Raw genomic sequence first — 72,089 nt, forward strand, 5'->3', positions numbered from 1 at the left:
ATCCTTTCCAACTTCTATCAATGTGGGATTCTTACTTAGGAGTACACCTGGCTACTGATGGAAGTTGGCAATTGAGGATTAAAGGTGGCAAGGGACTTTCAAAGGCACAGATTGGATTGTCAAGTTCTTAGAAAGGTGCTAACATTGATGCAAGAACTTGTTAATCAGTAGTTCTTTCCTTGGATGGTGGGCTTTCTAGAGGTATTTGTGTAGATGGATCCTGGCTTGAAATTGAGGTACTTGTAGATGTTTCCTTTCATCCATGTTGTCAATTACCTCTCCAACATAAGCTTATGTAGTAGGTCTAAGGTTTTCTTCTCGACATTGTTGAAGTTTTGCCCATCCTTTCCTTGCCTCCTCTTAGGCTTGGATCTTCTTTTGAGCGGGCCTTTCCTTGGCGGCTTGAGAAGCACGTAAGGATTAATCTGTAAGCGGTCCATAGTATTTCTTTAACTTACCATTAAGAAAACCAACAGTCTCAACTCCATTAATAGTCTCAACACGTATAGTACCTTATGGTATACCTTCACAAACCCTAAATGGTATACCTTCACAAACCCTAAATGGTCCCTTTCCAATGTATTTGAGCTTTTTCTTTTCAGTACGGACCACATACATAAGTACAAGATCTCCTACCTCGATTTCTTTGTCATCATGTTTTTTGCTTAAACCACTTCTTTTTATGGTCCTTCTCTGTTAGAATGTTTTGCACTGCAATTTGTTTTTCCTCTTAAAGTTGTTCCAAAACAAATAAAACCGGTTAGCCAATTCATTACCATCAAGCTTTTTCAGTTAACTACCCTTAAGTCAAGGAGCATGAACTCCCAAGGCATTACTACCTCAAGTCCATTCACCATCTTAAAGGGCATGCAACCAATTGCAACTTTGTATGATGTGTGATAGGCCCATAAAGCTGCTACGAGCTTAGAATCCTAGTCAATGCGTCAAGCCTCGATAGTCTTTGTGAATATCGAAATAAGAACCTTGTTGGTGCTCTTTGCTTGGCCATCTTGTGGGTAATGTGGTGTGGACTTGCAATGTGCAATTATGAATGTGCTAGTGAGATTTTTTATAACATTGCTGATGAAATGCCTACCTTGATCACTCATTAGCTTAAATGGATATCCAAAGAAGGTAACGATGCTCTCATATTGAAACTTAGCATTGGCCATGGCATCCGCTTTTCAAGAAGCTCTTGCTTCAACCTATTTGGTTACATAATTTGTGGCAACAATGATAAAGTGTGCTTGTGTGCCGCGTGTAGCAAGATTAATAGGGACAATGAAATCTAAGCCCCATTTTTCAAAAGAGGCTAGTAGACTCTGATAGGATGCAGTGGCATCATGTCCTTATTATGTGGCTTGGCACAACGTTTGCACTCACCACCACAACTCTTGACAAGTAATACATAGTCCTTTAAAAGCGTTGGCCACCAGTACTCTGAGTTGGTTATTTTCCTAGTTGTGATTGCTATCGCAAAATGTCCACTTACTAGCCCCTGGTGTGCTTGAGATATTTATCCTCCCATGGGCAGTGTCTAAGAATATTGTCCTTAGTGTTTCTATAAAGAGTTCCGACAATTAGCTGTAAGGCTCACTCTCTTTTAGCAACTTCCTTGCTAAATCCTTTACGTAACTCTTTCCCCTCTAGAAAACTATTAGCTAGAAGGCTAACGATTTTCTCACTCCACTATGGAATAGCCCCTACCTTGAATAGGGTAGCATCTGGTAGATCATCATCAACTCTCGTGGTGCTTCACCATTAGGGATATGAGATAAATGATCAACCATGACATGTTTCTTGCCAAGCCTCACAATTACTGTAAAGTTAAATTCAAGAAGAATCGACAACCACCTGGGAATTCTTCATGTGGAACACGGTTTGTTCACAAGATACAACAAGGCTTGATGTGATCAACATAAAATACAAATTTGTAAGCAAGAATATAATGCCAAAATTTCATTACATTATAAACCATTGCTAACCCTTTACGCTCAGCGGTAGTATAATTTATTTCAACCTTGTTTAGTTCCCGACTTGCAAAACTAATAAACTTATATTCTCTTATCTATGCTAGGATACATCCAATTGCAAAGTTTTAGACATCAATGTGCAGATGGAAGATGACGTCCCAGTTGGGTGCTTGTAAGATTGGAGCACTTGCCAAGGCTTACTTTATCGTGTCATAAGCTTGTTGACACTCGTTGATCCATACAAATACAATCAATAGCTTATACAAAGAACGAGCTATCTCTCCATAGAAAAGGATAAACTGACCGACATATGATCCATGAATCTTTGGACTCCCTTGTAGTTTATTGGTGGGGGTAATTCCAAGATAGCCTTGTGTTAACCCATGGCGGACGCACTATGTTTTACGTCATTAATTTAAATATTCTGAGTCATGGGCCGGGCTTGTCGGCACCATATGTTAAGGATAAAGGGATTGGGTGATCGCTGATGAGAGGCGCACCTTGGATATCAGTAGGATAAGGGTTAGGGTCGGCCGGCCATGTATGGGCGCCCAAGTGTGAACGGCCAAGTCACCTATAAGAGTCAAATGTAACCCTAAAATCCTCATTCTCATGTGTTGTGAATAGAAGAGTGCTCTTGCCTTATCTCTTTGGTTTCCTTCTCCTGCGTGTGTGTGAGAGAGAGAGAGAGAGCGTGAGAGAGCGATCGAGCGCACTGTGTAGCGGCACGGCAGTAGAGCGTCGACGGCGACTCCTCCTTCACGGCTGCGACGCGGGAATCCTTCAAGGCGGCGGTTGAGCAGTGAGTGACACACCCTTTGGCATTCTATTTGAGCTTCCTTCCCTGGTTGTATGCTTGCAGCCATTCGTGGCTCGCATACGGTGCTCGGCAAGTCCCCAGCTACGACCTGTGCGGCAAAAAGCGCACATTTTTGGCGCCGTTGCCGGGGAGTTGCCCTGCACCAAGCTCCAGTTTGCAGCTCGGCTACTGCGTGAAGTTTAATCTACACTGTAGGAAAGCGACTGTGTGTTTGTTGTTAAGGTGTTTCTGTGTTTTGCAATCTGTTTCTGCAATTTGTCTGTTGCATTTCTGTTTCTTTTGTTATATTTTCGCTCCGCGTGTGGGCGTGCATTCTGTTATCTGGTCTCTGCGTGTGAGAGGGATTTCTGAATCCCCAGTTCTGTGCTGTGTGTGCGAACTGCGCCGCAGCCAAGGCTGAACCCCAAGGAAACCGCAGAAAACTTATCTCACAACAAAAAAACAGAAAATAAAAAATTTAAAAAAATAAAAAAAGAAAAAAGAAAAAATTAAATTTTATTTTCAAAGAAAGAACCGAACGTGTGGAGAGGAAAGATTTTCTAATTGGAGAAAAAAATTTTGAAAAGAAAGAACCCCAAACGACCCACGACCCCGGCCCCGGTCTCGGTCCTTTGATATATGTATATAGGAGAGTGAGCCTCCATAGCTTTCTTTCAAGTGAGAGCTTATGGGAAGTTGTGCCCTATATGTAGCCCACTCCCCAAGGAGTAAAGTGAGCATGTGGGATAAAGCCCTCACCCTTTCCTCCACAAGCAAATAGGCTTTTGTCCCTTTCCCCCAAAGGAAACGGACTGTTTTGAGGACTACAGGAGCTCTGGATAGGCGAACACGGTGCTGTAAAGCACACTAGGACCCTTTAAACGATACGCTCGTTTCGAGCTATCACACGCCCTAGTCCAGGTTCGACCGTAAGTAAGGGGGTCAAAAACGGGTTAAAAACAACACAAAAACAAGTAAAAACGGGGTGCGAAACACCTAAGAAACCACTTGTGTGAGTTTCAAGGGTAGTTACCAACGCACGTAGGGTACCCACGTCACATGCATCTACGCTCTGGTCGGGTGCTGGAGTCTGAGCCACTAGAAAGCGTTTCAGTCTACGCAGGCTCACACCATCCCTCCACGTTGGCATCTTGGCCTTCGGCTGGAACCCAAGGGAGTGCAACCCAAGATCCACGAATAGTGGATAGTGACTCATCTTCTGACTCAGAAGCCATGGAAGGACACCCTACCAAGAACCCTGAGGAGACAAGCCAAAACATGCCAGTGTGGGCCCCACAACCTGGATCTAGCATGTTTAGTCGTCTAATAGAGACTTTTAGTAGAGCTACACGCTCTGAACATGCGACAAGCGAAGTAAATGAAGGAGGGGTAGTGGATTTGCCATTCACATCTTATGTAGACCCTACCCTCCCAAAGAGTGTCCATGTGGATATTCTACCCACTTCGTTTAATGAGGACCCTACTGAGCTACCACATTTCGATGCTCTTCCTAAAGTAGAGGTCCCTAGAAGCCACTCCATAAGAAGTGACATTGCGTCCACTTCAAGAGAACCATTTGGCACACCAAGTCTAGATGGGATATTTCTCAATGAAAATTGGGAATATGATCTACACACAGAGACTCTAACAGACCTATACACGGGTTACACATACCATGTAGGTTGGTTAGAAGTCCTACGATCCACATCTAGCGCCACTAATCTAGAGGAGCAACAGCAAATGATATGTGATGTTATTCATAGAATTATCCAAATTGAGAGGCAAAATAGGGGAGTGGACCTAGTTTCCACTGGCCCTATGAGGTTTTTGGATACGGGCAAGGCCAAACAACCAACCCTATCACAATTGGAGACTCCCTCGGTGAGTCCCATAGACCCTTCATATGTTGTTTCGCTTGGAGTCTTAATGCAGGTTGAGCCCACGAGTAGTAACTTTAGCTTTCCAACCTTGGCTCAACTTTCCATTAGGGAATCCGCAATGCCTACCCCAATGATGAGCATAGCTGAAAGTGCACCTGTTACCGCTGTAGTTAGTACGACACCGCTACCTAGTGGAACAGTACCTACAACAGTGCGTGCCAGTGCCTATCGACCCTATGTACCTATCGCTACTCATGCTCAGGTAGCTCCTACGCCTCTTAGTATGCCAATGGCGTATGCTCCACGACCGCCTTATCATAACCCTTATCCAAGAGGAGCTAGGCCTAGCCACATATCATATCCTACGTCATTTGCCAACCTACTCAGACCAACGCCAACTCCTATCAGCCAGGCTATCCCAGAAGTGCCTCCACCAACTATGCCTGCTCACTTAGGTGATCTTGCAGCGTTTGCTCAGACGATCGGACGATCCATTGCAGAAAACATGCGGGGTATGCCTGAGAGAGAACCTAGAAGCAAGGCAGTACAAGTGGCTAAGCTCACTCAAAACTTCAGTGGTAACGAGGATGTTAGGAAGCACATTGAAGTCTTTGAACACGTGTGTGATTCCTTGGAAGAGCACAATGAGCTGCATAAGTGTAAAGCTTTAGGCTTAACCTTGAGTGGGAAGGCCGGAGATTGGTATCGAACCTTAAGGGTTGAAGAGCGCACTCACTACCCCACTCTCAAGAGATTGTTCTTGAAGGAATACAAACATGAGGGTGTGCTTTGGGGAGTAGCATCTCAACTCCAAAAAGCTGAACGCGAGGAAGGGGAGTCAGTGAGAGACTTTATAAGTCGATTGAAGCATCTAAATTCTCGCTGCACTCCCGATGAACGCTTCAATAACAACCAACTCCTCGATAGATTCATCCGAGGATTGCGCCACGAGGACATTTACAATGGCCTAGTCATTAGAGGTCTTACAACGTGGGAAGCAGTCACTGCCAATGCAATCCAGTTAGAAGACAACTTGATGATTGCAGGTAAAAAGGTGTCTTCAGAAACAAAATCCGTTAGTTCGCAAGTATCTGGGCACGAGCCAATGACGGTAAAACCAATTGCCAAGGAGCCCAAGATATCTGAAATGTCTGTGACCGACCTTACTAAGGCTCTCCAAGAATACTTTAGGGGTAATCGAGCTCCTCAGAATAGCCATATGTACCCAAGAAGAGAGCAACAATGGTGTTCGGTGTGCTTAGGACCACATAGCACGAGTGAATGTCCCACATTTAGAGTCAAATTCAATGGGAATTGCAATGCATGTGGTAAGTATGGCCATCAATCTAAAGATTGCCTAACACTTAAGCGAATGTTGGCAAACCAGGCACCACTAGCTTGGTCAAACACACCTCAAGTACCCGCGCTAATGCCTGCACAACCTATCGAGCAACCGTCACAGCACATAGTTCCAAGGAATCCGAATGTAGTCCAGTCTGTGCCGTTACCACCGCCAGTGCTAGGACCACAACCTCCACATCCAAGGATTACCCCAATAAACCAGATGGGTTGTGAGTCACATAGTGCATGTGGGGATTATGAAGAGGAGATAGACCCTACTGCTCCATACGGGATTGATACGTTTGAAATGATTCCCCAGTACTACATGGAGGATCATTTCGGGCAAGTCAAGCCTGTATATCAAGCGGCTGCTCTTGCCACAAGAGGGCAAAACCTTAATACCGTGGCGAGGAGACCACCTCTTCAATGTTACGAGTGTGGTGGACCGCATCGTGTAGCAGAGTGCCCTAATAGGCTACAGAAGATCGCTACTCAAATGCAACCAAATCAAGGGAGCACATCGGGAATGCCGGTACTTACATGTAATCGTTATGGCATAGATCATTTGATCGCTCAATGTCCACATAATCCTAATGCACCCAAGATTACGCCATTGAATTTGGTTGAGGTCACCAACCAAGCACGAGGAACCACACCTGTTGTACCCGCGAATGTAGTTACACGATCAATGCTTCAAAATCAAAACTACATTCTTGAAGAGAGGGATACTGCATCAATCGCTCAGGCAAAGAAAAAGAAAACACGGCGGAAGAGATCGCTTAATGCCACGAGCTCCAAGCCTAGTTCAAAGACTAACATAGGGACAGGAGACGACCCCGTGTATATGAATGATCCTGAAGATGATTCCGATTCAATAGAAACCATGGGGACTAAAGCCACTACCTTAAGGGAGGAACCCACTCGGGAGCTCAATGAAGGAGAATCAAGCGAGTACATAAATAAGGAAAAACAGAAGGAAACTTCCTCGGCCCCACAACCAAGTTAGTTAATGCCCTCTCGACCACCCAAACTGACTGAGACTCCCCAAGACAAGCCACGTGGACCAAAAACCCTTAAGAAAAAGATTGGAACTTACCCAAACCCAGTTGAGGAGATTGAACAAGTGCAACACTTAAGGGGTTTGGTGGAAGAAACACAAAGAGAACTGGAGCCAAACCCGAGAAAAATCAAAATTCTAGACACAGTGTTTCCTACGCAAGTTCAGCCTCACCGGAACCATAAACCGTTAGCTATACCTAGTATCATTCGGGAAGAAAGTGAGGATAGGACCTCCGGAAGTGGGCAAACACCCTTCTTGCTGGAAAGAATGTTTAGTGAGGGAATGCCTGACCCCATTGAAGAGGAAGTGATTCCATCTTCACCAGTTCCTAGTCAAGGAGCGATATCTCGAAAAGTACCATTGAATGTGTCCAAGCTAATGGATTTCATGTCCTCTGAAATCAGAACCACGATCATATCCAAATTATACGGAGATCCTGAGCTATTCTTAGCTCTTCGGGCATTTCTCAATGAAGAACTAAAGGCGGGGCTACCACAATTTGCAAATATGGATAGACCCGACACGCTTCAAGATGAAGGGGAGCATTGGGATCTACAACCCAACTTTGATAAAGATTCGGTCGTGGAAATACCTGTGAACAAGTTGGGACAGTACTTTGAAGGTGACGAATCTAATGCCACCCTCCCCATTACTACCAAGGGATTAACTCTAAAGGGAATCCTTGATGGTGGTGCTGGAGTGAGCATTGTGACTAAAAACTGTTGGGAATCTATGGGAAGGCCTCACCTCGAAGTCACAAACATAGTGGTTAAGATGGCAAACGGAACCATAGCTAAACCTATTGGAATGTTAAGGGACCTTAAGATCAAGGTCTTGGGATACAAGGTAAAACATACCTTCATTGTAATGGATTTCTCCAAGCATCCTATGTCATATCAAATGATCTTAGGACGTCCTTTCATGAGGGAAGCACAAATGGTGCATGACTGGTCGAAAAACCATGTCTACTTACAATTCCAGGACTCTGTCATTCGAGTTGATCTTGAGAATGGTCGTGCACATCCTTTAGGAAGCAAGGTTATCATCGATAATCGATCGGATACCACTGTTCATTCCGCCCCATTAAGGTATTGCTATACATGCAAAAAAGAGACTGATGATGGGAAAGATTCTCCTTACATGGATGTCCTACCGGGTATGACTGAGTCGGATAACGTGGATTGGGTACACCTAGCGGCAACCATAGACACATGGGGGAATAGAGGCACAAGCTGGGTAACACCTGAGGGGCAAGATATGCCACCGTTAGTGCCAATAAACATGATAGGTGTTATGCATTTGACTCCTGATGGCGAGAACGTGGCAAACTCCACCGACACCGAAGACTCTGACCAATGCAACTCTGAGTATGAATCTCAAGAAGAAACTGACCCTGAGCCTCATGGGAAAAACGAATCAAATATTCACCCAAATGTGGAAGCAATGTGCTCAAGGCCTAGGACAGTGACCTCTTGCAGTTCATCCGAAAGTGAGGGGGACACAAGTGAAGATCGACCAAGTGAATCTGACTCTGATAGAAACAAAAATCAAAAACTTGGTAAGAAGAAAACGAGACATAAGCGCCAACGCTATCGAGCTAATGTACGCACTGCAATAAACAAGGAAAGATCCACTGCAGAATGGCTTAGTTATGTAGGAGCCATTGATGCTCATCGGAAGATAGCGGATAATTGGGGACAATACCTCCAAAGTGTCATGTGGTGTATTCCGCAACCTCATGACGTCGTCCAATTAGAAATCGAAGAGAAGCCGAAACTAAGTCGTACTGCAAGAAGGCGGCAAAACCAAGAGTTGGCTCAACAACAAAAGGAAGCGGAATTGAAAGAAAAAAGTCTGGCACAACAGGAACCAGTAGACTTACACCCCGCACCCGAGCATTTCAAATCATTCACCACAGGGGAACATAAAGTAGTCTACACAAAAGCCCAACGAACGCCTACCAATGGGAGTAGCGGTGTCTACGATGGCCCTGCGGTAGTTAAGGAGATAGACTTAGCAGATCCGGGTGAGGAGTCTAAACCAGTTTATATTGCTCAAGACCTCACCAAGGCGGAAGAAGCTGCACTTACGAAGCTTCTTAAAGAATTCAAGGACATATTTGCTTGGACATATCATGATATGAAGGGTGTTCCACCCTCGGTGGTGCAACACACGATTCCAATGATTAGCACTGCTAAACCAGTCCAGCAACGTCCCTACCCAATGAATCCTAAGTACGCAAAGATTATATAAGAGGAAATTGAAAAGCTTGTAAAATGTGGATTCATATATCCTATTGAGCACTCAGAATGGGTTTCTCCGATAGTCATCGTACCAAAGAAGAATGGGAAACTCAGAGTGTGCGTTGATCTCAAAAAGGTTAATGCAGCCACCAGAAGGGATCATTACCCCTTGCCGTATTCTGAACATGTGCTTGAAAGAGTGGCAGGCAAGGAGGCATATAGCTTTTTAGATGGGTACTCGGGTTACAATCAGATCACAATTGCAGTCGAGGACCAAGCTATAACAGCATTTATCACGGAGTTTGGAGTGTTTGCCTTCCGCGTCATGGCTTTTGGTTTGACCAATGCACCTGCAACATTCCAACAATTGATAAACACGGCCTTTAAGGAATATCTAAGGGACTTCTGTGAAGCTTTCTTAGATGATCTTTGTGTTCATTCCTCTTGGGATGAGCACTTGATGTGTTTACGAAAAATATTTGAAAGGTGTAGATTATATCGCATCTCCTTGAATCCTTTCAAATGCCAATTCTGGGTTAAACACGGAGTTATCTTAGGGCATATAGTGTCCAAAAATGGGATTTCCACTGACGAGAGTAAAATCAAGGTCATTCTGGAATTACCCCCACCCACCAACTACAAGGGAGTCCAACGCTTTATGGGCCACGTTGGTTATTATCGAAGATTTATTCTATTCTTCGCCGAGATAGCTCGACCATTGTATAAGCTTCTCATCGAGTTTATTTGGACTGAAGAATGTGATCGTGCTTATGAGCTATTAAAGAAGGCCTTGGCGAGTGCTCCAATCTTGAGAATGCCTAACTGGGATTTACTCTTCCATGTGCATATTGATGCATCAAACTTTGCTATTGGGTGTGTGTTAACTCAACCTGGAGAACACAAGCTAGACTACCCCATTAGCTTTGCTAGTCGCCAGTTGAACGATGCTGAGATGAACTACACCACTACGGAGCGAGAAGGGTTGGCAATGATATATGCAGTAAGGAAATTTCGTTATTACCTCCTTGCCACCAAGTTTGTTTTCTATGTGGATCATCAAGCATTGTTGTATCTGGTAAACAAACCATGCTCCACAGGAAGAATCACACGATGGCTATTGATTCTTCTTGAGTTTGATTTCACTGTTGTTGTGAGACCTGGCAAAAAACATATTTTGGCTGATCATTTGTCTCGCATACCTAATGGTGAAGCTCCTACGGGGGTTGATGATGACTTACCGGACACTTCCCTGTTCATGGTGGAGACAATGCCTGAATGGAGTGAGAAGATTGTTAACTTTTTGGTTAATGGCTTTCCACCCAAGGAGCTTCGTAAAGATTTAGCTCGAAAGCTAATCAAAGAATGCAAACCCTATTGCCTGATAGCTGGGACTCTTTATAAAAGAGGAAAGGATGACGTTCTTAGGCGTTGTGCCCGAGAGGATGAGTATCTATACATTTTGCAAGAGGCACATATGGGCGTAGCCGGTGGTCACTTCTCAGGAGACTTAACTGCGCGAAAGATCTTACAATCAGGGTATTGGTGGCCCACTATGTTCCAAGATGCATCACTCTTTGTGAAGGGTTGCGATGAATGCCAACGATATAAGAAACCCCAGAGGAAAGATCAGATGCCCCTACATCCAATCAAAGTAAACCAACCATTTGAAAAGTGGGGCTTAGACTTTGTAGGTCCAATTAGCCCAGTGGCCCGAAACACACAATCTCGCTATATTATTGTGGCCACTGACTATATGACCAAATGGGCTGAAGCGAAAGCGACACGTAAGGCAGATGCGAAGACAACAGCCAAGTTCCTCTTTGAAAATATAATCACACGCTTCGGTTGTCCTTTTGAACTTGTGAGCGACAATGGTACGCATTTTATAAATGAAGTGGTTAAGGAGCTCACAACAAATTTCATGATATCCCATCATAAATCTACTCCTTATTATCCGCAAGCAAATGGCCAAGCCGAGAGTACAAACAAGACATTAATCTCTGTTTTGACAAAGACAGTTGAAGCTCATCGCACGGATTGGGATCTAAAGCTCACGACAGCTTTATGGGCCTATCGTACTGCGTACAAAGTGGTTATTAATTGCACACCATTCAAAATGGTATATGGCCAAGAAGCAGTCATGCCATGGGAATTTGTCATTCCTAGTCTTCGTGTTGCTACTCAAGAGGGTTGGGATGGTAATCCCTTAGTAGAGCGTCTATATATCCTTGAGCGACTAAACGAAGAAAGACAATTGGCTGTATACAATGCCCTTGTGGAGAAGGATAGAAGGAAAAAATGGTTTGATCGCCATCTAAAGGACAAGGACATCAAGGTTGGGGATAAAGTCTTGATGTATGGAGTGCGAAACGAAAAGAAGAAGCTCAAATATGCTGGTAAGGGACCGTATAGAGTATGTGAAATTACACCGCAAGGTACCATCAGAGTGGAGACTCTCGACGGAGTTGAAACCATTGGATTCCTTAATGGGAGTAAATTCAAAAGATACTATGACCCCCTGAGCCAGGAGGAGTTACACGCAATCCATCAAAAGAAGGCAGCTAAAGAACAGGCTGAGCTTAAAAAGATACAAGCAAGAGTCGAAGCCAAAGAACGTCAACAGCGTGCTAGGAGACAACGAGAAGCCAACTTGGGAATTACGCAAGTATTTTTCGAGGAAGCAGAGGAGGATGCATTGGAATTTGACCCACCTCTAAGATACCCAATTGAGTTACAGAGTCCTTACGGGGAGGTGCTGTATAATGCATTATTGGATACAGGAGCTCAACACAATTTGCTATCATATGGCGTGTGGTGTCAACTGGGAAAACCACCTTTATCCAAGAGTTCTATCCAAGTTCAAGGAATCAACAAGAAGAAAACCCCTGTCTCAGGAATTCTGCACACTCCGGTTGCTTATGACAAGGGAACCATAATTCAAAGCTTTTTGGTTATGCCTGCTGGTATCATGGAAGGGACTGTAATCTTAGGGCGCAAATGGATGATGGCCACCAAGTGCAATATCGATTGGGCAACCAGACAAGTCACAACGCAAGAACCAACACTAGGTCTGACCGCTCAAAATCCCGCACCTAAGTCATCCACTCAAATATTAGATAACGAAAAATCACAAAGTCCAGTGGCAAAACCATCTTTGATTGTTTGCCACCCCTCTAATGCTTCAACGCCAAGAGTGGAAACATGCAGGATGATCTCTAAAGCTCCGCTTACTATGCCAAAAAACACATACAAATGGGTCCCGAAAGCTTCGTTAATAGCTACTTCCCCTGCTCAATCTCGTTCAGCCACCAAGAAGCCTCGTAAAAGGAAAGTAGCTACCCACCCGAGAAAGGGCAATGTAACATCGCGGTGGATCCCTAAAAAATTATTAGTAGCCCAAGGGTACTACGAGGGGAATGACCAGATTTGGGTCCCTAAACATAAGGTGAATCCCTCTACATCACCTGTAAAACCTGGCAAACCAATTGTTGCCACCCCAATGACAATTCAAGACCGTGGTAAGGGAAAGGTAACAGAGTGCTCCGCACCACTTCTTCCAGAGTTAGTTTGGATTCCCAAACGATATCGATCATTACCACCTAGCTCAGGAAGGGGGGAGCCACATGAAGCTTCTAGCTCCTCATGCCAGGCACACAATCATATAGAAGTTTCTACATGCTCTACACCTACTCTTGTCAACACCCAACAAAAAACCAATGAGTCTACGTCTCCCCTTGTAATAGTATCGTCGGAAACCATTTCCTCCATTCGTCAATGGGAGCGTACACTACCATCTCTACAATTGGATGTGGCCACAAGGGTCATAAAAAGCTATCTGCCCACATCACAACCTATGACCCGCTGGACAAATTGGTTCCAAGAGGCTGCAACATCATTGCAAATAATATGATCTACCCAAGGAAAGGGGGAGCATGTACTCACGCTCGACATTCTAATGCTTCCTCCTTAACCTTCTCCCCTGACCATGTAATTGCCAAATTCAAGGGGATGTATATATATAGCTTCATACATAAAACAAAACAAAGAAAAGAAAATAAAAAAATAGTAAAAAGAGCAAGGGCACGTTAAGAGCAGAGATATCCGTATACAATCAAGAACTAGATTGACCTGTCACAAACCTACTGATGCTATATCTGTGTTTGCAGATATGGCAGATGCACGATCATCATACACTTCATCCACTCCTACCTTTGGTGAGAGGTATCATCTGTACCTTTCTCAGATATTCCACATGTGCTATCCTGTAATTGAAACTGAATGGGATCATATAGATGTACTAGCCAATGAGGAAAATGTTGAGGAATTAGAATGGCTAATTCGCCTATTGACCATGACTGACCCCTACTCCGTAGAGGACATATCCCCGATAGCCCAATGCTTTCCTTTTCCACAAGATGACTATCCTCGCATGGTTACATTCTTGATGAGTCTATGTGGATGGGAAAATGAAAAGGAAATATCTGACAATGATGAATGGACGGATGAAACTCATGGCACTACTGAGGTTGATTTTATTTATTTGGATGATGCAGATAGAGGCTTAGCCTTAGGGCTAGAGCCAGGACTCTACAACATCCTCTTACCGTATCCTCAGTAGTAGTGTGGTGACTGGTAGGTAGGTTAGTGTTTTCAAGTTTTTTCTAGTTTAGATTCCTTAAACGAGTCTTGAAATTTTCCACACTGATGTGCCTCTCGAGGTATAGTGCTTGTTAGTTGATTGTACAGGTTAAAAGGTTTGAGGTGGGTTCGCTTTCAAGTCCTGAGACTGCCGCAACGTTCATCAAAATATATCTACATCAAATTGCAAGCTGTCTCGTCAAATCAAGGAGATCTCCAATTACAGGTGTAATTCTTCCATACCCACTCTCTTTCGTTTTTACTGTTCAATTAATTTCATAAACTATAAGGCATGACCACATGGAAATTGTCAATGTACTACTTAGTTTTTGAAGTTGCTTGCATGCTAGTGTAAATCATTAATGAGCTTAACTTTATTGGAAATATTCCTAGGCAACATGACATCTTTAGTTAACCTTGGAATACGATTGTCTTAGGTCTAAGGTCAAACCATCTTAATGTTTGAACACCTGGCTGTGTGTGTGTTGACCTCTAGGACATAGCTTTTACCCCTTGTCGAAAGGATGTAAGAACACATTTTAGTTCAGGAGCGAAGATCAAAAGAAACTTTATAAAAAAAAAAAAACAAGCCTACAATAAATGGCAATACAAGTCTATGATGTGCTTTAATGTTGGCCTATCGCCTTATTGATACTTGGTAGGCGAGGAGTATTCTACTCCAGACCGATGCCTTGGTTGGTAGGGGGTAGCCTTGCCTAAAGTGAGCTAATAGATTCCTGGATAATGCCTTGTGTTAAACATGGTACCAGGATCGATGTTAGTTTTGCCTTAGGAAGGTCGCCATTGTGTATAAAAATTGTCATGTGTGTGAAGAAATAAAGGCAAAAGGCTCCTGTAACTCTAATGTTTCTTGTGTCCCTAGGCTCGTGGTATAAACTTGTTCTTAGAGTAGACACAGTGTGGTCATCTGTTTATTTATTAAGCTTGGTTCTTTTCCTTGACTTAGGCCAGTTATAAACCTTGATTAACCTTTGACACCTTGCTAACTCTTGATTTACTTTCAATAATTTTAAACTCCTGTTAATTTACTACACTAGCTCATTCATGTGACCCTTAAACTAAGTTCTCATCATCCATTGTGGTCTAGCATGCTTGAATTTCTACACTTTATATCTTTTGAATTCTAGCATACTTTCACTCTACTTCCCTATTTTGCAGACGGTCTACCACAACAACTCTCTCGAGCTTACCATACCATAGCTTCCGAGGACGGAATCTACATCAGGAAGGGGGGCATGTTAACCCATGGCGGACGCACTATGTTTTACGTCATTAATTTAAATATTCTGAGTCATGGGCCGGGCTTGTCGGCACCATATGTTAAGGATAAAGGGATTGGGTGATCGCTGATGAGAGGCGGACCTTGGATATCAGTAGGATAAGGGTTAGGGTCGGCCGGCCATGTATGGGCGCCCAAGTGTGAACGGCCAAGTCACCTATAAGAGTCAAATGTAACCCTAAAATCCTCATTCTCATGTGTTGTGAATAGAAGAGTGCTCTTGCCTTATCTCTTTGGTTTCCTTCTCCTGCGTGTGTGTGAGAGAGAGAGAGAGAGCACGTGAGAGAGCGATCGAGCGCACTGTGTAGCGGCACGGCGGCGGCGGTGAGGCGGTAGAGCAGCGACGGCTCCTCCTTCACGGCTGCGACGCGGGAATCCTTCAAGGCGGCGGTTGAGCGGTGAGTGACACACCCTTTGGCATTCTGTTTGAGCTTCCTTCCCTGGTTGTATTCTTGCAGCCATTCGTGGCTCGCATACGGTGCTCGGCAAGTCCCCAGCTACGACCTGTGCGGCAAAAGCGCACACCTTGATTTACTCTCATCAGTGGAAATCCCATTTTCGGACACTATATGTCCAAGAATAACTATGTGCTTCACCCAAAATTGGCATTTATAAGGGTTTAAGCATATGCGATAAAATTGACACCTTTTAAATACCCTTGTTAAGCACGCTAAGTGCTTAATAAGGATAAAATTGACACCTTTTAAATACCCTTGTTAAGCACGCTAAGTGCTCTTTCCAAGACAAATGAATACACAAATCATCCAAGAAAGCTTCAAGAAACTTTCTTAAGAAGTCCTTAAAAGCATTATTCACTCATAAGTCTTTGGAATGTGATTGGTGCGTTGGTTAGGCTGAATGGCATAACAATAAGCATACACACCCTGTTCAGTTGACAAATGCTATTTTGGCTTTGTGCTCAGGTGTAATAAAAATCTGATTGTAGCCTGAGTATCCATCTAAAAAGCTATAAGTCTCTTTGCTTGCCACCCGTTCAAGCACATGTTCTAAATATGGCAAGGGATAGTGATCCATGCATGCGGTAGTGTTCACTTTTTGGCAACATCCACTTTCTTAAGATCGACACATACTCAAAGTTTTTTGTTTTTCTTGGGTGAGACCCATTTTGAGTGTTCAATCTCATAGATGAATCCACACTCAATGAGCTTGTTAGTCTCCTCTTTCACAATGCTTGTATACTTAGGATTCATCGGATAGGGTCAATATTGGACTAGTTTAGCATTAGGTACCATAGGGATTGTGTTGTACCATCCCTATGGGAAATCATTTCACATCATGGTATGTCCATGCAAAGCAATCTCTCTACTCCTTGAGGAGAGCAACGAGCTCAACCTCCTCTTTCTTGGTGAGGTCTTTAGCAATGTAGACTGGCATTGAATCTTCACCAGATTTTGGCAAGTCTACCTCCTTCACTTCAGCACGTCCATCATAGACTCTGCTTTCCTCACCCATAGGTCCTCATTTGCATTGTTAAACACTAACTTACGATTCCCTATGGCGTATGATTTGTAATGCTCTCGTAGTAGGTGCAAGTTAGGTTCTTATTCTTTCTCTTCCTCATCTACTTTGACAACCTTAGCCTCAACCTCTCGTTCCTTTTGGGCTAACGCAGGGTTTTGGTTCCTTAAGGCTGAGCGACTAAGTTTGGGTTGGCTAGAGACTTCCACTTGGGCTATATCAGTTAGGGGTGGGCCACAATACATGACTTTTTGTAACTCTTCTCCTCGATTGTCTCTACAAACTTTCGATGAACATCTACTGCACCAATGTATTGTAGCCATTGGGCCATGGTTATTATTTCTTGCAACCTCTTGTGCATATTTATCTTATAATGCTTTCATTTGTTTTGTTTCTTTAGTGTTCTTTTGCTTTAGTAAGAATCTCCGTCATCTGATTTTGTTTCTATTTCACTTTGTCTCAATTTTTCTTGGTTTGGTTTCACTCACTTGTGTTTGCTTAGTACTGTTTCCATCTCACTTCCAGACTCCTCACCAGAGTTGTAAGAGTTAGAAGTATATGGATTGGAGTCTTCTTCCCACAAGTGGATTCAAGCTTACTACACTCACTAATTCCCTTGTTATTTGAGTACATGGCACTCATCATTCGTAATGGTACAACTTTGGGAAGTTTCTTGTCATCCGATGTTACACATGTTGATCCTTACCTTCCCGAACTGTTATGGTGGTGGCCATCATTTAAACCCAATTTAAATCATCACCTTCATTTATGATCTTCAATTGGGATGGTCCCTAGCTCGTATCAGTGTTGTTCTTGCATGTGAAGCAATATTGTAATGGAACGAATTTGACGGTGGTGGTATCCGATTGGTTGTCGAAAAGTCCACCACTACCCATAGGATGTGAAGCAATATTGTAATGGAATGAATTTGACGGTGGTGGTATCCGATTGGTTGTCGAAAAGTCCACCACTACCCATAGGATGTACATGACCAGTCACAAGATCTACTCTAAGGATTGAATCATCGAACTGCAAGTAGACATGGTTCCTTACCCAATCATGGACCATTTTAACTTCACGCATAAATGGTCTTCCTAGGATCATCTCATAAGTGTTAGTTTGTTTGGAGAAATCTATCACGATGAAGGTTCACTCGATGTTTCAGCACCTTGATTCTAAGATCTCGTAGAGCTTTCAATGCAACAAAGAGTTCAGGCTCTCCACACAATCATGTGGTGATGATGGTCTTAGTTTTTGAAGCCATGAAATCCATCAACTTAGGGATATGAGGGTACCCTGTCCATATGAGGATGCTAGGGAGATTGAAATCTCTGCCTCTTTAATGGGTTCAAGGTTCTCATACTCAAACATTCTCATAAAGAGTTCATAATCCATGCTTAGGACAGGTGAGTTCTCATCTACCTCAAAGATGACACTGGTATATAATTAGGAGCCCACTGGTATATAGTAAACTAATTAATGTAGTTTTGTATATTTTACAAATTTCGAATTTTTAAATCAAAATTTGAAAGTATTTTTGGAATTTTGAAGGTCCAATTACACGGCGTTGTTTTCAACACGCCAACCGCATTCAATGGCGAGCGGCTCGCATTCACTCTCAACAGGACCTCAGCATTTTTCCATGTTCTCTATTCGGACTCGCCACGAGCTAGAATCTGCGAGAGGAAATCCTTGTCTGGTACTCGTTCGCCATCGTCTTCTCTTGCACAGAGCTCCCGCTCCAAGGAAGTATGTACCTTGCGGCCCTTCTTCTGTGCAGCTTCATAGTTCTGCTGCCCGCATGGCTGTGGCTTTCTCACTCTGCAAACACTAAGAAGAAAGGCCTGCCTCCTGGCACCATGGGATGGCCTGCTCTCGGCGAAACCCTAGAGTTCCTTGCCTCCAAACCCTCATTTACATCCCAACCCTTCATTGAAAAACGCTCATCAAGGTACCCTACGCCAATTTTTTTCAAATCCAGCTCATTTTGAGCTAATTCTTGTCCAGTGGCCACTGCTTTGGTCTGTTTCTTTATGCATGTTATATTGTTGTTTCTCTAGGATATTGTTCTGGTGATATTCGAACATATATACATATATGTATATTGTTATGGCTATGGTGTGTTGTTTTTGGAATTTATATTTTGTACAACATTTCTCAGTGCTTCATTTCTTTTTTTATAAATTCTCTTATGTGCCAGAAAAAAACCAGGTTATGAAAAACCTTACATTGCTGTGATTGATTTTTTTTGGGGTTTCCTATCTTCTTCAAACATAGGTATGGAGATATTTTCAAGTCTCATCTGTTTGGGCAGCCTTTCATCATATCTACGAATGCAGAGGTGAACCAGTTTGTTTTGCAAAACGAAGGTGTGCTGTTTCAAAGCTGCCAACCCATCAATGCATACAGAGGGATCCTTGGGAAGCAGACCCTTGTTGAAACGCATGGTGAGTTGCACAGGAAACTTCATGCCGCAGCAGTCGATGCGTTGTGTCCAGAAGGATTGAAGGGCCACATTTTTGACTTCATTCAGACTTTAATTCTTCAGAGGCTGCCTACTTGGCAAGATCAAATCGTCCATGTGCAGCATGAAGCTACTTACGTGAGTAGTCTTTACAATTATACATGTTATCTTCTCATGCTTAGGCGAATACTATCTCACATAGTTGTTATTGATGTGATTGACCTCAATAGAACCACATTTATTGTAACATGATACTTTGAGAGGCCTGTTTGAATCAATCTTTCCAAAAGACATGCACATTTTCCTTTGCAAACAACGTAGATCTGTCTTAGGAATTGAAATCTGCAGGAGGATCAAAATCCCATCATCAGAGGCATATGATCCCTCTTGGATCAAATGGAAAGGAATGTAGTGCAATGCCCAATGATGAAGTTAACAATACATCCTTTGAGTCGAATACGAAGCCAAGGAGTCGTAAGATCCCGAGGCTCAAATGGAAAGAATAACAAACTCCCGTAGCAAGCAATCGGAAAATCCGATCCATGTAAGCTCCAAAGCAATGGCTCTCCATACACCCGGATCAAATGGAACGAAAGTACTTGATGTAGCTATGTTTTATGATGAATTCTATTTTAGTAATTATTTAAATGAGCTATTAGAACTTAAATAACCAAAAGGTTGTTGGAGTGGCAATGTCCAAAATCTTTTGGGTTATTGGTCTTAAACAATCGTCATTTATGGATGCCAAGGTTTTACCTAGGACTTGTGCACTTCTAGTAGGCTAGGGTGTTACCTATTTGACATGTCATCTCCAACATTTAATCTTCATTTTATCCCATTTTTCTTTTATCTAGATATTTATCTGATGTAATTAAGATTTTTTTTCATATTTTCAGCTATTTTAGGCATTTTTATCAATTGTGGATATTTATTCTCCAGCCCTATGGGTAGATTGGCTCTATAGTTATGTATATAAGCATGGACATTGTTTTATTCATAATCAATCAATACATTTCAAAACTTGGCTGTCTACTTTCTCTTGTTTGATCTCTACTTGCTTCAGCTTCATATTCACATATTCTCACATGGTGTTAGAGATCTTGGCTTGTAGAGATCAGCAAGAAGAGTTTTCAGCCTGCGTTTTTGTTCTTCTCGGCTTCCTTGGTGGCAACAATTTGGAGATCTACTTTGAGTACAAATTATCATACTTCTGGCATTGATTCGGAGATGTTTTTTGGCCTCCTGGACAGCACTTCTTTGCTGCATTTTTTCTCCTCTTGTTGCATTTTTCTCTATATCAGCCTTCTTTTGCATTTTTTATTCAACCCTCTCCCTACAGCTTAACACAATTTGCATTTCGTATTCTGTTCCTAGCTCGGACTAGTGGTAGCACCGTGCACTTGCTTTATTAGTCTCTTTCTTCCTTACTTCATTGCGTATCGTGCCAGCTTTCGTCTTCACCCATGTGCCTTGATCTTTGGTAGGAGTATAGTTCTATATCTTTCTTTCACCTCACCTCTAGGGAGAGTAGGCAATCCCTGGATTTCTATTTGCAGATTTTTCTTGCTACCGATTGAAGAGGATAGTTCTACACTAACTATTCTCTCTTCATCCATTCCTTAACTTTCCAAGGAATTCATCTTAGATGGAACTAATTAGCTTGATTGGGTACTACAGATAAAGACTCTCCTTCGATATCATCGGCTATGGGGTATTGTTTTTGGTGCTGCACAGCCTCTCTCGATGTAACTTCTCCTTGAAAGAGTGCACAGAGTGGAAGCAAATAAGCACTAGTGTGTTGAGTAGAGAGTGCAAGAGAGAGATATGGAGCAACTATGTTGAATATACTGAAGTAATAGTCCCAAGCAAGAAACAGAAGTAGTCTCATAAGTGAGGGAGCAAAAGATAGACTAGGCAAGATACAAAAGTGAGAGACCAATCCCACCTATTTATAGGTGGGGAGGGTTGGCCGACTGGGAAAATACCATACGGGTTGGGAAAAATCCCAAAAAATATGTAAAATAGGGGTGGCAAGCCCACAATCAAGGTTCATGCAAAAGGGACTAAAAGGACACCAGAAATGGGCAGAAATTGGGGATGAATGTGCTAATACCCCCTCTCAGCACCAGATGCTAGATGCTGAACATACTCCGAGAAGCTGAAGAAGTCGTCCTTTGTCAAAGACAAAAGAATGCAGCAACAACAGGCACCAGGAAAGCTCCACAAGCAATCTCCATAGCAACTCAGCTACAAAAGCAACAGAACAAGCTGCTAGGCACATTGCTCCTCTAAAAGAAAACAACCATGTAGGCTGTGTTGTGCTGCTCCAAATATCGGTGCCAAACCCAAATGTAAACACAGTGCCACAGAAATCCCTAGAAGCCTGTAGCTCCAAGAAGATAATATCCTCAAAAGAAAGAGTCCATCTGCTCCAACTCTGTACCAAGAGTAGCCAAATCCTGTACAATAGCACCCTCCTCGAAGGTCGGCATGGCTAGATGTAAGAACTCAATTGCCCTCTCTGAAAACTGATGTCGGGACTCCACAGGCCCAACCAAATCCAAATCCCAATCCTTCAATCCCTGGAAGTACCATTGTGTCCAGGCACGGTCACGGATACACGTGACCGTAATGTAGAATCCTCACATAGAGCAAGGGAAATAGGAACATTCGCAGTAGTGGTAACTAAAGTAGTAGTAGCCTCCTCAATAGCATCACACAGCGTAGAAGCAGGCTTCTCCATAGAAGGCAACGGGACAAGCAACACATCCTGGTCACTGGTTGACGAAGAAAGAGTCAGAGATGAAGCAATAGGAGACAAATCTCCCTCAGAAGCTGTGAGCAAAGATAGCCTACTGTCTTCCTCAAAAACATTACTAGAGATATCATTCTGGCAAGGAGAAGTATGCACATAAATTGAAGGCAAGGCAACATGAGAAACAAACTCCTCAGATGTAGTGAGCAAAACTAGCCCACTATCCTTCGCTGCAGGAACATCTCCAAAAGAAGTATCCGCAAGATCACTAGCTGCATAGCACCCAGAAGTAGAAATCATCTGCCGATCATTGGCATCACCATACAGGTCACAAAGCAACTGGCACATAGAAAGTAGAAGCATCATCAAGAGCATAGACGAAGTGTCGAAGAACCGAATCCTGACAATTCAGGAGGAGAAAGCCATAGATTTGTCTATGAGTCTTCCTCCATCGACACACATCCTCCGTAGAGGCAAAGTCCGGCAAGCACTGATTCTTGTACGAGAAACTCCATCAGACCATACATCTAAGAATAGAAGTAACCTGCAACTTCCATGACTGAAAGTTACTACCATCCAACTTGTCTGCCTTCATCTAGGAAATAACAAGAAAGTGGTACGGGAGCCAAATCTGAAGTTGTCATCATTGATCCAACCAATAGGACCAAACCTCAAAAGATATAAAAAACTGTCCAAATCAAAAAATGCTGATGTAGATCCCTTCCTCCCACCAAAACGCAGCCCTAAGAGGTTGGACAGCACCCGAAAATCCTCTTGTAGCAAAAGATGTAGAAGCTTTTGTCGATTGTACCTCCGACCTTGAGGCCACCAAAAGAGGGAACAAAAAATGCAGATTTGATATAGAGAGAAAAGGCAGCCACATAGGGCCTGGGAATATGTTGTAAGAGGGTGCAAGAGGGAAAGGCATCAACTAGGACTGTTGCTTGGGCTCTCCTCAAGAAAAAAACGCACAATCTCAGAAGTAGTGTGTCCACCACAGGTACCAAGGTTGCCACCAAAGCCCGAACCACCAATCCCCCTATGCAAAAGGGAATGTCGACCGGAGAGGAAAACGCAGCCAAAGAGGGGCTGCTGTCCTGAAAAAACAGGCCGCCTAGATCCAACCTCCAAGTAGAAGTGTAACGCTGATGAGAATATTACCTTCTGGCTGCACGCGATGAAGCCAAACTGAAGGGAAAGCAATTAGTAGAGGCTGTCCAGAAAATGCAGCAAGTAGAAGGCTGCAAATCTGAGAAAAACGCAGAGGTTAAGGGGCTGTACATAGGGCTGAATCTGGGGCAACAGATAGAATCGCTGAACCGGCAGCGATGATACCATGAAAGAGTGCACAGAACGGAAGCAAATAAGCACTAGAGTGTGCTCAGTAGAGAGTGCAAGAGAGAGAGATGGAGCAACTATGCTGAATATACTGAAGTGATACAGTCCCAAGCAAGAGACAGAAGTAGTCTCATAAGTGAGGGAGCAAAAGATAGACTAGGCAAGATACAAAAGTGAGAGGCAAGCCCCACCTATTTATAGGCGGGGAGGGTTGGCCGACTGGAGCTGAATAGCTGGCCGATAGGAAAAATACCATACGGCTGGGAAAAATCCCAGAAAAATATGTAAAATAGGAGTGGCCAGCCCACAATCAAGGGCCATGCAAAAGGGACCAAAAGGACACCAGAAATGGGCGAAAACTGGGGATGAATATGCTAACATCCTTAGGTTGAGATTGATGTTTGGGCTGACAAAGATGCAAGGAATCTTGTCTTTATCTTCTTTAATGTAAAATCCTCTATTGCTCGTCAATTTGATGATAATGATGAGAAAACTTCAAAAGAATTGTGGAATATCATCCAGAGGAGGTATCATTGTGAGAACTTTTTTCAAAAGGTAGCCTTGCAGAATCAGCTCTCTAAATATGAAGATTGTTGATATTGCTAACATCATGGATTTTGTTACGGAGTTTATAACCATTCAGAAGCAGTTGGTCTCTTTGGGGAGCAAAGTTATCGACGAGGACTTTGTTAATTGGCTCCTCGCTAAATTACCTAAGACTTTCTCTGCTTTTTGTGATACTATATTACTTCTTCCTTCTACTCTTGATGTACATACCATTGTTGGTTTACTTTAAGATAGGACCATGAGAAAGAAGATCAATGAGGGTACTTCTGAGACTCTTCTTCAAGCTAGGGGCAAAAGCAAATGACAGTCTAAGGTTTCAACAAGCAACAAAGGTGACCACAAATCTGTCAATAATTTTGCTCATAAGGAGCTTCTTGTCATTATTGTGGTATGAAAGGTCACATTCAGCCTGATTGTCACAAGAGAAAGAAGGTGGTTTTGCTAAGAAACCCTCCAATCAAATCTCTTTATCCACCAACTAAACTTAAAAATCCTCTTTCTCCAAGGAGATTGTCTTCATCGATATTGAGGAGCTTTGCTCTGACTCATGTTCCTTCCATCTCATGTTTTATAGAATGGGTGGTTGATAGTGGGTGTACTACTCACATGACTCCTTGTAGGACCATTTGTCATGACATTCGTCCCAGCTCTTTGACGGTGTCCATTGGCGATGCTTTTAACTTGGAGGCCGCTTCGGTTAGTAATGTGCGACTTAACTCTTTCTTGGGCTAGCCTTCTACCATTCGAGATATGCTTCATGTTTCCCAGCTCTCCAACAATCTCCTCAGTTTTTCGGATTGCGAAGAAAGGATATGTTGTCTACTTTGTTAGTTCCGTCCTTGAGATCAGCGACACCAGCAGTGTAGTCTACTTTGTCAGTTCCGTCCTTGAGATGAGCGACACTAGCATTTTGCAGATTGTTGTCACATGTATCCAAGAAGGTAGTCTTTATCAGTTGAAGGACTTTGGTGGCTCTTTGACTAAGTCCCAATCTCATCTGTTGCAACTTCTTCATAGCTATCATGACTTGGTAGCTCATGTGGATACGGATTTGTGGATGCTGGCTTCGAGCATTTGAATTATACTTCTCTGCAATTGCTGACTTCTAAACAAATGGTCGAGGATCTTTCACCCCACTGAAATCCTCACTTCACTTGTGTAGCTTTTCTTCATGGCAAGCAACATTGAGATGTCAGAATATGCAACGGAGATGATGACCAAATCTGGGAACACAAGAGCAAAAGCAAAAACGCAGGCAGAAAAAACAGCACAAGAGAGAGAGATGTAGGCGTGTAACTCTGCTCTATATACACAAGAAGATCCCAAGATATGATACAAATAAGGCATGGGGGTTGGGGTCCTATATATACCCCCCTAGAGGGCAGTCGGCCAGCATCAGGAGTGCCCACGACTGATAAAAAAAGACCCACGACTGCATAAATGCAGTCGGCCAGCAAAACAGGTGCCCACGACTGATCAAATCCAGTCGGCCAGCAGCCCTGAAGCCCACGATTGATGTAGATCCAGTCGGCCAGCAATAGGGTGCTCCTGGCATCACCTGGCAGCCCTCCCAAGCCTCAGAAAAATGAGAAAAAATAGGAAAAAAATACGGAGAGTGTGGAAAAATGGGAAAACACCTCATAAGGGCGGGCACACCCACAACAAAGGCCCTGGTGTATAAAACTAGACAGGAGATGACTTCTAACACCCCCTCTCAGCTCCTGGCTGTGTGACCAACCATTGGGAGCTGGGTGCCGCTTGAGCAAATCCTGAGAGCGACTTCGTGAAGAGGTCCATCGTACTGTCCTCCGTCGAACAAAACTCCAGCAAGATGTCATCAGCAACGATCTGTTCACGAACAAAGTGCCTCTGGATGACCATGGGTTCCTCCAATGGAAGCCCAAACCTGCAATGTAACCTCCTCTTGCTCCGTAAAACTGCTCTTGGGCCATAAGTAGATCCCCTCGTGTCCGAATCTCCTCCCCAAACCGAGTCACTCCAATCGCGGAGTCGGACTCCATCCAACAATCCCCCTCCTGTGTACAAGAGTCCGTGATCCTTCGCATGCCGCAGAAACCACAGGAAACGCGATCCTGCCTCCCAAAGAGACATCTGCAACCAAGAGCTCAACTGCCTCATCAGGAAGCTCCCGTCCAATCTGGTGTCCATCAACCAGATCAATGAACCATACAGCTTCTGAGTCACAGAGACATCACACTGCTCACAAGGATCAACACCTGTTACGGTGCACAAGCAAGTCCTGGAAACCTTATGAAACCTGTCAACCACCCCCTCTGAATCCAGAACCACAAAGCCTGGAGAAACCACCTCCTTCTGCAGGTAAGCACCTGCCACCTGCCTGGCTTTCCGAAAGGTCCCCGTGGAAAGAACATCCTCAACTACTGGAAGTTCTATGTCCCGAACACGACGAGACATCAGAGCATAAGTGACCTGTTCAGCTTCCTCTGACTCACGAACAGAAGAACTACCAACCTGAGTACTGGAAAGTTCCTGCCAACTGCTGCCATCTATTGGCAAGCTATCCACCATCTGGTCTCGGAAAGCCCGCACCTGTAGCGTATCCACACCTGAGTAGCTATTACCACACTGCCACTCATCACAATCTTGAGGACCTGGGAGAGAGAGAGTGTTGAAAGCCTGTAGACTCCATTCTCCACTCCACCTTCCCAAACCACTTGGCCTGTTGCTTTGTCCCGGAGAGCAACAAAATGCTCATCAAACTCCACCCGTACGCCAGTCTTGCAAACTTGATGCACTGACAACAGATGAAAACCAAGTGCCGGAACATACAACACCTGGGAGGAATGCTTCCCCCCTCTGCCACCATCGGGAACTATCTCCATCGTGCCCTCACTGTGAACTGGGATAGTGGACGTATCCCCAGTAAGAATAAGACCAGAAAGCCTGCAGAGATCCTGTAAATCGGAACGGGAAGGAGTCATGTGCCTGGAAACACCACTATCGAGAATCCACTCCCGAGTATCCGTTGCGGAGAGTCCTCCAATCTCCTCCCTGCCTGAAGAAAATGAAGCATCGGTGTCCATCACCTCCAGGTGCACAAAAGCCGGAGTCTTCATGATTGCTGAGGAGTCTTCACCCTTCTCGGTCTTCCGCTTGGGACACTGCCTCCAGTAGTGGCCTTTCTCGCTACAATCATTACAGGTCCTCTCTGCCTTTAGTTTCTCGCGGTCACTAACGGACATCTTCTCAGAAGACTTCTCTGACGAAGCCTTCCCTTTGCCCGTGTTACGGCCTTTCGACCGTTGGCCAGTAAAGGCCTCTGAACCTCCATCCTGAGGAGGGTTCGTAAATCGTTCCTCCTGGTCCAGGACCATAGGCACAAGCTCCTCCCACGTGATGGTGCTGAGCCTGCCACTGGTAATCAACGACGAGTAAAATGCTGAGTACGAAGAGGGCAAATGTGACAGCAACGTTATGGCCATGTCCTCTGACGATATCTCCTTCCCAGCCTGGAGAACTTCCTGCTGAAGAGCCTGCAGCTTGTTAATATGCTCCCGCATTGTCGACGACTTTGCAGGGCTCATAACCCGCATCTGTACTTCCAAGGAAATCCTCTTCATGGGCGATACCCTGTTGTAAAGTGAGGTCAAATGCTGCCATATACCTCTGGCCAGCGTCATATGCTTTACATGATTAATTACCTGTGGTGTGCAATTGAGGAAAATAAACGAACGGACCCTGGCGTTGACGCGATCACACATCTGTGTCTGGGCCTCCCGGTCCTTTCGGGTTGACGGTAACTCCCCTTCCTCTACTTCCGGCGGTGGAACACCAACAACGACGAAATCGGCGAGGTCGTAAGACTCCAGAACGGATTCCATCATCACCTTCCATATGCCGTAGTTGCTCCCGTCCAACTGACGGTCCACCGGGAACGTGGGGAGTGTCGGGATCTTCACATGTCTCTCGGCCATCTCTAACAGATCTGTCATAGCGGGGATGTACTCTGAAAAGGGTGGGTGGGTGGGAACAAAGAAGAACTGATACCTGCAAGTGGCTGTCCAGCAAATCAGCCCGCCTTCCTCTTGCTTCTCCTCTTCCCGAACAGTCCAAAACAGTCCACCAATCAGCCACAAAACAGCCCCCTCTTGCTCACACAAATCCCAAGACCTATCTAGAGCCTAGGGCTCTGATACCATGTCAGAATATGCAGCGGAGATGATGACCAAATCTGGGAACACAAGAGCAAAAGCAAAAACGCAGGCAGAAAAAACAGCACAAGAGAGAGAGATGAAAGCGTGTAACTCTGCTCTATATACACAAGAAGATCCCAAGATATGATACAAATAAGGCATGGGGGCTGGGGTCCTATATATACCCCCCTAGAGGGCAGTCGGCCAGCATCAGGAGTGCCCACGACTGATAAAAAAAAGACCCACGACTGCATAAATGCAGTTGGCCAGCAAAACAGGTGCCCACAACTGATCAAATCCAGTCGGCCATCAGCCCTGAAGCCCACGACTGATGTAGATCCAGTCGGCCAGCAATAGGGTGCTCCTGGCATCACCTGGCAGCCCTCCCAAGCCTCAAAAAAATGGGAAAAAATAGGGGAAAAATACGGAGAGTGTGGAAAAATGGGAAAACACCTCATAAGGGCGGGCACACCCACAACAAAGGCCCTGGTGTATAAAACTAGACAGGAGATGACTTCTAACACGAGATGCCTTTCCTCAAGAGGCTACTCATCGGGCTTCTTATATTTTGAAGCTCATTCATATGAACCTGTGTTGTCCCATGCGGATTGCTACTCAAGGAGGAGCCATGGACTTTATGCTTATCATTGATGATTACTCACGCAAAGTTTGGGTTTGTCTCTTGGCAGAAAAATATCAAGCTTTCTTTTGCTTTCAAAGTGGGTGACTTTTGTCGAGACTGCGACTACACAAAAAGTTCGATAAGTCTGCTGCAACAATGGAGGAGTATTGATGTCCAAAGCCTTTCTTAATTTTTGCTCACAAAAAGGTATAAGCCGTCAATTTTTCACACCTCACACCCCTCAGTAAAATGGTGTGGTTGAACAGAAGAACATGATTGTTTAGGAGATGGTTTGTACCATGCTTTCTTATTTTGATCTTCCTTTCTCTTCTAGGGAAGAAGCTGTGAACACTGCTGCTTACATCATCAACCGTTCTTCTACAAAGGCGGTTTCTTGTATGACTCCAGAGGAGACTTTTATTGGACAAGAACCTTTGATCTCTTGTTTTAGGGTTTGTGATGCTTATGTTCATATCTTTGATTCTGACAGATCCAATTTTGATCCCAAGTCTAGGAAGTGCAAATTGGATATAGCTGTTATTTAAAAGCTTATAGATTATGGGATCCGGAGTTGCAATCCTTGGTGATTTCTCGCAATGTTTACTTTGTTGAATCCTCATATGATTCTCGCTCTCATCTCGAGCTTACTATCAAGGTCCCTTCTCCTTTCTCGGCCATCCCAACTCCACCACTAGCTTTTTCACCATCAACTTCTTTTCCTCCATGCCTCTTTACTTCCACTTTCTCCTATCTCGGCTTCTCCTCCTCCTCCTGCTCCGGTGCATCAGAGGATTACCCCAAAGATTCCTTGATGGCTGGAAATCACTATTTGTGATTCTCATCTCTTCGATATGAACTTCATTAACTTGCTGATTCTTCAACATAATCTTTGACACGGACATAGAGATCACAATAGCTTCGTCAGTCTTGTAACCTCGCCCTGATGAGTATAGTGCTACAATCATATGAGCCTAATATAGCTAAAGAGGCTCTTGCTCTTTCTAAGTGACGGGTAGTCATGGAGGTCGAGATTAATTTCATTGAGAAGAATCGTACATGGGAGCTTGTGGACCGGTCTCTACATCGACAAGTCATTGGGGTCAATTGGGTCTTTAAGACCAAGTTTTACGTTGATGGATCTTTGGACAAACACAAAGCTAGATTGGTTGTGAAGGGTACTCTCTGATTGAGGGTGTGGATAATGAGGGAACTTTTGCTCCTACAGCCAGATACAGCACCATCCGGATAGTTCTTGCACTTTTTGCTCATGAGCACTGTTTGGTTTACCAAATGGATGTCAAGTCTGCCACTTCTTAATGATGACTTACGTAAGGAGGTGTGTGTTGAACAACCTCAAGGTTTTCAGGTTCCCGGATGTGAGGGTAAGGTGTACAGATTGCTCAGCTTTTTATGGTTTGAAACATGTACCCAAGGCGTGGTACAATAAGATTAATGCATTCTTTGCTATGTTTGGTTATCTTCTATGTTGATGATCGATTGATCATTGGCTCACATCTTGCCAAGATTGAACAGCTCCGGTCAGATTTAGCTCACCTTTGAGATTATTGATTTAGGACTTCTCCACTACTTTCTTGGGATGGAGAAGGTCCATCCAACTTTTGATGGAGTGTTTCTTTAGCCAATACTGATATTTGCAGTAGCTCTTGGAGACATTTGGGATGACCGAGTGTCGTCCAATTGCTTGTTCGATGGATCCTATCTCCAAGTTCTCCCGTGATGATCCCTCTCCCCTCTTCGAGGACAATACACATTATCGGAGGCTTGTTGGTTTTCTTATTTATTTGACTTACACTAGGTCCAACATTTCTTATAGCGTCAGTGTTCTCATTTAGTTTTCTTTCGCACCTCACTATTTTCATTGCAAGTCGCTCCGAGGGTTCTCCGATACTTATCTGGTACCTTGGACTATGGTCTCTCTTTTAGAGGAGGCAATGAGCTTGTTGGATACTCTGATGTTGATTGGGTAGGAGATAAGGATACTCAACGATCCACTTCTGGTTATTGCTTCACTCTTGGCTATTGTCTTATTTCTTGGATATCTAAGAAGCAGAATACAGTTTCATTATCTTCTACTGAGACTGAGTACCATGCATATCTGGATACCTACTGTGAGCTTTTATGGTTGTTTCAAATGTTGAGCAATCTTGATGTACTCTTGGATTCTTCGATTCATATTCTTACGGATAGCTATCCTTCCATGGTAGGACCAAACATATTGAGGTCTACTTTCACTTTGTTCATGAGCTGGTCCGATGGCATCATCACACTAGAGTATTATCCTTCTCAGGAGGACAACCTTGTTGATCTCTTCACCAAACCTCTTCCTCGAGATACTATTGATCAGCTCCTTATCCGTATGGGAGTCGAACCCCCATGCTCGAGCTCAGAGGTCGAACCCCCATGCTCGAGCTCAGAGGAGGTGTTGGATATGTCAATCTCCAGCATTTATTCTCCATTTTATCCCATTTTATTCTTCCCTTTTATCCAAATATTATCTGATGTAATTAGGGGTTTTTTCCATGTTTTTTCAGCTATTTTAGGCATTTTTATTAGTTGTGGACATCTGTCCTCCAAGCCGCGCAGGCACATGTATATAAGCATGGACATTGTTCATTCGTAATTAATCAATACATTTCAGATCTTGGCTGTCTACTTTCTCTTGTTTGATCTCTACTTGCTTTCGCTTCATATTCACATATTCTCACATTACCACTTGGGCTAGAGCGTGCTGACAGGAGATGGTTAATGTATTACGTCTACTTACAGTCTTCATATTTACAGGAGGTGTATTGTTTATTAGCTTCGCATGTACATGGCCCGACAGTTGGGGTGTTAAATCTTCATCTTATTACTCAGAGGAGGTTACTTCTGTATTCCCAAAAACATGTAAAATCTGTCCTTTCTTGCATGTAGGTGATATGAGGGTTTTCTTATATAAGTGAGGCTTGCTGCCCTATATCGTAGCTGGGGGGTGGAGCATGTTGGTTTGAAGGTAGGGAGAACCAGGGTTTGAGATGATAGCTGCATTGGAATAGGGCAAATATTTTTTACAATGGAAAATGCTGGCATCTTTGAAACCTTCATGAGTACATGCTTTTGTAGGCGGTATTTTGACAAATATCAAATCACACACATAAACATGCACAGGACATATGTCACACTTATCCTTTCCAGATATAAGGGGTGTTCACATCTAGGCAAGTGTTCACACACACACACACACACACACACACATATATGAATAATGTTATACACACAGAGGGTAGATACACACATACATTTAATCCTTTAGGGGAATTACACACGGACACAATTGGGTAAACAGGTGGACACAAATTGGTACACATACGAGACGGTCACATACATGTGAAGCTCTGAATACCCAACATAGCACATAGGTACAAGAGCTCTACACCAGTTAAGGCAGCGGACAAGCCTCACAAGTGAGCCATTGGGAGGGCTAGAGTGAATACTCTGCATAGACTTTATTACAAGGATGCATTTGAGTAAAGTCTCAATCTTTGATGTCCATGGCAGCCAATGTCCTTGTGCTAGAAATAATTACATGTTGTCGTCGTTGCTTGAATGACATGGATAAAGTGCTTGGCAAGTCGATGAATGTGCTGGTGTGGCTATCACCATATACACTCACATGGATTGCATGCTGTTGTTGTTGCTTGAATGAAGTGGATAAAGTGCTTGGCAAGTTGATAAATGTGTCGGCGTGGCGATCATGGTATACACTCAGGCACATTAGATCATATGAACTGCCTTTCACAGGAGGGTTTGAACTCATAGCTGCTCTATTGAGAGTTCTGCGATTTAATTATGCCTTGAGGACAAAGCTGAACACTTGAAGCTTCAACTTAAGTTTGGTGCCTTTGTTAATGTCTTTAAAGCACATTCAAGGAAAGAAGCAACCAGATTGGATGGTGTTTTATGTTTAATTCTTATAACAGGTTTGCTAACTCCTGCAGGTGCTATGAGATCTTCTTGATTGAATGGAGTGAGGAGGTCAATAACCTTACGTTTGTTAATTATAATCCATGGGCTATAAGAGTGAACCCCCCCCCTTGCAGATCTTCTATGGATGCTGGCTTTGGTCTCTTCTAAAATGATTGGGTTAAGAGTCCCATTTTTAGCATGCTAAAGGGGCTTGGCAAATAAATTTGTTGGATTCATGCAAACCTGATGCCAATGCACTAGAGAGATGGTATGAAGGCTCATTTTAGTTTTTTAAAAACAAAAAGTTTATGCTACTGACAGATTTGCAAAGCTCACCAAGGCTCACCAAGGCCTGGGTAGGTAATTTGGGAACAAATGTTAGGGCCCTTTCTATTTCATAATATTATACCTGGATAGGAATGAAATTGTAACCACTAGGATTAGAGAGATTAGCTCAGGATTAAGCTTATCTTCAGCATGGCTTTGTGATGACTGTGTGTTTGCATGCTAACAGATGGTGCTTTGCTTGCTTTTGGACCGTCTTATAATCCAATCTCCTGAAGATTCAGAGGTTCAGCAGCTGCAAAAATATTGTAATGACGTGAAAGCTTTGTTGGCATTTCCATTTAATGTGCTGGGCTCTGGCTATAGTAAGCACACTCAGGTGCACTGCATTGTCATCATTACAATTCTTCCATATTGGTGTTCGAATACACATTATTTGGCTGTGCATGTTCCTTTTATTTGTGTTGGGATTTTGATGCAGTTTCAAGGGTTGTTTTGGGCATTCCTTGATGCTTTTCACATTGGATTTATAGGGTCGTGACAGCCTTGTCAAGTGTTTGGAGGAGAAAATTGCAAGGCGGAGAAGCTCTTATGGATCACCTTCCAAAGATTTTTTAGATGCATTGTTAAAGGAGGAGGACAATGGGATCTTCACTGCAAAATCAAAGCTCATTCTAGATAGTATCATGGGAATTCTCTTCCATGGAGAGGAGACAACAGCAATGGCAATGACATTGTTGTTGAAGTTTCTCTCTGAGTCTCCTCAAGCTTTGAATCAAGTCAAGGTATAAAAGCTGCTCTTTATCTACAAGGACCATTGGTTAGAGCACACAAGATTTAGTGCCCTTGCTTTTAAGCATCTTCTGTATCAGAAAGCTCTAATTTCGGTTTGGTTTGGCACCGATTGACCTAATGTTGGCTTTTCATGGGTTAATTTTCCAGGAGGAGCATGTAGCCATTAGAAAAAGAAAAGGCAGAGTTGAGAAACTTAGCTGGGAAGATTATGAATCAATGAAGTTCACGAAGAATGTATGTAGCAATCATATGCTTCTTTGTGACTTGTGATTTCTGACATGTAACCTGTCTTTACATAATTTTTGTCAAGTTGTGCTCACTAAGCATGCCTACATGTGTGTCCACTAAGCATGCCTACAATAATGTCCAACCAGCATGTTATGGCATCACGTTGAGTCAGCATCCGCATCCACATCATATGCTGGTCATGATTTATGTGATGGCATTGTGTCCAAAGCTTCAGTTATTCCTCTACTATTCTTCTACACTAGCCCTTGACAGGCCTGATAAAGTTTGGGACAGCCTCTTCTCCTCCTAAGTGGTCAAAGCTTTTTACGAGGAGCTCAGCTCTCATTTGTAGTTCTTTTCGTTCTTGTTTTCCTAGTAATGCAGGCTGTGTAACCTTGGCTTGCACTTTGGTGATAATAAGTGTGATGTGGGTTTTTGATCTAGAAAGAAAGGTATGTAGGGCCTAGGCTGAAGAAGGTGCTATGTGGACTGGAGCTCGCTCCTTGGAGGTGGTATTCAAGAATGATGAGTATTTTATAAGGGTTCCTCTCTCTCTCATGCTATTCTTTAGTTTTGGTGCCAGGGGGTGGGGGGTGCGTGGGGTGGGTGTGGGGTGTGGGGAGGGGAGCACATACCAGTAGACCAACTCAACATCCCCCAAGAACCTTAGTCGAAGAACTTGTTGAAAACATAAAACGACAAAGGTAATGGCTGGCGTAGTGTTGGAAAGAGAGGTGAGATTCTTGATTAGCCTGCTGGCTACCACTGGTCGTGTCCTCTGTGGGGAATTAGCATCAACCTTGCAACGATGTATCAAAGAACCTCCGGAGTTGTGGGGATGTCTTGACCAAGGCACTAGGCAGAGCAGGAAAAGAAGAGCTCCGGCATGGATTCTTTGGAGCATCATACACATGGTCTTGGCATTGGGCACAACGGGTGTCAGAAATCAATCCTCCACCTTCTAGTGCTCATGCTTGCGTTGTGGCTCACTCTAGTGGTAAGGTTTTCACTGATGAGCTGAAGCTAGTTTGAGCCACTGGAAATCTGAATTACAGTTGGGACACACAAGGTACATACGGAAATCTAGTGAGTGATCTTTATTAGAGGAAGATGGTTTGGTAGGTGTAGCACAGATGGGCTGCCTTTGGGATGTTTGAGCTATCTATTTTGTTGTTTTTACCATTTCCTCTTATCTAAATAAGCCCAAGATGATCTGCTCGGTAATTATGTGGATTATATCTTATATGTAACATAATAAGGAACACCTTACAACTTTTAAGTATCCTAATTTTGCATGTGTAGGTGATAAATGAGAGTTTGAGACTTGCAAACTTGCTTCCATGGGTCTTCAGGGTTGCCATGCAAGATGTCGAGATCAAAGGTAGGGTTAATTTAATATGTGTTTACTTAGAGAAAGGTGCATCTTTGGACTTTTCGCTTGAATTTTTTCAAGAGTCACTTATCACAACAAATGTTGATCTAGCATTCATATACCAAGGATCATTACAGACACCTCCTCCACCCATCAGATAGGTGGGTGCTGGTGGATGGGGGAGATCCTGCTGATGAAGGACGGGCAGGTGAGATCTCCCCTTTTCACGTGCAGGGGTTATGTCTGTAAAGCACCTGGTTTTTACACAATCGCATTGATCCTAAGAAAAGTTAACTCCTGAAAACCAGGGTTTACGGTACCAAAAGGCTGGAAAGTGTTGGTGTTTCTAATGGGCACACATCTTGATGCCACTATTTACAATGATCCCAGGACCTTCAATCCTTGGCGATGGCAGGTATTGGATTGATTTTCATGTATTTGTCTAATCTGATATAGATTATTCACCTTTGTCCTGATTAGAGGTTCTACTTGCAGGATTCTACAAGTGATGCCCATTTCACACCGTTTGGAACTGGTCCTAGATGCTGTCCAGGTGCCGAATTAGCTAGGATAACGATGGCTGTCTTTCTTCATTTCTTGGTAATAAAATACAGGTAAATAAATCATTCAATCTTTGAACTGTTTTATGAGGGTCTGTAGAGACAAATCCCCCGCCCATCCATCAGATGCGCGGAGTTTGAATGGGGGAGATCCCTGCTCCTGATGGATGGGTGGGTGAGATCTCCCCTCATCAGGGGAAGGGATTGAGATGTTTTTTGAAGGTTGGTGATGTATGCCATTTTGAGTTTTGCAGCTGGCAGCTTGTCGAAGAGGATGAACTTATCCGCTTTCCTGTGCTTACTTTTCAAGAAGGCCTTCCTATTGTGGTAAAGAACTTGAATGATGCGGATGAATGCCTGATATTGCATTGAATGCATTCAGAAGCTGGGTTGGCCTCAATGTTTTATACCAGTGTGTGGGCAGCTTTGGGCTTAAAGCTAACTCAACAGTACGTCTGTGTAGTGGGGTCATTGCCAATCAATTTTACATCTCAAAGTTTTCTTGGTCTCTTTTACTTGATTTCAGTCAAAAATTTTCCTGCATTTGGATAATTGTTATATTTCGACCTTTACATAATGTATATTTTTTTGGATGTCCAAAGAATATCAAAGAAGGTGAAAATATGAAGGCTGTGGAAATTGTTGTCCGGTGCAGTTCTTCTCCTGAAAAAAAGGCAAAGCAAAACTTACCATGTATAAATATAGTCTTATTATTTCCATTACATATATGTGAGAGAGCGAGAGTGAGATTTTTAAATGTCTGCTTGAGGCCAAAATATATAGCCTATTCAACCAAGTTGCAAATCCTTGACCATTGAAGTTCTTTTGGAGAGAAATAAAGGCAAACCAAAACCTACGTTGTGAATATAGTCTAATTACTTTCATTCTTACATATTTTAGTGAAAGAGAGAGGTGGTGGTTTTCTTACCAAGTTCTGGAGACTGGCACGATTATGTACAAAGTATATTCTAATTGTTCTACACATGGATCCTGGACATTTCAATTCTTACATATTTAGAGAGAGAGAGAGAGAGAGAGAGAGAGAGAGAGAGAGAGAGAGGTTGTCTTACCGAACTTCTGAGACTCCTATGATCTTGTGCCAAGCATATAAAAATTGTTGTACACATGGTATGATATGTGGACACAATGCATGTGTGCACATAACAAACGATGATGTGAGATGTGCACGAGAGAGAGTGGTGTTTGTGCTGTCTTTTACTATTCGTGTTAGGGAGTCCTCTAAAAATTGTGGATGGTGTATGCCAATCCTCTAGAAATTGTGCAACATGCGAGTGTGCTTTTTCATGAGAAATACTTTGCCTATGAAGCTAATGGAAGTAGAGGGCAGTACAACTTTAGTTCTTATACTTGGTGATTTTGTATGGAGGATAGAACCTTTTCACTGGAAGATAAGGATAGTGCATCACAAGGAATTGTCATAGTGCGTGGAACTAGAGATGATAGTTTTGTCATTTGTCATCTTGATCTTATGTCTACATGCAATCATTGCGAGGAGATTAGAAAGTTGACCTATTCAAAGTCTCAGAACTTGTGATAAGAAGACCCCAAGTATCTTGACATCTTAACATAACCATTCTTAATGAACTTTGGAAATTGTACTTTGTATATGGGTTTATTCATGTTGGGAGTATGTGAGGTTGAACCCATGTCCTAGGGCTACAAGTGGTCGTATGTGATAATTTTGTTTTGCTTGTGCTTTCTTAAAGGATTTGCCTTATGAAGCACAATTCCAAGATTGTATCAAGTAAGAGACTAAATGATGGATTACAAGTGAAGAAGCTACGTGAGTTGATTGATAAGTTTTAGTGATGCATGTTTTTTTTTCCTAGAAACAAATACTATGGTGATGTGCAAGAAACGTTGAGAAAGAGGCATTCTTTATTTACAGTCATACAGGCTTTGTAGATATCAGGACACAAAGGTGATGCACGTAACTGTAGAATTCAAATCTTGACGCTTGATGAAAAACTATAAGTGAAAATTTCAAGTCTTGTATGCATGTATCAGGAAGCAAACCGTCCTGTGGGTTGAAATTGAACACCTTCTGATCCAAGAAAAGAAAAACTTCTTGTTGAGAGATGGGCCCAACTAGTTCAGTAACTAAGGACAATCATGCTGTACTCTAAGGACAATCATGCTGTACATGTCATATCTCAAAGAAAACAAATTTATTTGACAATATCCAATTGCACAAGAAGCACGTCGTTTAGCTAGATATCTAAACCAATGAGATTGCTTGGAAAAATTGCAGCAATAATGTCAAGATCAAGCATTGATTATGGTATAAGCCGTAGGAAAAAATGTAGTTGACCATGCGTTGATTCCATATGCAGCTCAACCAAGTGCTTGGAAAAATTGCAGCAATGATCAAGCATTGATTACGGTATAAGCTGTCGGAAAAATTGTAGTTGAGCAAGCATTGATTACAGTAGATGAAGAAATCATCACAAAATGGTATTTACTATTGATTCCCAAAAGGCAACAGAGTCTATTTTTAGGAGTGTGAGTTAGTGAAGTTGCACTAATCAGTTTCCTTCAATAGGACTGGACACTCTTAGTTTCCATTTCCTTTTCTTTTCACTAAATTAAGACATTTGAACATTGCAACTGGTCATCTTATTGCTTCAGCTAGCTTTTGAACATCCTTTTCATTGCTTTGAATTCCTTCAATAGGACTGGACACTCTTAGTTTCCATTTCCTTTTCTTTTCACTAAATTAAGACATTTGAACATTGCAACTGGTCATCTTATTGCTTCAGCTAGCTTTTGAACAGTTTCCTTCAATAGGACTGGACACTCTTAGTTTCCATTTCCTTTTCTTTTCACTAAATTAAGACATTTGAACATTGCAACTGGTCATCTTATTGCTTCAGCTAGCTTTTGAACATCCTTTTCATTGCTTTGAATTCCGATAAATGTCCGGCCTGCACCTGTGTCAACCATTAATGCCACTACTACTCTGGCATTTTGATGTGAATTATTTCTGGAGGCCTCAGATCTCGGGCACTTTCCAGCTAGTATGGCCTCAAGTGCAAGTATACACAATGGCACAGTGGAGATGCATGCATTGCAATCGGCTTCAAGGGCATGCTAGTGTGTAAGGCATCAAGAGCATTCTTGCAATTAAAATAGTTCATTCTCTCTCTTGCCCTCTTAAATCTCTAATCAGAACCTTTAAATGGCATGCAAAGGTAATGGCCGCGGCTAGCTTCTTTCTTGTGCATGGTTTGCAGAAGCATTCTATGTATTACTTGGTTGCCTTTGACCTGCTTGGGTGGACAATAGTACCCATCTCTGCCCCCTTGACTATGAGATTGCCAAAGCTTACAATCTCGGTGTGGAACTCTACCATGGCTATCCTTATGAGCAGATCGGTCAGTCCATTGAATTTGCTTTAGAATCTAGTTTTGAATGCCATAAGCATGTCTCTGAGCGTGCCCTGGTTTACCTGCTGGAAAACCTGAACTCCGCGGGGACAATATTATCACTTCTTTCATGCCATAGGGTGGAGTGTTTCTAGACTCCTCGTATCCTACCCATCTTTAGATGTAGGGCAGGAAGCCCTTGACAAATTCTTCCCATGGTCTGATCCAGATATATACACCATGCTGGTAGACAGTTGTGACAAATCTGCTGATGCTAAAGATTATCAAGTTTCTTGCAGACACCTGGCAAGATGTCTTGACAAGATTCCTTTGGACCTTGCAAACGTGCCAGCAACCATCCATCCTATGCAGAATCTTTGATGAGCCAGTAGACATAGTTCCTCACTTGGGACTGCTGGCAGCATACAGAATCCAAGCTCTCACTAGGCAAGTGCTGAGATGGGAGGATTGGGGACTCCACAAAAACTACAGCATTGTTGACAGGATCCTACAAACAAGATGGGCAAAAGCTTTCAAGGTATAGGGAAAGGCCGACCCCACGACTTTCCTGGCCGCTGCGAGGGGCCGACAGGAGGTTCTGCAGAATTTCATAACATCAGCATTCCCAGAGAGACATCGACCAGTGGAGCTCGAGATGTGTGCCGCATGAGCATTCCGAGGAAGAATTTCTGGATGCTGAGTTGTTGACATGTCGTACAAATTCTGCAAAAATAACCTTGCTAGATTGGATGTCCCCCTTCCCGGTTACAAACCCACCCCAAGCAATTCCTACAAGTTCATGCTGGTTGCATGACTCCTCCTCGTCTAAAGGATCTCTTGAAAAGGATGTACATTGCAAGGTACGACATAACTTACCTCCTGCAAAACTGGCAAGGCGAGCCGTAAGTCCCGTTCGGTTAATCATGGCCGGCCTGTGCATCCGGACCGTGATTGAGTGCATTACTGTGCTGTAGTCAGCTGCTCCACTGCTAGAGGAAGCCTGAGGCTCCACACGTGTCTCAGCCATGGCTCCCTCACGTGGAGGTCTACCCTTGCGGGACCACATCACTGTGGCGAGAGGCACACGAGAAAACCCTGGCCTCCCTGGACTCGGAGACTTTAACCTCGGCCAGCAACTGCATAAACAGTCGGACATGTACGAATTCTGCAAAAATAACCTTGCTAGATTGGATGTCCCCCTTCCTGGTTACAAACCCACCCCAAGCAATTATTCCTACAAGTTCATGCTCCGTGATTGAGTGCATTACTGTGCTGTAGTCAGCTACTCCATTCCTAGAGGAAGCCTGTGGCTCCACACGTGTCTCAGCCATGGCTCCTGCAAAACTGGCAAGGCGAGCCGTAAGCCCCGTTCTGTTAATCACGGCCGGCCTGTGCATCCGGACCGTGATTGAGTGCATTACTGTGCTGTAGTCAGCTACTCCATTCCTGGAGGAAGCCTGTGGCTCCACACGTGTCTCAGCCATGGCTCCCTCACGTGGAGGTCTACCCTTGCAGGACCACATCACTGTGGCGAGAGGAGGCACACGAGAACCCTGGCCCCCCTCTCGGACTCGGGGACTTTAACCTCGGCCAGCAACTGCGTAAAACAGTCAGAAATGGACGAAGCACTCCGCTATCCTTGCCCTCACAGGTGCGTACACTGTCTTGCCAACATGCATGTTATAGGTTTTTCTCAATGCATTGGCTTTGCCATGTGGTTTTATGTTCATCTCGACCCCGTCTTTGAAATCTTGGAGACTTTGATAAGATCCATCTAGTAACCTTGCTATGTCAGTGACCTGTTTTTATCTGGTTTGACACAAAATCATGTGTTGACCATTCTTCATTCACGAAGCTCTTCACTTAAAAATTCACACTCTCCATTGAGAAGACATAGGAGGGAATATATGTCCAATGTAATTAAAGAAATTTTTTGGCACAAAAAGACAATGCATCAGTGTACAGACTATCACTCCTTACGAGACTTGGTTCAATCAGAAACCTAAGGTTGGACATGTGTGTGTTTTTGGTCATTTAGCATATGCACATGTGCAAGAACAAAACTTAACTAAGCGGTGTGATGACAAGGCAATAAAATGCATTTTTATCAACTACAGTGTCGAAATCAAAGGTTGTCGTCTCTACAATCCTCTCACTAAGAAGATTATTGTCAGTAGGGATGTTTTTGTAAAGGATTCTATTTATCCATTGATGAAATTCAATAAGCATGCATTTGTAAATTCTTCGGACATGTTTGATGGTTTATTACCTGTGCCAGTATATTTGCTAATTCTCAGCAAATTTTGCCTATTGATCTTTGTTTGTTGCAAAGGGGGAATGCTCAAGGAATTGATGCACCAGCTTCGGATCAGCTGGAAGATGTAGTAAATGTAGAAAGATTAGCAATCAATGAATCTAGGATTATGCCTAGATGCGTTAGAAGCACCTTACATGATAGCAAATTGTCTGCTCCTTTTGCAAAGTAGAACCAGATTTGGTACTTAAACCACAGATATTGCTGAGTTTGCATTTCTTAGTTCTCTACATAATGTGGATGAACCTGAGCCTTTTAATAAGGTTCAAGAAGATCCAAACTAGGTGAAAGTCATGCAAGATGAAATTTGTTCCATTCCAAAAAATGGTACTTAGGATTTAGTGGATCTACGACTTGGCAACAAGAAAGCTATTGGTACTAAGTGGATTTTCAAAGTCAAGCGAAAGTAGATGGATCTGGATGAAAAGTGCACCAATTGGACATCAAAAATGTTTTTGAATGGTGACTTGCAAGAAGAAGTTTATGTGAGTCAACCAGCTGGTTATGCCTAGCTCGGTCAAGAATAGAAGGTATGTAAGCTCTATAAAGATTTATTTGGTTTGGTACCAAGCTCCCAAAGCTTGGTAGCATAAGATTCATGCCTATTTGGTTGGACATGGATTTCAAAATAGTCCTATGAAAAACACTTTATATGTGGAAAAGGACAAGCAAGAGTTGCCTGTTGTCATTCTCTATGTAGATGACATGTTAGTGGCATACACCAATGAGGATTTCATTACAGCCTTCAAGGCCGACCTTGGCTCAAATTTTGAGATGTTAGATCTTGGTGTTTTACACTACTATTTGATGATGGTATAGTCATTAAGCAATTAAAGGACATCAAGGCATTACTCAAGAGGTTTAAACATGGAAAGTTACAAATTGATTTCTACACTAATGGAACCATTCGACATAACTACTTATGATCAAGCTATTGGATGCCTAATCTATTTGTGTAACTCACGGCTAGTTATGGTGTACCACAGCTTTCAAAATTCATGCATTGCCTAGGCACTAAGCATGGCGGGTAATTAAATGTATCTTTTTATACTTGTAAGGCACTCAAGATCTTGGATTATTCTATGCCAAGGGCGGTGATTTAGAATTGCAAGCCTTCAGTGATTCTGATTGGGCAAGTGATTATGATACACGACAGTCCACATCTGAAAACTACTTCTTTCTTGGCAATTTGTGCATATCTTGGCTAAGTAAGAAACAACTAACTATGACAACCTCATCTTGTGAAGTTGAATACAAAGAAGCATTCATTGTGATAGTTGAATGTGTATGGTTGAGAAGATTGATGGGGGATCTTACTCCTATTCTCATTGATAGTCAAAGTGCAATATCTTTCATGCTAGGACTAAGCACATTGAAGTGCATTACCACTATGTCAATGAGAGACTCCATGCAGGAGAGATTAATCTGATCTAGCAAGTGAAATCAATTGGGCCACTTTGTTTCTCAACGTTGGAAGAATTCCAAACCGCCAAGTCACTCAACTCCACAACGTCAAAGAAGCATCTTATAATTATGGTGACTACTCTCACGATTGGTCTGAGGACACTCTACCTCACTATGCTAATGGAGATCAAAGTAATATGCCTGATAACTCTATTTTGCCTTATGCATTGATTAAGATGAAGACTAAAAATTAATGATCATGATGTCATAGTCTTGCATGATATCAAAGTGATATGCATGATAACTCTATTTTTCCTTATGCTGATTAAGATGAAGACTAAAAATTAACGATCATGATGTCATAGTCTTGCATGACGATGGTAGTGCACATGATTTTATTTCTATACGTGATGTTAAGAAGCTGCAACTAGTGATGCATCCATCTCTTTACAAGGTCAAGTCTACATCCCAAGGTACATGATATAATGGCACTAAAGAGGTTAGACAACTAGAAATCACTATTGGGCCTTATAAAGGAGGGAAAAAATTATTAATTGCACCATTGCACTCTAGTCATTCTAGGTATGCCTTTCCATCATCAGTTTAACCACAAATTGGCTTTTGTGACACTCACATGATGTGGATTACGTATAATGGTATCATTCTAGGTATGCCTTTCCATCATTAGTTCTTCATCAGTTTAACCCACAAATTGACTGTGACACTCACATGATGTGGATTACGTATAATGGTGAAACTTTAAAACTCAAAAGCGAAAAAGAGATTCAAAGATAAATAGAAGAACTCTTAGACTGTGAACTTATTCATCATCGTTGACCTAGAAGTTCACCCTTTGACTCCCCAATTTTTTTAATGTAGAAAAAGAACAAATCTTATTGTATATGTGCTTAGATTATAGGGTACTAAATAAGATTATTGTGGGACTGTTTTTTTTTTGTTGGCATGATCACCAACACAAAATCATTTGACATGCTCAATCATATTTTGATGCATGCTCCCATCCTCTATAGTTTCTAGATTTTCCCGACCATTATTTCTTGTAGTTATTGATGCTAGTGGATCAGGTATCGGTTCGGTCCTTATGCAAGATGATCATACTCTTGCATATGAGAATTAAAAATTGAAATCTTTTGAAACTAAGTAGTATAACACCTATGACAAAGACCTTCTTTTGTTGTTGTTCACACACTTCGTATGTCGAAGCATTATTTGATGGGATGTGAGATATGCACATAAAAATAATAAATGTGAATGAATGAATAAAGAAAGAAAGAAAGAAAGAAATGACTAAATAAATAAATGGATGCGAATATATATATATATATATATATATATATATATATATATATATATATATATATATATATATATATTCATATATTGCATATTCGTCCCTCCCTCCTCAAACCAATGAATATATAAATATTTATATGTTTGTATTTCGTGTATTCGTCCAGCACCTCCCCCCTTTCCCCCCCAATCAATGGAGTGGCCTACGAGTGGGATTCTATACACTTAGGCATAGGAAAGAAAGTGCCGGTCAATCTAGTGGGAGGGTGTCGATATTTAAAAAAAAATATTGATTTGATCTTGTCGGCCATCTTCATACCATTACACATGTGCTTGCTAGTGGATTTAAGGAGGGTTGAGAGTTGCATCACACGAGAGGCTTATTAGGCTATGTAAACCACATAATGGCCTTTGTAAGGTTAATGTCCCACCACAAGTTTGTAAGTATCAGGGCGGCACTTGAGCCCAAGCAAAGACCCCAGCACGAGGGCCAACATCGCTTCACCGACTATCCTCCTTTAAAAATCAGACCACATGTCAAATCCGGGGGCTAACTTGAGTGCATGGAGGATTGCATGAGATTGCATGAAATCCCTTTTTAACACTTGGAAGTCCCTCTATATGAGATAGCCTTCTCCTCATAGAGCGGCCAACAATCCTTAGAGATGATGATGTGGCAATCGGACCGACGCGGTAGGGACTCTTTTAATTGGGTGACATGTCAAGGGGCCTTTTGGAATTGCGCATACTTCATTTTTTGGCTCATTTTAAAAATTCTACTCCTCCTTGAACCTCCTCCTCTTGCGAACCTCCAAGTTCTTACCACATGGTAGCTTTGTGAAATGTTTCCTTTGTGACCCATGCTTTGCACGTATATAATTGGTTGTCAACTAGTGGAACAAATGGGAAAAGTGATAGGGCATATATACTTATTGGTGGAGTGGACGAAGTCATTGTCAAATGTTTGGAAGAAGGATTCCTAGCACGATAGTTTTCAAATATTCCTAGAGTGATAGGAGCCTCTCTCTCTCTCTCTCTCTCTCTCTCTCTCTCTCTCTCTCTCTAGCATGAAAAAACAAAGCATTCATTCCCTAGCGTACACATGATTGCACACAATGCTCTCTTCCCTTGTCCTACCATGTGTCCCTCCTCTCCTCTGTTCTTAAAATAGATAGTATAAAAAAAGATATAAATATAAAAGTCACAAACTTGCACATTGCTATAACACATACAATGAATGTTCCTACATGTATGTGTTGGTTGTCAACTAGTGGAACAAATCGGCAAAGTGATAGGCAGATATACTTGTTGTCAGTGCAGTGGGGACGAAGTTGTTATCAAAGGTTTGGAAGTAGGATTCCCAACTCGATATTTTTTAAATCCTGGAGTAATAGGAGCCTACCTCTATCACTCTCTCTCTCTCTCTCTCTCTCTCTCTCTCTCTCTCTCTCTCTCTCTTATCGTAGCACAAAAAAACAAAGCATTCGTTCCCTAGCATACACATGATTGCACACAGTGCTCTCTTCTCGTCCTACCATGTGTCCCTCCTCTCCTTTGTGCTTAAAATAGATAGTATAGAAAAAGATATAAATATAAAAGTCATAAAATTATACATTGCTGTAACACATATAATGAATGTTCCTACGTGTATGTGTTGGTTGTCAGCTAGTGGAACAAATTGACAAAGTGATAGGGCATATATACTTGTTGTTGTCAGTGAAGTGGATGAAGCCGTATTGTCAAAGGTTTGGAAGTAGGATTCCCAACTCGATATTTTTTAAATCCTAGAGTAATAGGACCTCCCCCCCTCTCTCTCTCTTACCGCCGTAGGCATAAAAAAACAAAGCGTTCGTTCCTTTCCCTAACGCACACATGATTGCACACAATGCTCTCTTCCCTTGTCTTACCATGTGTCTCTCCTCTCCTATATGTGCTTAAAATAGACAGTATAGAAAAAGATATAAATATAAAAAGTCATGAACTTGCACGTTGCTATAACAACACATATGATGAATGTTCTTACATGTATGTGTGTATCTCTCTCTATGTCATATATATGTATATATGTGTGTGTGTGTGTCTCTCTATTTACATACATACATACATACATACATCTCTCTCTCTCTCTCTCTCTCTCTCTCTCTCTCTCTATGAGAAATAAGCGCAAACACGTCTATATTAGTAATATCATTGAATAAGTAACGATATCCAACTAAACATGCAAATAACATCCTCACTGTATAGCGATGGAAAAGATCAACATAAAAAAAACCAAAATAGTAAAAGTAGTAAGAAACAGTTAATCGATCTAGTGATCAGAAGAAAAGTGAAGCTTCTGCTTCCTAGAGCCATCTCAATGATAGGTAATGCATGATGTCGTTGTTCAACATGGTATTATGTAACCAACGCATCTCCACTACACTGACCATCAAGTGTGGATGTCTTCTTTGCTCGTGGTCCTACAAAGAAAAGAGAGAATTATTGATAAAACATCAATTAAAAAAATTACTAAAAAACTATTAGAGTTATAGTTAATCTTACCAGACATAAATGAAGATCAAAATAAAGCTTTGTCAGGTGCCACCAAAAAAATCGTATCGAAGGGAGAAACTCCCATATGTAGTGAATAAGTTCCAAGCCTCTGGTATAGAGTATCTCTCAAAAGAGGCAACACATCTCGCCATGTCATAGTCAGTGTCACAAACATACTCTTTTGTAAATAAGTATACTCCCAACTCCTCATCGGGAACACTAATCCCATATCTCTCAATACCCTCATCCACAACTTGGACCATGAAAAGATCCACCATAGTTAGAATCCTAAAACAAAGAAGAAATTATATAAAGAAACATGCAAATCTTGTAAGTTATGCACCCATCCTTGTGGCCGTCTAGCATAATCCCAGCAATATGGATAAGGAAGGGATGTACACCAAAGAGGTGGCTTTGTAAATAGAGTAAGTTATATGATGTCATGCATTAAAAAAACCATGAATAAAATGTTAACCTTCAACCCTCCACTCCAACATATCCAAAGTGAATATGATGTGCATGCTTGTCTCTAAAACATATCCAAAGTGAATATGATGTACATGCTTGTCTCTAAAACAAAACAAAACTTTTTAGAATATAAACATAAAAGAAAGAACAAAGAGCCATGGAAACTCCTTTTGGCATGCATCCTTTTCTTGTCATATGGTAGGGGAATGGATGTGCTTAGTATAGGAAAGATACACATACATACAAAAAGACACATAGAAAATTAGAAAGCAAAATTTCAATACGATACATGGAATTATTACCTAGAAGCATCTAAGATCTTATTGTAAACAATGTTACTTATTGGTAAGCTAAGCAATGAGGTGGATATCCTCCCCCAAGATTGAGACCATAACTGAAAGGACATTCTAGTAAAAAAACTGTAGCTATCAAATCAGGTCGATCACATGCAAACTGTCTCGAAAGTAAAGCATCTAAAACCTCTTGTTAGTTTGGATTGCAAAGTAAAATTAATAAATAAATTAGGCTTGCCCTTGGAATGGATATTTTCCATTGCTATTTTCCAAGCCCACTAGTAAAACTCAATGGTAAATGGCAACAATGTTGTAGGTAACAAATTTCTTCTAAGTAGTTCTTGTTGCTAGATGCAAAACTTTCTTGTATACAACATTAATAGTACAAACCATCTCTGGACTACCCACATCGGTCTCACAGGTACCATCTTGAAGAAATACCTTGACAGCATTTGATAATCGCACACGTGAGAAAGCAATATATAATTGTCTATGACTAAACACTGGAGTTGCCAAGTATAATCCTAAAAGTGACATTGTTTGGCCTTGTGATTTATTTATTGTCATGCCAAATGCAAGTCGAACAGGGAACTGCCTCCGCCTCATATAAGCTGCAATGTACTTGGAATGAAAGTTATCCTCGGAATGAAGACCTTATCTCTAATGTTAGTGCCAGTAATAATTTCTGCCTCTAACATCTTTGTGTGAAATTCCTTGCATATTAATTGAGTACCATTGCACAACTCTCAAGGATTTAGATTACGCAATAAAATTTTTGGAGCATTTATTTTTAAAATCAATCGATGAGGTGGATAACCACCACCAAGATTAAGACTATTTAGGTACTGTGTTGCATATAAAAAAGAACTTTTGGGTAAAGGAAAAAGAATACTATAGAAAATTTAAAGCTTTAAACCTATTCTCCAAAATAAGCCAACCCCTTCGCAAAATCCAAGGCGAGGGACGTGATTAGGAGACGAAGGAGAGTAACATTCTTCTACCCTCCTCCGAATTCAAAACGACATAGATTTTTCTTCTTCTCTTCCATGGACGACGGCTGTGGGCGCACTTTTTATTTCAGTAGTGCTATGTTGGTTTTTCAGTATTCCCTTTCTTTTATTCAGTAGAAAGGCTTAAAGTGTAAACCCTATAAGTATTTCTTTTAAAATCCTATTTTTTTCCATCCTCTCTCCCTCCCTATCTGCGTGCTACAGCGTGAAATCTTTTTTTCTCTCTCTATCTTCTCCTTGATGCGCTATGTCCACCGTGGCTACTAGTAAAATTCTCTCTCCCTCGTTCCTTTTGCGTCGTAGATGACTTCCCTTCTCTCTCCTCGCATTTTTTGTCATCACCTGCCCTTCATTATCTCTCTTTGCTGCTTGAGAGAGAGAGAGCTTGAGTTTCTTGCAAGCAAACACACACACACACACATACACACACACACACAAGAGAGCAAGACACAAGAGAGAGATGGATGGCTGAATTTTCTTGTATCTTCTTCTCTTATCTACAACCATATAAGTAAAAGATAAGAATGCATACATAAAGGGAAAGTACTCTCCTGTAATAACATATAAATGGTCGGTCCATAGTGTGAACCCGACTATATGAGCTGGCGTTATAACTATGCCATAACTTTAGTACTCCAAAGTGGCTGTCACATAGCTTGTCATCCACCACTGGCGGTATATCAACCATAATCTCAACAACTATGCTAGTGGCATAAGTGTGGAATGTCATGAGTGACAACAGTAGTACTGGGAACCTAGAGAGCTCAACCGTCCTCCGGACAAGGCACGGGCAGGGTTTAAGGGAGACAATATGACCGGTAAATAGACTCAAGAGTGGTTGGACACTAGTAAAAATGGCCGAGAATTTGTGAAGGGCATATAGATATTAAAAGAGTATGAGTCTAGAGATAGGAACAGTGTGGAAGATTGGCTGGCTGAAGGTAGGGTGGAGAAACGTGAGCTCTCAGCACTTTTGCTCTTGGAAGGAGGTTGTATGGCCATGGTTGACATGATATTGGTATTAGAGAATGACGTTTAGTAGCGCCCCAGCGTCCTCAGCGTCTGAGCGGAGTAACCGCCTAACATGCCCTCGTTTAAGCAAGCAGCCAAGCTGACACACAAGGGTTTAAAAAGGCAACAACGACAGAAACACAAATCGAAAACATGGCCAATGGTCGTAAAACGGCACAAATAGTCCACGTGTGAGAGGGGAGTAAGTAGCATCGCATCGTGCACCCTAGAGCACGACGCAGTAGACGGAGCCTCAGTCATCGCTCTTAAACTCAAGCGTTTGTTCAGCTGACGCCACCACCTAGGCCGTCATTCAGCCAATGCAATCTTGCAACAAATTGACGCCGTCAGAGCCTCGTTACACCTTCAAAATTCAAAAGATTTTTGTTTTACAAAAAAAAAAAGAGAAAAGAAAACTCCAGTTTCTTTTACAGCCTTAACCTCTGCACCTAAGGGGTTGTTCATGCACTCGAGTATTCAAGTGGATTTTTGAGCTTTTCTTACAAAGATTGGAAGGTGCTTCTCAACGACAATTTTCAGATTTTCATATCACACCGACAACTTCACTTCGAGCTAGTAATCTGATTGATTTCCAAGAGCTTGGACTTGAGGTTGGTTCTTGTGTTCATTCTCTTACATTGCATTTAGAGGGTCCATATGGAATCTAATAACCCTAATGAGTCTGTAAGTGGAGATTCTAGTCATTTGTCAGACACGAAAAAGGCAATAACCGATCTTGATGCCACGAGATGATAGATGATGACCTTCTTGATGATAATTTGATCAGCACTAAATAGTTTAAAGCTCTAGAGTCCCATACTTTGGACATTGAGGCCAAGTATGATAAGATACTTCTCTTTCTCCAGGAGTTAAAGAATAATATGCAAGCTTCTACCACTGTAAGTGCTTTAGTGGGAGGGATGCCAGCAGCTCCCGTCCAAGGGGGAAACATGAATGTTAAAACATCTCACTCTAGAGATGATGTTGCTGTTCTAAAAGATCTGAAACCTCCAACTTTTAATGGGAGAGGAGAAGGAACGCAATAAGGATGCGGTCAACACTTTTTTACAAAAGTGGTAGGATTTGCATCGATTGCACCAAACTCTAGAGGCGATACGTGTGCTTAAAGCGAGCTTAACTCTAGGAGGTAAAGCATACAAGTGGTGGATAAGCTTGGAGTCTAGAACTCGGCCTACTACTACATGGGCTAAATTTGAAAGTGCATTCATGAAATAATTTCTTCTTGAGAATGAGATGGATCGTAATTGAGAAGCATGGGACAATTGTAAGATGAGAAATCTCACATTGACTCAATGTATCTCCAATTACAGAGAAATCATTCTCAAGTTGAAAGGTATAGATGACTTTCAAAAGATTCGTGGATGTATTCATGGATTAGACTCAGACTATAAGAATCAAGTTAAGCAAAATGAGCCAAAAACTTCAGAAGAAGCAATTAAGTTTGCTCAGATTTTTGACGACACTGTTAGAAAGAAAATCGTGTGCAGAATGCACAACGGACACCTAGTGTGTCCCGTGGGGGTTCCAAGCATCAAGGTCAAAATAAGAGGAAGGGACCTAACCAAAAGAATGACCAATCTAAGAAGTCTAAAGGACCACAAAAATTCCTGAAGCATGAGGATTTTGAAAGAGCTAAAAAAGAAAATTTTTGTTTTCACTGCTGCATGGGAAAGGGTCATAGTAAACTACATTGTCCTAAACTTAAAGAAAATGAAAAGAATCAAGGTGATCAAAGTAAAGAAAAGCAAGTGCACACTATTCAAGTGCTCCCTCTAGAGACTTCTCGTAAGTTTAAAGAGGTTCAAGTTTATCACGGTGATTCTACTCATCGATGTGGGTGCCAACATTTTGGACCATATGAGTTGGTTCGAATGTATGGTCACAAGCTACAAGTTATGATTGATGATTGATGATAGTGCCACGCACAATATATTTTAGTCACAAGCTACAAGTTATGATTGATGATAGTGCCACGCACAATATATTTTAGTCAAGAAATTAAAGTTGCCAGAAAGTTTAAGTGACCATAAGTATGTGGTTTCTTTGATTAACAGTTATGATGATAAAGATGTATGGGATACAATAGTTCGTGATATTCCATTAGTCATTCAAGGTCATGAGATACATTTAGATTTTCAAGTTATGCATATCACTTGAGCGGATGTTATTCTAGGTCGTGAGTGGTTATATAACATTGGTCCATTGTACCCTCTTCACCTCTTATATGCTCTATGGAACTCAATCGCCTTGTACAAGCTAATGAAGTAGAAAACATCTTTTTGTGTTACATGATTCTTGATGATGTTATTTCTTTTTCCACATGTGAAAACATAAGTGGTTTGAGTGAGCACAATGTTTACATGACTTCTTTTCAATCAACGCATGTTAACAATAAAAGGTTAATGAACCTTAAAGCAATTGTTACAACAATTTAAAGATATGTTTCTAAATTAATTACCGAAAGGATTCTCTCTCTCACACATGCCATCGCTTTGCATCAAATTAGGGGGATAGTAACAAAGGGGTGTGCATCACCAGATATGCTTAATTACCTTTAAAATTAATGCCCATTCTATTAAAACCCATGTGTAAATTAGACATCTATGGATTCAAGTCTGTAGACATTTATGTCTTCTCATGTATGTTCATACCAAGACTTCTCACTCTTTTTCTTGCTCACTTCTATACGAGAAGGAGCCCGTCTTTATCATAATCAAAAGGGGAAGAATGGATATGGATATCTCTTGTGTAGAGCAAAGGGGCCTTTTTCCATATCTCTTCTTGTGTAGGGTCAAGTGAGATGAGGGGAATGTCAATGGTGCTAAAAGTGACGAGGGTAGATTTTTGTGTGTGTGTGTGTGTGTTCAACCCATTGCTTGGGAGAAGAAGCCCATCTCTCTCATAACGGAAGGGGAGGAATGGCAAAGGGGCCTTTTCCAAGCTATGCAATATTTACATTTTGGAAGATATGGATCTCTCGTGTGAGAATGGATATGGACATCTCTTTGATGGAAATGGTGCACCACCATGAAGAGCAACCATGAAGGGTCGCGGCCAAACCTGAGGCCGGGGGAGCTCTTTCTCTCTCCCTCCTATACCGCGTCTCTACTCACACCAAAGGTGTGTTGTAGGGATGAGAGATCCCCAAGGGTATTTGACCCTTTATACAAAGGTGTGCAACACCACTTTCATACATATGGGATAAAGCATGCCACATGTCAGTCAAGGAGGAAACGACCCACCAACACCGCTTGTCGTCCGACATGGCTCCCAGCGTAGAATTCGGACAAATTTGAATAGTGGTCACAGCACGTGAGGATGACTTGGCTTAGAGACACGATGGCTTAGCTCAAAGGTCACGATAGGCTTGGGCTCAAAGGCACAAATGGTTTGGCTTACAGGCATGATGTCTTGGCTCTCAGAGGCACAATGGCTTGGCTCAGAGGCACAAGCAGGCTTGGCTTAGAGGCACAAATGGGCTTGGCTTGGCCATACCATATAGCATGTACACATGGAGGAAGTACAAGAGAGGACATAGAGAGGCGAAAGCAAGAACCGAGCTCTGATACCATTGATGGAAATGGTGCAGCACCCACAAACATCAACCATGAAGGGTCGCTGCCAACTTGAGGCTGGGGGCTCTCTCTCTCTCTCCCTCCTATCACATATGTCCACTCACACCAAAGGTGTGTTGGAGGGATGAGAGAGCCCAAAGGGTATTTGACCCTTTATATATAGGTGTGCAACACCACTTTTATACATATGCGATAAAGCAACCTGCGACGGCTGAGGGATCTCTCTCTCTCTCTCTCTCTCTCTCTCTCTCTCTCTCTCTCTCTCTCTCTCTCTCTCTCTCTCTCTCTCTCTCTCCTATCCCATGTGTCCACTCACACCAAAGCCTTGTGCTGGAAGGATGAGAGAGCCCCAAGGGTATTTCACCCTTTATACGAAGGTGTGCAACACCACTTTCATACATATGGGATAAAGAGGACCACATGTCAGCCAAGGAGGAAACAACCCACCAACACCCCCCTGTCGTTCAACACGGATCCCGGTGCAGAATTCAGACAAAGGCCGCAACACATGAGGATGACTTGGCTCAGAGGCACAATGGCTTACCTCAGAGGTCACGGCAGTAGGCTTGGGCTTAGAGGCACGATGGCTTGTCTCATAGGCACAAACGCTTGGTCTAAATCTAAGTGGAGCTGGATATGTAACATAAGGCATGTTTCCTACTGGTGCCCCAATAGGTGTTGTAGTCATGTGGGCATTAAGTGTAGTCAGCCTCACAACAGGAGTTGGTAGCACACTCACTCTAGGAAATGGATGTGTCATGGGTGCAGTAGAATGATATGTGACGAATGGTGGATGTGAAGTTGATGATTCGCTCGGAATGGTCATAGTAGATGTGCCAATGTAGGGAGGAGGACCGTGTGGAAAGTGGGGGTGGCTTCTACCGTGGTGGTGGGCATGTGGCCCAAAGGTAATAATGATGTGTCAGTTACCACTAAATTAGGCAAAGTGCTACCAGTGTCTTCGGTAGGGATAGCTCTAGGATCTAAGAATGTGAAGCTCGTGAGTCCCTACATAGCCTTGTGGAATAGAAGATGTGGGTGGGATACTACAAAGTAGGATTCACCAGGCTCACAGGGGGGCTACCATTTTTCTCACTGTGGATGCTTTTGCTTTGGATATCCCAACTTGCATCATAGGTATTTGGATCCTTTCATGTTTGATGATCCTATATATGCAATCTTGTAGATGCCCTATAAGAAGCGCTCCTTCTCCGTTGAGACCTCAGAGACTGATTGAACAATCTCTTCCCAAAACTAACATCGTAGATTTGAGTTTTGCCTAAATCTCCAAGGGTTTTTGTCATTGTGTCATGATCCCACTCTTCTGTAAGAAGACGTTGGTCCAAAACTTGCATGCCTAGTTCAATCCTCATGAGGTATCGAGCACTACTTGTGTGGTCTTAGCTTGGGACTAACTTTTGGTATACTAAGCTGCTTGGGACTAACTTTGGGTATACTGAGCTACTTGGGACTAACTTTGGGTATAGTGAGCTGTTTGGGATGCTAATCATTGTTGTGCCAATTGCAAAGCCTCTTCTTCTTTGGCTCTAGCAGCCTTGATTAGTGTCTCCACTTCCTACACTTCTTCTAATGTTCTACGGTCAGGCATAAGCACTTATGCAGTAGGGGGTGGGTCAATGGTCATAGTTGCTGAAGGTGCATGGATAGGGATAAAAATGCGAACTCTCCCTGTTGTAACAAGGAGGCTCCATCATGTAGTCGGTATGTACTAAGGTTTGGTTTAGAGGTAGCAGGCTGAGGCCGAACCTCTGAGGTAGCTAGTTGACATGGTTAAAAAGATTGGTAGCTAGCTGACCGGGCTGGTAAGGCCTGGTTAGGGTCCTGGTTAGGGTTCTCACTTCTTGGAGGACTGAGGATCCTTCCATTGACTCGAGGTCAAACGAAGTATCATTGTTGGTCCCTATTGCATGTCCTCGTACAATGCCAAATTGGGTTCCGATCGAAGGTCAAGAGCCTAGTGTAGGGCTGGTATGCACCTAGCTTAATAGATGCACTATCATCTAAATAGGCCTCTAAATAGGCCTCTAATACACATCCAAATTGTAAGTGCATGTGAAGCTAGGCTTACTAGGGTCCAAGGAAGCACACTACGAAGTTTGGAATTATTATTTTTTGTGTTAAGGAAGCTTGTCAATAGGTTTTAGACAGTTCTGGATACCTTGGGAAAGTTTTGGTATGCACTTTTTTTGGGATACCCGGGCACTAGTTTGTGAATTCTATACAAAATTCAAAATTTTTAGGGTGTTATACAAGTTGCACCAACATGATCCCCCTAGCCTAAAATGGGTTTCTAGAACTTTTAGGTGTGTGCTTTTCCAATATTTCCTACAAAAAAAAACCTACCTTTTTCCTTTTCCTTTTTTACATTTTCTCCTTTAAAAAAACTTTTAATTATTATTTTTACCTTTTACTTTTTACTTTTTTTTAATGATTGCAATTTACGGTATCTAGTTTCACCACTACCCGAAAAGGGGTGTTGTCAGGATTTCTCAAAATTTTTCCTTTTTCAATGTCTCCTTTGACTTGTGGCCTAAAAGCCAGCCAAAAATCTTGCCCACATTAAATGTGGCCAGCCAATTAAGGCTAACAGCTAGTGGCCCAAATTATAGGAGATTAAGTCTAATTAATTTGTGTTATTAGCACTAATATAAAAATACATAAAAAAAACACAAAAATTATTCTAGTTTATAAATTGCCCTAAATCATTGTTTCCACTCTAATTTCTTTGTATGAGGAGTCAAAATTGGGATAAATCCTATGCCTGAGGCCTGTTTACCCCAATTGATTCAATTTTTAGCACAATTTATTGTTTCTTTTCTTTTGTGTGAATGTATGAAATGAACCAAAAACAAAAATGCGATTCGATTTCTAGCCCAATTTATTGTTTCTTTTCTTTTGTGTAAATGTATGAAATGAACAGAAAAACAAAAATTATAGAAATAAAAGACACCCTAAATAAATAAACATTCATTCCCTAAGCTAAATAGAAATTGCAATAGAAATCGTAGAAATTGTAGAAATTAAAATACGCCCCAACTTAGAAGAAAAAGCTAAACATTAATTTCATAAGCTGATAAGAAATTGCAATAGAAATTGTAATTGAAAGTAACCACATTGTAACAAAATATACCATTTGTTGGGGGTTTCCTTCTTCCTACTTCAGTCTTGAACCGAAAATAGAAATCTCATGAAATTAAACCATGCACGAGCATTCAAAATGCGGTGGGGCTATTCCTTGGTAGTGGCAAAAGTAAGGGTGTAAGGTACAACCACCACATGTTGTAGGGCTTTATCCTTATGCACTCAAGAGCATAATAGCTCACCTAAGAAACCAACAAATATTGGCCTCGTACATAAATGCATGGTCAGGGTGTGTTACTCACCTCGTGAATTGGGTTTCTCGTAGTAAGTAGCGTCGCCCCACAAGAGCACCCAAGAGCTCCACTCCATCGTCGCTGCACTCTAATAGAAGCTCAACCCTCACTCTCTCTCTCTCTCTCTCTCTCTCTCTCTCACTCACTCACATAATGGAGCATAAGTAGGGAAGGAGAGGAAAGGAGCACACACTTAGATTATGCATAAGAGAATGAGTGGTGAGAGTTACATTTTGTCTTTTATGTGTAGCTTCTAGGGTCTACACTCATTCGGCCACTCTAGCTTGTGCGAACACCTAATGCACAACTAGTACTCTCCACCTAAGATCTTGTGGTATGCCTTTAATAGGCAAGTGATGATCACACATGCAAAATAATACAATACAAGCACATTAAAATGAAATCAAGCATTTCTAACAACTTTGACTAAAATTGTTGAAGATGGTAAGGTGGTTGGCATTGATGTTGTGGATGTCTCTAGCAGAGGTTTAACAAGCAATCTTGATGCAAAATGCTCAAGACAACCTCGATCTTCACTCACGTGACATATGGCAATGGTGTGTTATTAACATATGATGATGATGAGATTACTATCGTTTTATAAGTGTTTGAGAATATAATTATCAAATCATATGTTGTTAACATATAATGATGATGATATTACTATCGCTTTATAAGTGTTTGAGAATATAATTATCAAATCATATGTTGTTAACATATAATGATGATGAGATTACTATCATGGTGTGCTAGTTTGACATTACCATAATAAGATTTGTGGACACATCATCACCTTTATAGAGCAAGGCTAGGGTGCAATAAACTGGAGCCAATTTGCTACCAAGATAGATTGCCATAGTTAATAGATTAAAGCTTGTACAAGACTTGGCACATAATTTGTTGCCTACTATTTGTAATTTGAACACTTTTTTTTTTGGCACGAGTAATTTCTAGTGAGAGCGATTGCCAAAAGTGGGGAGCGTTTTCACAATATTACTTTCTCTCTCTCTCTCTCTCTCTCTCTCTCTCTCTCTCTCTCTCCATCACATGCATACAAACACAAAATACACACATGCATGCATACAGGCATGTATGTATACATGAATGCATGCATGCACAAATGTATGCATGTATGGACACATACATACACACACACTCTCTCTCCCCCCAAAAATTATCTCTCTCTCTCTCTCTCTCTCTCTCTCTCTCTCTCTCAAGCCCACATTTCTATACATGCACACATACATCGCTTTCTCTCTCTCTTCACACACACACACTCTTCTCTCTCTCCTTCTCTCTTTTTCTCTTTATCTCTCTCTCTCTCTCTCTCTCTCTCTCTTTCACACACACACACACATACCCTCTATCTCTCTCTCTTACGCACGCACACACACACCTTTCTCTCTCTCTCTCTCTCTCTCTCTCTCTCTCTCTCTCTCTCTCTCTCTCTCATCAACACACACACACACACATACCCTCTCTCTCTCTTACACACACACACACACGCGCGCACACTCGTCTCTCTCTCTCTCTCTCTCTCTCTCTCTCTCTCTCTCTCTCAATCACTCCCCCTCTCCCCTTCTCCCTCTCCCTCTCTTGCAAAGCGCGTGCACACCTCTCTCTCTCTCTCTCTCTCTCTCTCTCTCTCTCATCAACACACACACATACCCTCTATCTCCCTCTCTTACACACACACACACACGCACACTCGTCTCTCTCTCTCTCTCTCTCTCTCTCTCTCAATCACTCCCCCTCTCCCCTTCTCCCTCTCCCTCTCTTACAAAGCGTGTGCGCACACACACACACCCTTGCTTAATACCTTTCCCCTTCTCCCTCTCTTGCAAAGCGCGCGTGCGCGCACACACATGCACCCTTGCTTACTATCTTTCCCCCTCTGTTTTCTCTTCTCTCTCTCTCTCTCTCTCTCTCTCTCTCTCTCTCTCTCTCTCTCTCTCTCTCTCTCTCTCTCTCTCTGTGTTACACACGCACATGCGCACATGCACCCTCTGTCTCTCTCTGTCTCTCTCTCTCTCTCTCTCTCTCTCTCTCTCAAAACACAGATAAACACACAAACCCTAAACCCACCCTCCCAACACACACCCCCCTCTCTCTCTCTCTCTCTCTCTCTCTCTCTCTCTCTCAAAACACACACAAAAACATCCTCTCTCTGCACACACACACACACACACACACATCCTCTCTCTCTCTCTCTCTCTCTCTCTCTCTCAAAACACACACTCACACACTCTCTCCTTACTTTGGGGAAAAAAAGTGCCACGTAGGATGGCTGATGAATGGCCATCCTACATGGCACTTTTTTTAAATTTCAAAGAAATCATTATTATTTTTCCTTTTTTTGGTGCCATGTAGGATGGCTGTCCGTAAGACTTTTCCTTTTTTGGTGCCATGTAGGATGGCTGTCCGTAAGACTTTTTCTTTTCCCCCCAATTTTGTTGCTTCACACACAATACACCCGCATTCTCTCTTTCTCTCTCAACACACACACACACACACTTTCTCTCTCTATCCCCCTCTCTCTCAACACACACACCACACACCCTCTCTTTCTTTACACACACACACACACACACACATACCCCTTATCTCTCTCTCTCTCTCTCTCTCTCTCTCTCTCTCTCTCTCTCTCTCGATCTCAGTCACTCCCCCTCTCCCTCTTTCTCTCTCTCGATCTCAGTCACTCCCCCTCTCCCTCTTCTCTCTCTTGCAAGCACACACACACACACCCCCTCTCTTACTATCTTTCTCCATGTCTTCTCTTCTCTTCTCTTCTCTCTCTCTCTCTCTCTCTCTCTCTCTCTCTCTCTCTCTCTCTCTCTCTCTCTCTCTCTCTCAGAGTATGTCATTGGGAATCTTCTCTTTGCTCGATGAAGACTCCATGTAATTTGCTTCTTGGTTATTGAATCTGCATTCTTCTTTGTGTCCCAGTTTCTTGTAATGGTCATACTTCGGCTTGTGCTTGAGTTTGCATTCGCTTTGGTGATGTCCCATATTTCCACAGTAGTGAAAGTATTTCTTGGTTGTTCTATTGAAGAGTGTGTGTTGCACAGTTGTGCTTCCTTGCTTTAGTTCTTTTTCTTCTTCAAGAAGAAGAGAGGAGACACGTCCTTCAAAGGTTGCTTCTAGCAAATTTTTTAGTGTAGTCACCAATGCATTGTACTCTTTTGGCATGCTTTTTAAGAGAATGGATAATGCATATTTATTTCCTATCTTAGCATTTATGCTATCTAGATGTGTCATTATACTTTTCATCTTGCTAATAAATTGTGCTAGTGACTCACTAAAATTCGTTTCTAGCCCATAGAATTCAATTTTGAGATGAATTTCTTGATTTTTTACTTTAGCTCTCGCTTAGCACACAGTTGAAAGTTGGAGGATCAAATTGGGCATGTAAGGTGAAAGTTTAAAGGGGAAATGATTGTCAATTGATAATGATAGTGATTGAATGCTTAGCAAAGGGCTGAAAGTTGGAGGATCAAATTGGGCATGTAAGGTGAAAGTTTAAAGGGGAAATCATGTAGCCTTGAAGGGATGAAGAAGATTAGTTCATAAATCAACTCAATTGTGCTGCCTGAAAAATTATAAATGTGGCATGAGATTATCACCTAGTTTTTCGTAGTTTTCATCTTGCCTAGTCGATGAAGAAGATTGAGATTTAAGACGCAGGGTCCTTGTGCCATGGGTAATACAACCCTAAGAGTGCTCACCCTAATTTGATGCATAGAAGGGGAATGGATCAAAGACTAGTCATGGAAGAAAAGCTACATAGAGCGAAAAGGGTGAAACCCTTGGATGTGCATGGATATCTTGGCGAATAGATAGTAGGCTTAGAAGGGCTTAGCCAATGGGGGTAAGGATAAGGAGAATGAAGCTTTGTAAATTTTGGCCACAAGGAAAATGAGAGGAAAAGGTTAGACTAAATTGAGATTAGTGACCTTAAAAAGTGATTATTGCTAATGAAATTGAAATAAATGACCTAAGCTTAAAATGGAGAGGCTCACGAGGAGAGGGAAGGCTTTAATACGAGTTGAAAAACACAGTACCTAAGCTTTAATACTAGTTGAAAAACATAGTACCTAAGCTTTAATACCAGTTGAAAAACACAGTACCTAAGCTTAAAATGGAGAGGCTTGGGAAGGCTTTGATACCAGTTGGAAAAACATAGTACCTTAAGCCATGGCTGTGGAAGCTATGACCTAAAGAATTGATGCAAAACCCTAAGCTTGGATGATACCTAAGTGCACTCATAACGCTGAGAGAAAGTAAACTAATTAAGCTTTATACTTTAGTTTAGTTAGGTTACAAGATTAAGACTTGTACTCATTTTGAAAGACTTGGAGCTTGCTTGAAAAGTGACCCCTTTTATATGAGGTGGGTATATCTTGGCTTTGCTAGCTTATGTGGGATAATTCCTACGCTTGCTCATGTGGCAGCTTTTTAGACTTACACTCACTCCCTACCTTCTTGGCACCATTTTTCTCAACATATCCTACGTATGCTCGTTGACTATATCTTTCACCACATGACATCATCTTATGTGGGCTCATCCTCCTCTTCTTCAAGCTCATAGTCATCTTCATGGGCTGGATAGTCCTCTTTTGTGGGTACATCCTCCCAGAGGCTCTCTGGACCCACCAGCTCCTGGCATGAGCCAGTGTGACATGATGGTGGTGGCTACGCATCATAGTGCCATTCTTCGTCCATCATAAATGAACAAAAAAACAATGGACAATGTCTTAATAAAAGTCATTGCCATGCTCCACGTCTAGAAGAAGTAAATCCTCCACGTAAGCTTGAGCATTGTGGAAAAGACATCGGTGGAACAAGAGTGAAAAAAAAGGCTTGAATGCAAAAAATTAAACTCATTTTGAGGAAACCCAAAGAGGAACACCCACAAAAATATGATCACTTTAACTCGATCAACTAGGTACCATAAACACGCTAACAAGATAGATACGTGCGGAATAGAAAAAATCACGTCACACATAGGGAAAACACATCAACATGTAAGATGGAATGATGTATGCTATCAGGGTGTGATTGGCAACAAAAACAAACTGAAGGATGAACTAAGAGATAGTGAATAATCTACCACTTAACTGGTAAGGGAAGACGATTCACCCAAGCCAAATCCATCCAGAAGACTGCATAATTCTTAGAACATCAACTAGAGCATGTTTGAGTAATCGATCGCATGGTAGGATCACTAAAAGTGTTGACAGATAAACCAATGTATAGATTACAGATTAAACATTAAATAACATAATTGTGTTATGAACCATCATTCACACATTCAAGAATATGTGATACACAATTATTAAAAATTACATCACTTACTCATATAAGTGATGGTTCAAGAACCATAATGGTTCATAATTATGTTATGAACCATCATTCACACATTCAAGAATATGTGATACACCATTATGAACCATAATGGTTTATAGTTATGTTATGAACCATCATTCACACATTCAAGAATATGGGATACACAATTACTGAAAATTACATCACTTACTCATATAAGACTACATAGAATTGCAAAGATGAATCACTATATTACTGTATATTTCTTCCTTCTCTCTTGATCTTTTGATCTTCTATTAGCACTTAGCACATTACATAATGGCATGAATTAAGGAATAAAGCATTGCCTCCAACTTGTCATCATGACTATTCGAGTCTTATTCCTAAGCTACTCCTAAGCTAAGGTATAAATGAATAAGGTATAAGTGACTAATAAGACTAAGGACACAAAAACCATTTTAATGTTATACAGTCTGGAAGTAGAGAGTGGCACCCATAAAATTTAGTGTTTTGAGTTTAAGAGTAGCAGTTTTATGAGTTTAAGGCTAGCAGATTATCTTCAGAGGAGTTGGAAGGGCAGATTATCTTCAGAGGAGTTGGAAGGGCACCGCATTTAGCAATCACTCACTCTTGATTAAAATCAACTTCGGAGTCTGTGGGGGCAGTCAACATCTTCTAACATTGCTAAAAACTTTTTATGGATTAGAATGCTAAATTTTAGATTTTTGAAGTTGGTGATCTAGTATTATTATTCACCTCCTGAATTGGCCCGCATTTGGGGAATCTAAAGCTAAGGTAACGAGGCGTTACTACATTTTTAGTAAGCTCAAAACATATAACAATGGTTGAGTTTGAGAAGCTTCTGCCATCCTAGATGTGAACACCAATTCCACCAGGGTTTGGCTAGAGCATGAAGCGTTATTGCAATTTTCATAATGCCTTCTTCCAAGGGAAACTACAATGGCCAATGCATTTGGAACAAAATAACTCATAATAACTACGAAGAAGAATAGAGCAATAAAGACTGTTCAATGCTTATATGTAGTCAACCTTGGATACATATCAATGCATATGTATCAAAGGTCTTACCTATTGAAGGAGCTACAAAGATACCTCCTTCTTTTGAGGAAGATGTGGAGAGGTTTTTTGGGTCCACCACAAAGAGCAATCACTCTAATCCAATGAACATGCTACATTTCAGGTTTTTTGACACATTGCTCATCCAAAATACAACATACATATCTAGGAAGGCTATGGGGATTTTTCAGATGACGAACATGGAAAGTAGTTTCATGGGCTACTCTTCTACTGCATAATCAATTTGTGGCAGAGTTGCAAGATCTAAACCCCAATTTTGCAAAACAAAAATAGCTCCTTGTCTGCATTTGATGTACTAGGGTATACTTGTAAACCGAAACATAATATCTCTTGAAATTACTACATCTGGATAGCATGAGAAGTAACCGTTTATTAAAAAGGTAAAGATTGGCCATGCCAGGTCTACTAAAGCAAAAAGGGCAGTAATAAAAAAAGGCCACAACAGAGAAAGCAAACACTAATTTTGGGAAAATCAATAGTTCTTCATGGCGAACATATGTTGGTGGCCATGGCTAATTTGGATGTGTGGGAATGAAGTTGAAGTAGGGATTACATGCAAGGAAGCACTTTGGAGAGGCCTGCAAAGCCAAGAATTTCTAGGTGTGATAGATCGTACCATGGGCCAGGCTTGTGCCTATGCCATGGCCCCCCCATTTGGAGATGTATGTGGAGGGTTGGTGTTGAAGAGGTCAGTTGTAGGTGCATGTGTTTGTGTGTGCCATGAGGTGCAAGATATAAAAGCATGCATTACCATGTAGCACTTATGATCTTAAATTTATTTATTTATCATAGGGGTGCCACATGGCACATGTGGGATTGCATTTGCCATGTGTCACATGTGACCCCTTTTTTTTCAAGTTTATGTGTGTGTACGCGTACACATGTGCATGTGCATGTACATATGTGTGAAATTTTTCTCCAATGGAGGGTGTGTTTCAAAAATAAGGGACGAAAAATTTAAAGGGCCTAACGGGGGTAGTTTTTCAGAGGGGGGGCTATGTGTGCATGCGTGTACATGCATATGTTACCATATATAGAGAGTGTGCAAGTACGAGCATGGATGTGTGCACATATGTGCATACACGTGTTTTTAAAAAAAATTTTATCATTTTTTATTTTTTTTAAAGTTTCAAGTTTTTAATCATTCCCAGATATATATGTGTGTACAATTAATAGGAAGTGTTACATTACATATATACAATGGGGTTTACGGTTTCATCTTACCATGTGGCCTCACTAAGTCACTGGGCGAAGGTGGAGAGTGGCTTACGAGATAAAAGCCTTGATGTCACTATCATGTGGCCTCATTGGGTGAAGGTGGAGAGTTGCTTGCCTATCCAAGATAAAAGCCTTGATGTCACTACTATTGGCTTTGCTAGCATGCTTGATTGAAGCTTTATCTTTTCAATTCTAGATGGTGAGTTGGTTTTACAACATGGCACACTCATGTCATGGGGTTATGTTGATTCTTTTGAAACTTGGGGTTGCTCGGTGGTGCCATAGAAGTGTGTGTTCAGATCTCTTTGGGTTTTGGCACCATGGGTGGCTCTTCTTTGATGACAATGAGGCCAGGTAAGACCACTACACATGGTCAAGGTAATGCTTCTTGCTGCTTAGCATCCATGGACTCCTTTCACTTCTCTAGGTGATGTCGGCACATGAGTCAAGGTGGAACCCAAGGTGGAGTCCACTCTCTATCTATGCTTAAGCTTTAGAATTGGTGTTGGAGGTAGAGGTAGGGGAAGTTAAAACACTGAGCAACAAAAACAAGTGAGACATAAAAACTGAGCGACCGTGAGGTGGCTATCTTATTGTCATGTGATGATATGATAGCAAGTCAAGGTCACCAAGACACTTTCTCATTTAATACATAGACACACTAGATTTATTAGGATCATACACTTGTAGAGTAGGTTAAGATGGTACCTCGACATAAAACATATATGTATTACTGAATCTCTTTTTTCACATTAATCTCATTCTACTACATGTTTTAATTTGAGTTGCCTTGCCTCACAAGTTTCAACCATAATGTAACATGTATAAGTTTCGAAACCTTATTTGTGCAATCTAGAAAGCAATAATCTAAAACTTATATGAAAAATATAGAAAGCACATTAGATATATTTAGATCATACACTTGATATATTATCGTCCCCAATTGGATAAAAGAAAACTCATTCATAGTAAAAGATAAAAGATATAGATTGTTGACATGAATCTCAACATGGAACAAATTTGTTAGAGTAGGTCAAGATGATACTCGACACATAAATTCTAAAATCGGATTTATAAATTTTAAAACATGACGATTCGACTCTTGGGATTGTTCCACTTCTAGACAATTCAACATCTTGAATCATCGATCCTACTTTTCAAATCACGATCAGACATCACCAATCACACATCTTTGATCATCGATCCAACTTCTCAAAATCGTGATTTGACCTCACCAATCTCACATCTTTGATCATCAATCCTACTCCTATCATCGTCAATCCTACTTCTCAAGCAGTAGAATCGATGATGATAGAAGTAAGATCAACAATGAAAAGGTGAGATTGACGATCAAAGATCAAAAAAGTGATTTGATCCTACTTCTCAAATCACGATTTGAGAAGTAGGATTGATGATCGTATAAGTAGAATCAATGATCAAAGATGTGAGATCGGTGAGGTCGAATCACGATTTGAGAAGTTGAATCGACGAGATCAAAGATGTGTGATTTGATGAGGTCCAATCACAATTTGAGAAGTAGGATCAACGATAAAAAAAAGTGAGGTCGGTGAGGTGGAATCACATTTTGAGAAGTAGGATCGATGATCAAAGATGTGAGATTGGTGATGTTGGATAGTTTTGCTATCAAACAAGCCCGTGAGAAAGATGCATCAACATAGCTGATATGAGGCATCAATATTTAGGCTTGAGTGAGGTCAAAGCACGATTTAAGAAGTAGGATCGACGATCAAAGATGAGAGATTGGTGATGTTGGATAGTTTTGCTATCAAACAAGCCCGTGAGAAAGATGCATCAACATAGCTGATATGAGGCATCAATATTTAGGCTTGAGTGAGGTCAAAGCACGATTTAAGAAGTAGGATCGACGATCAAAGATGAGAGATCGGTGAGGTTGTTTTGTTGTCAAGGCCTAGGAGAAGAATGTGTCAATGCGGCGTACATCCCAGCATGATATAAGGCATTAGTGTTCAAGCCTGAGTGAGGTCAAATCCTGATTTGAGAAGTAGGATTGACAGTAAAAATAGTGAGATCCGTGAGGTCGAGTCACGATTTAATAAGTAGGATTGATGATCATAAAAGGAGGATTGACGCGATCAAAGATGGAAGATCGATGAGGTTGGATCGTAATTTGAGAAGTCAGATCATTGATCAATTTGAGAAGTTCGAAGATCAAAGATATGTGATCGGTGAGGTTGGATTACGATTTGAGAAGTAGGATCGATGATTAAAAAAGTGAGATTAGCATGGTTGAATCGTGATTTGGGAAGTAGGATCAACGATCAAAGATGTGAGATCAATAAGGCTATTTGTTGAGAAGTTGGATCGACAATCAAAGATGTCTAATCGCTAATGTCGGATCTCAATTTGAGATGTAAGATCGATGATTCAAGATGTTGAATCATTTGGAACTGGGATAATCCAAGAGTTGGATTGCCATACTTTAAAGTTTACAAATTAGGTTTTTGAATTTATGTGTTGATGAGTACCATCTTGACCTACTCTATCAAAATTGTTCCATGACAAGATTCATGTCAACGTTCCATATCTGGAAGTTGTTGGACGACAAGTGTATGATCGAAATATATCTAATGTGCTTTCTAGTTACACAAATAAGCTTTCGGAACTTATGCATGTTACATTATGGCTGAAATTTGTGAGGCAAGGCAATTCAAATTAGAACATGTAGTAGAACGAGATTGATGTGAAAATAGAGATTCTGTAATACATAGTGAGTAGAACATGTGATTTGCTAAGCAACTAACCTTTGACTGTAGTGCATAGGAGCAAGGTAATCTTCTTGATATATGTTCACCCCTTTCTTTGCTCCAACACATACATAGAAAGAGTTTTAACGCGGACCAAAAGCACACACATGTTTAAATCAAAGTGATTATGAGAGTCCTAAGGGATAATGGCAAGCTTTCATTGAGAAAGATATTAAGAAGATCCATTAATGATCTTCCTAGATGTTGCCACCAATGTAATGAATACAGAGTCGTCTTTCTAGCCTTTGTCGTGAGGCAATGTCATATTTGGAGACTCATGGACCCTCATGGCTCATCCCCCGAAACATGGTGTGTCAAATAGTCACACAAGGCTCATCCAATTTCTTAGAGTATGTGATTATGCCTAGGTTTTTTTGTCCAATGCTTCAAGCCAAAGAGACAAATGCCGTCAATAAATAATAATTGAAATTCCAAGGTCCGCCGTGTCAAGCGGGCTAAGAGATCCGGTCGATAGATGCAGATCCGGTCACAGCCCACTGGCTAATCCCGGTAGTGAATTATTAATCGCGATCAGCAAATATTTTATTTCCATTTTCGAGATGCTTTTTATGGTTTTTTTTTTTCGATTTTCTGGGGAATTTTTGCGCTCATATTTTCAGAGAATTAGGTTCGCTCCGAGCTCAGCAATTTGTTTTTATTGCTAGGAATTAATTTTCATGGCCTTTTTTTTCTTTCTGTGCTTTAGTTTACGATTTGATTTGAGAAAATCGTTTTATGCATTTAAAGTTTTTTGAATCACCAATATGCATTGAAACAAAGGGCTGATTTTTATTTTTTTTCTTGAATGAAAGTTCTCAATTGATGGAATAAGAAAAATCCTATAATTTGACTTTTTTGCTGTTTTTTTCTTGCATGCAGATGAGCACCATGTTTGAAAAAGCAAATCTCATGTCATTACTGGCAAAGAATGGTGAACAAGAAGCTGTGATTAAATCATCCAAACAGAGGCTCAGATGGACCGGAGAGCTGCATGAGCAGTTTGTAAACGCTGTTACACAGCTTGGTGGTGCAGAGAGTAAGTCATTTCGCCATTGCTAATCATCACGGTAATCACTATGATAAGCTTCATATCTCACCTACTTATTGTATATGATCATATGTGGTTATGTTTAATGATCCTTATCTCATCCACTTACTGTTGATCATCATTCAATCTCACTTTATACTGCTTAGTGTCACTTATTTACCTCATCTTAATGTTAATGATCATTACATGTTACCTCGATGTTGTTAAGGAATCTTCTAATCTCACCTGCTTATTGTTAATCATCATATAATCCTAACTTATTCTTGTTAATGTTACCTGTTTATTATGAAGGATCTTATAATTTCACTTGCTCATTGTTAATGATCATAACATTTTGCCCTCTTATTGTCAAGGATGATAAGCCTTTATAAGATCAAATATTCTCCCTGGTTATGGATCGTCATCAATAATAACCAAATCATAAATTATTTCTGTTTGATGGTTACACAATGAGTAGATGATGTCTCGCTAATATCATCTATGTTAAGGATCTTATATTCTTAATTTGAGATTTGTAGCATGTCGTCCCATTGTGTTGTGATTCGATATTAATGTGATTACGTATAACATCATCGAATTATTGTTAAGGATCCTATAATCTCAATTTGAGATTTTGGCATGTCATTGAGTTTTTCTTAAGCCATTGGTTTCTGTGTGTGATCTCAGGAGCCACCCCTAAAGGAGTCCTAAAACTGATGGGTGTACAGGGCTTGACCATCTACCACATAAAGAGTCATTTGCAGGTGGTTTCTCCTCACCTCAAAAATCTTACTGTTCTTTTTTTCTAAGTGAGTCGGCTGACACATCTGCTTGTTGTTTTTTAAACATGTAGAAATATCGCCTCGCCAAGTATATCCCAGACTCTATGCCACTATCAGATGGTAAGCATGTTAAACCGAAGCTCATTTGTATCATGATAAACTAGCATACTGCATCATATAATCCTGTTGTTGAGCTTTATTGAGTGTGTCGTGTATGTGATCAGCAGGTGGTCCGATCACCAAGAAGAGCAGTGCTTTTGACATGATGCAAGATACCAGTGGATCGTAAGTCATGTTGAAAAATACCTAGACATGGATGTGACCCTTTTTTGCTTTTGTGAAGAGAGTCTCTATACTGTGAGTTTTTTGGCCTCTCAGAGGAATTCACTTGACGGAAACCTTGCGGGTACACGTGGAAGTCCAGAAGCGGTTACAAGAACAACTAGAGGTTAGTATGAAGGCTATGAGCTTGTTTTTTGTCCTGATGTTTTGAATGTGTGTTTTGGGACTAAGATGTAGTAGGCCATGCTATCAAAAACAAGTGTAGGAAACGCTACAGGCCTCTTATGTCTTTTCTTTTGGTGTTGTTTTGAATGTGGTGGCATAGAGATTGTTCCATCCAATAGTGTTGGGCTATTTTGTGTGCACAAGTGCTTTGGTGGAGACACGTGCTTGGATTCATTTGCTTGTTTGTGTGGAGCAGTTTGTACAGTGTGGTTGTGCAAGTGTGCTTTCATAAAACATGGATGCAACATCAGGAAATGCTTTTCAGGTGCAGCGTCAGTTGCAGTTGCGAATCGAGGCCCAGGGAAGGTATCTGCAAAACATCATTGAAGAGCAAGAAAGGATGGGGAGGGCTGCTGCAACCGACTCTCAAAGCAAACCCTCTGTGCCTACTACCAGCTGCATGCCACTCAAAGAGCCATTGGAGGTGAATTCTCATAAACACCACTTATCAGCGTCGGACTTGATGGTCGAAGATGATGGATTTTCTGACTCGGGGGCCTCATCACCATCAAGTTCTAGAGGAGAAAATGGAAAGGGTAGCTTATTGGCATGAGCATGATGATGAGAGGATGTCTGCCAGCTTTCAGGTGATGATATGCAGGTCATTCCCACTGCTTTGGTGATGGTTCAAATATCGACAGCATTGCTGATAACTTTAGTTATGCAAATCATTGCAGGGCATCCTAGTTCACCATCTGAGGGCTTACAACATCTCCATCAGCAGACATCAAGCCTGGTTTCTTTAAGGATGCAGACATCCTCAGCATCCTCTACTCTGAGAGTATCAAACTCAAGGGCACAAACCAACAGTTATAGCCAACCCTCCTGTCAGAGCTCCCATATGATTGGCAGAAATTACTTTCCTTGTGAATATGGATGATGTATGATCTAAACTCTCAGAAGAGAGTGAAGTGCTTTTCTTTCAGCTGAGTAGGCATTGATACATGCTTCATCATGTTGCTTTCTTTCACAATTCTTGGTTATTACCACTTTTAAGCATGGAGGTGTGGACCTCTTCTCCGTGGGACAACCTTGCATCCATCTAATGCAACCAGCCTTACCTTACTTAGCATGCCAAGAGGTGCTAGATGATGGGCTGTTCATCCAACTGATCCTCATAAATGAGGCCCATTACAGACATCATGCAGCAGGGAGCAACTTCTAGATTCATGCAAAGTCAGCACACATAATACTACCTCCCAAGTTTTGAATCGATAAGTCAACTCTGAACATATGCCTGTGTAAGCATGTTGTAGAAATGGTATGTTAACTGAGGATTTGAGCTATATGTCATTGCCTCCTAGTGAGTGGATGCTTGGTTTTGGATTTGGGATGTCTATTTGATTGTCACTCCATCCTTTATCATTATTCTTGTAGGAGGTTTTGATGTGAAAAAACCTGTTGAAGGGATTTGCATAAAATATATTTTAGGATAGTCTAGTTATTGTCCTCTGAGCTCGCTTTTGGTTACCCTTTTTTAAGAAAGAGGTCATGAGTGTATCTATTGATTGATGAGTGGTCTCTCTAGAAGCCATCAAGAAGGAAGAGGTCCATGCATAGTAGATTAGTATACTAAGTGTGATAGGGCCCAAAAACCTTCACAGAATAACCAATAATGTTTACTTTGGATCTTGTGCAAGGCATATGAAAAGGTTGTGCTCCTCTGTCTTTGTCTCCCCCATTTCACATAGCAAGCAAATGTTGTGCATACTTCATGATTGTGGATCTCCATACTCGCATCTCAAATTGTGTTGAGCAAACCTTATCTAACCAATGGCTATCCACATAGCATGTGACGTGTGCCTTTGTAAGTATGCCATCTCTAAGTAAAACCATCAATGGTATTCTATAGGAAACAGTCCTTGTGAAATTGTATCTATTGAAAAATGAGATGACTCAATCCTTGTACAAAAGATATAAAGGTGGAGGGTTTCCTTGTGAATTATCTAGTTTACCTCTTATTTGTTGAGATGGAGATTGGGGACATCAAGCTATATTAGAAAGGTGGTAATCTATCTATTTGGATGCCTCAAGATAGGAGCCAAATGTTAATTTTGTACACCATCTTGCCTCATTGCTAAATAATAATAGCCATATGGATCCATGTAAGTTTCACTAAAAAGCTTCAAGACTAGAGAAGAAGAAGAAAGAGTCAGCTCTGGTGGTTGATATATCAACACCACCAAGTGTGCTGAAAAGAAGTTGTCATCAAACCATGAACATGATTAAGCATTTATTGTGCAGTTATGGCTCTTTTGTCCATAATGTATGCATGTCAGTGAGACAGATCTTGTTACACCAATAGAGACAGGTGCTAAGCTTAATCTCCATGATGCAGGTGAACCATTTGATGCATCACTTTATTACTATTATTGGGTGCCTCATATATCTATGCAATTAAAGTCAGACATTCAAGTTGGGGGTCTCCCATCAGTTGAGTAGGTTTATGTGCAGTCCCAAAAGTAAGCATTGGCTTGCTAAGCAAGTATTCCTATGCTTACAAGGTACCTAGTTCCTTGAGTGATTCCATGCTAAGGGGGGTGATATTCAACTTCATGCTTTCAGTGACTCCGATGGGCTGATGTTATGATATGATTGGACTCAAAATTTAATTTATGCTTTTAGTGACTCCGATTGGGTGATTATGTGCTAAGGAGGGTGATATTCAACTACATGCTTTTAGTGACTCTAATACGCATGTGTCTACTAGTGGATTTTACTTTCATCTTGGTTGTTTATGTATATCATGGCTTAGAAGAAGTCGACGTGGCCACTTTGAGCTGTGA

General features: G+C 41.6%; 2 protein-coding genes across 6 annotated transcripts; both read left to right on the top strand.

The window, feature by feature from the left end:
* The first annotated feature begins 18,296 nt into the window (after positions 1-18,296).
* LOC147603778 (abietadienol/abietadienal oxidase-like) lies at positions 18,297-36,479 on the top strand. The gene is made up of 9 exons (XM_086795860.1): positions 18,297-18,664; positions 18,991-19,315; positions 33,115-33,264; positions 33,419-33,670; positions 33,828-33,914; positions 35,211-35,289; positions 35,589-35,695; positions 35,776-35,894; positions 36,095-36,479. The coding sequence occupies exons 1-9, from the start codon at positions 18,465-18,467 to the stop codon at positions 36,210-36,212; spliced, it is 1,437 nt and encodes a 478-aa protein (XP_086651986.1). The 5' UTR covers positions 18,297-18,464; the 3' UTR covers positions 36,213-36,479.
* A 31,015-nt stretch (positions 36,480-67,494) lies between these two features.
* On the top strand, positions 67,495-70,325 carry LOC147603779 (myb family transcription factor PHL7-like). Of its 5 annotated transcripts, none has more exons than XM_086796157.1 (8): positions 67,495-67,615; positions 67,867-68,023; positions 68,702-68,778; positions 68,868-68,916; positions 69,021-69,081; positions 69,175-69,244; positions 69,569-69,890; positions 69,981-70,325. In XM_086796157.1, exons 2-7 carry the CDS (start codon positions 67,867-67,869, stop codon positions 69,854-69,856), a joined length of 702 nt encoding a protein of 233 aa, XP_086652283.1. In that variant the 5' UTR covers positions 67,495-67,615; the 3' UTR covers positions 69,857-69,890; positions 69,981-70,325. The 5 variants fall into 5 exon arrangements, with proteins under 5 accessions (XP_086652283.1, XP_086652284.1, XP_086652281.1 ...); XM_086796158.1 differs by having other exon boundaries at positions 69,024-69,081; XM_086796155.1 differs by lacking the exon at positions 67,495-67,615 and having other exon boundaries at positions 67,625-68,023.
* Positions 70,326-72,089: the final 1,764 nt, after the last annotated feature.

The sequence above is a fragment of the Cibotium barometz genome, chromosome 63 (genome assembly GCF_041138505.1).
Source record: "Cibotium barometz isolate CiBa-2024 chromosome 63, ASM4113850v1, whole genome shotgun sequence".
Classification (NCBI taxonomy): Eukaryota; Viridiplantae; Streptophyta; class Polypodiopsida; order Cyatheales; family Cibotiaceae; genus Cibotium; species Cibotium barometz.

Coding starts and splice junctions, on each gene's coding strand:
- LOC147603778 (XM_086795860.1), top strand. CDS start 18,465: ATGTACCTTGCGGCCCTTCTTCTGTGCAGCTTCATAGTTCTGCTGCCC. Junction 33,915..35,210: donor CAATGAAGTTCACGAAGAAT/GTATGTAGCAAT, acceptor TTGCATGTGTAG/GTGATAAATGAGAGTTTGAG. Junction 35,895..36,094: donor TTCTTGGTAATAAAATACAG/GTAAATAAATCA, acceptor TGAGTTTTGCAG/CTGGCAGCTTGTCGAAGAGG.
- LOC147603779 (XM_086796155.1), top strand. CDS start 67,861: ATGCAGATGAGCACCATGTTTGAAAAAGCAAATCTCATGTCATTACTG. Junction 68,024..68,701: donor ACAGCTTGGTGGTGCAGAGA/GTAAGTCATTTC, acceptor GTGTGATCTCAG/GAGCCACCCCTAAAGGAGTC. Junction 69,245..69,568: donor GGTTACAAGAACAACTAGAG/GTTAGTATGAAG, acceptor AATGCTTTTCAG/GTGCAGCGTCAGTTGCAGTT.